This window comes from Athene noctua, chromosome 12 (genome assembly GCF_965140245.1).
Source record: "Athene noctua chromosome 12, bAthNoc1.hap1.1, whole genome shotgun sequence".
NCBI classification, from domain to species: Eukaryota; Metazoa; Chordata; class Aves; order Strigiformes; family Strigidae; genus Athene; species Athene noctua.
This window is the reverse complement of record NC_134048.1, coordinates 19,578,018-19,645,090: the sequence shown is the minus strand read 5'-3', so window position 1 is coordinate 19,645,090 and position 67,073 is coordinate 19,578,018. Positions and strand designations below refer to the sequence as shown.

The 67,073-nt window shown below is 45.5% G+C and overlaps 1 protein-coding gene across 3 annotated transcripts; it reads right to left on the bottom strand.

Moving 5' to 3' along the window:
- Positions 1 to 7,882: 7,882 nt before the first annotated feature.
- Positions 7,883 to 63,163, bottom strand: KLHL3 (kelch like family member 3). Of its 3 annotated transcripts, none has more exons than XM_074915923.1 (15): positions 57,861 to 57,982; positions 49,767 to 49,883; positions 46,771 to 46,877; positions 41,525 to 41,646; positions 33,408 to 33,570; positions 30,326 to 30,435; positions 25,326 to 25,442; positions 24,122 to 24,271; positions 21,468 to 21,585; positions 20,520 to 20,717; positions 19,580 to 19,681; positions 16,741 to 16,869; positions 13,105 to 13,245; positions 12,752 to 12,895; positions 7,883 to 12,503 (listed from the first exon to the last, which is right to left on the bottom strand). In XM_074915923.1, exons 1-15 carry the CDS (start codon positions 57,872 to 57,874, stop codon positions 12,475 to 12,477), a joined length of 1,761 nt encoding a protein of 586 aa, XP_074772024.1. In that variant the 5' UTR covers positions 57,875 to 57,982; the 3' UTR covers positions 7,883 to 12,474. The 3 variants fall into 3 exon arrangements, with proteins under 3 accessions (XP_074772024.1, XP_074772025.1, XP_074772026.1); XM_074915924.1 differs by lacking the exon at positions 57,861 to 57,982 and adding an exon at positions 63,136 to 63,163 and having other exon boundaries at positions 11,181 to 12,503; XM_074915925.1 differs by lacking the exons at positions 46,771 to 46,877; positions 49,767 to 49,883 and having other exon boundaries at positions 11,181 to 12,503; positions 57,861 to 57,948.
- Between the last annotated feature and the right edge of the window lie 3,910 nt (positions 63,164 to 67,073).

The window sequence follows — 67,073 nt, the reverse complement described above, 5'->3', positions numbered from 1 at the left end:
AGCCCTTTCCAGGCTGCCCAGAACAACTTACTGCAGATTCCAGCTGGCAGCGCCGGGCTCCCTGCTCACCTACCACGGCTCCTACTCGCTGGGTCCCTGCCAGGCTTCATCTACCCAAGTCATGCCAGCCATGAAGAAATACGAGATTCAGCTGGTAAGCAGTGACAAGAGAAGTGGGGTAGATGTGCATACACCCCTATAAAAATTAAACAAACAAACAAACAAAAAAAACCAAACCCAAGGAGATCAGCACATTCCTACCCAGGTAGTCACAGGATGGGGTGGAGTATCTACTCCACCTACAAAGAGGCTAGATGTCTGGGGGGCAACCTGTGTTCTTTCTGACTCCTGGGCAAGTTTGCAGAGGCTGTCACTTTATTTTGTAGAGAAGGGGGAAACTGAAGTGATCTACTCCCTCTGCATTTTTTTAATCTTTAAGTTTGACATGTCTAGCTCTTTGTATTGTTCAGGAAAGAAATGCTGATTTTGGATCCACTTTGTAAAGTACCAAACAAAACCCAATAATCCTAAGGCTCCAAATAAAGACTTTGTGAATCAATAGTTCCTCTAAACGAAAATAATTGTCAGACTAACACATCTGCAATTTTTGCTTTGGATTTTTGTTTTGGTTTAATTCACTTCCTCCACGCCCTCTCCTTGGTTGTCTTAGGACAAGCCTGAAACTTGGGAAGAGCAATGGAAGTATGTCAAGACCTCACCGATAAGAACTTTCTTTGACCAGCATAGGCTAATTTTATTCTGAGGACTTCAACATCCCTTACGACTGGGACTCCATGCCTCCATGGTGCTACATGCTCCTTAAAACCCCGAGACGGTCAAAGATGGGCAAACCACCCTGCTTTACTCCCCTGCAAAGTTATTACCATAATTAACATTCCTGTCTCTCTCCCATCTTGCACAGTGCTTGGGCTGCTTTGGAATTGAAGATACATGGACCTACTTCATGCACAGATTAATGCATCACAAGACCTTCTACCTATATTTCCATAAACTTCATCACGAATCTAAGGTGATATCATAATATCACCTTATCATAATAAATCGGCAATGAATGGTAGATGGCATTCCAGAGTGCAGCTGAACTGTGAATGAGCAATTACATCTCTCAGTCTTTGGAAACGGAGTAAAAATTGATATTTCATAAAGTATATTATTTACTAAAAATCAAACGAGCCATTAGTCAGTAACATTCGCTCTCCGGGGAGCAGGGAGGGGAGAAAGAGAAGAAAAGGGATGAAAGAAATCTTCAAATCAGTCAAGATATTTGAAGCAAAACAAAATTACGTGGGAAGAGCTGGGCTCCATGAAAAACACCTTAGCTCTAGCGCTTCACCAAGCCTTCTCTCACCCTTGATGCTGAGCCCTTAATGTATTTAGGCCTCAATCACATGATCTTTTTACTCAAAATTCACAAGGAACTAAGCACTAAATTCAGGAAAGCAAGAAAACAGAGACAGACTACTAGCTGCCAGGACTGTTTCCTATCCAGTGCTCCCCACATACACTAACCTGACGCATGCCTTGCGGCCACCGTTTGCTATGCATTCCCTATATATCAGTCTGGGAGGGCACATCGTCACAGGTGCAGGCGTCTTCACTGCAATACATATTTTCTACAAACACATATTAATGGCATGGGTTTGTTTCACAGCACTTATGCTGAAAACTATGGATACACGTAAGTAAATAACAACAGAAAAACCTGCCAGACTGGAAGTACTGTTTTGACACTGTACTTCTTAAGGGGGGAAACAATATTTTGTCATTTGTTAGCATCAGATTCTTGCCTTGTGCCTTCTTTGATCTAGGAACTAACTGAAGTGTCCTTCTCTTGCACATAGCACCAAAAAGATGATACAGTTTTTCTCTTACCCAAATATAGGTCTCCTCATGGATGAGGGTTTAAGGCTTGTTTTCTGCACAAGTTTAATATACCTATATACTTTTTTTAACTTTTATAGCTCAATGCCACCTTCAGCCTTAAAAAAAAAAAAAAAAAAGAAAAAAATATTGAAGTTTGTCTTCAGGTAAGAGACATTTTTCACAACCCAGATGGGAATTATCTTCCCTCTCCTCCCAGCACAAGTGGCAACCTGATAAATCTCTTATAGCATCTACATACCCTCCTGTGAAGATAGAATCTTTGTTCTTGACTGTACTTCCCAACCTCCACCTTTTTCTGCATTACCCTTTAGACTGACTCTTGTTTCCTCAGCCGCTGCTTGGTGAAGCCATCAAGTTCAGGGGTCAGTGAACAAAGACATCACCCCCAAATCCCCCCCTGTCACCAGTGTGCTGGACACCTGGTTGGAGCTGCAGTTTGCTCCCCAGCTGCAGGGCTGGTTTTCATTGACACCACGTGCACACAGGGGACAAAAGGAAAGTGCTGAAGCAGGAAAAAAATAAAGAAAAAAAGGAATAATAAATAGCATCCTGGAAATGAAACAGAAGAGTGGTGTTACTTGATGTATCATTCAGGACCATACTAGTCAGAAACCCTATCTCAGCAAACAGTGCTATAGCACCAATACATCACCCATGCTGGGACAGCCCCACAGGAGCCAGAACAAGGGCTCCCACCTGCAGACCGGCTGCAGCCCCTCAGCAGCAGCATCTTGGCTGCAGCCAGTGCCTCGATGCATCCCACCGCCAGCGAGATCACAGCATGGAGCCCTACGCTCCTTCACCCCGCACCAGAGGCTGCAATATTTTGCCATAAACAAGCGTGTTAAGCACTGGAACTAGTTAAATGTAAAATAACTATTCAGAAAAATATCCAGCTCCAAGGACAGGTTAAGCCAAGAGAAAGTCTGCAATGCTGTATCCACAAGGCATCATCTCCTCGGAGGAAAACAGCCTCTACGCTTCAGGGAGAGATCCCTGCGCTTTTTCTTCTTCCAACATAAGTTATTAGGGACGTAGAGAAAAGGCACAACAGAGAAAATGTAAAGACTTCACTGTGACCTTGCACAAATACCATTCTCACCCCTGACACTAGGCTCATTTGCAGCAAGAGGAGCAGGCATTCACCTCCAGCCAAGCAACAAGCCACTGGTGCAACATGCAGTGCTAAGAGTTTCCATTCCTTTTGTACTTACCATTTCCCCCACGGCTTTGTCGTCACTTAACATGCCCTCTCCTCTGGCTGCGGGCTGTACAACATCCCCTGGAATTGGCTCCAATGCATCCCCTTCACAGTCAGCACCAGTTTCCATCACTTCCCCTGCAGCAGTTTTCACAGAAACTACTCTCCTGTCTTCACCTGGTGGGACAAGTTGGCTGGGACTGAAGGGGAGCGTACGGCATTGCTTGCCATAAAAAAAGCAGAAAAAAAAAAAAATCCAGAAAAGTGATTCAACTTCCCCTGTGCAAAGCAGCCAGGGCAAGAGTGGAGAGATTCATGGAAGTGAAGGAGCCAACACCTGCAGCTTGAACCAATTATCACAATTAAGGTCTAAGTCATCAAGCAGGTGTTCCTGATTTAAGTAATTGATTCCACCTGGTTTCCCCCTTTTTTTAAGGTAGCTCCATGACTAAGCAAACCAGTCGCTGCTTGTTCCCAATAGCCACCAGGACCAGTTATAGCCATTTTAACAGGTACGCTACCAATGCTCTCCTCACGTCATGCTGAACGACTCGTATCACAGTGACAATGAGATCTTTTGCTCTTGGGATATGTGTCCACCTCTGTATGACTAAACGTTGGATTTAACTAAGAATGTAAAAATAACAGTTTAGTTTGTTAGATAAGCTGAACTATTTTCTGTATCTCATTCTTTTGAAAAAGCAGCAAGTTTCACCTTCAAGACATAGCTCCTAAGAACATCTGTAACTAGTAACCAGATTGATTTTTGAAATGTACTACTTCTTTGGGACAGACAGTCCACAAGTCCATTCCCACCCCAGGCTCTCGTAAACCACAAACCTTTCAAACCTCCTTTTGCTTCATCTGTTGGGTTAAGCTCAGACCATGGTGCACCAGGGCAGATACAGACCAAGGCATGGCCTGTAGCCTTTGTTCTTTGCCAAGCCTGAGCTAAAGGTGGGGTTTAAGAATCGTGGAGGAGAAAACAAAGCCTGTGAGTCACAAACCAACTATCTCATAGGATGCTGCCAGGTGTTTTAGCAGGATGTGGTCAGACTAGAGGATAAAGGGAGAAGCAGTTCTGGGAGTCACAGCCAGCAACTGGTTTCCTAAGATCACATCGGGTGGTAGAGAGAGGTCCTAAAAACTTAGCAACTCATTTAGCAAAAGACCCTCCAGCCAAGTAAACCTTCAAACCTGGTCTGATCTTGGAAGGTCAATTTAGATAAAATCTAACATCCTGGGATGATTTCATCATGTTCACCTTCCCAGGTAATCACAAATTAAGTGTCCCGGGCTGTTTTCCATTAGTCCACAAATTAGCTGCAACTTATCTACAGCATTTTTTCCACCGAGATGTGTTATCACTTCAGGTCTGTGCAGCTGCCTCAGGGATTTCTGGGCACTGGGACAAAGCTCCAGTGCTCTGGCACATGATGCGTGTCCTGGGATGCTGCAGCAATGTATTAAAGCAGAAGTGATTACATACTTCATATATATTATTGCATTTAAAACTAAACTGATAACATGCAAATGGATAGTTCATGAAACTTTCTTTACACTGGTATGAGGTATTATCCAATTCTCAATTAAATTAGAGCTGTCTGAAGACTGTAGCTCTATAAATACTGTAGTTTCCATAAGAGAAAATTCTGTCATGGAAAAAAACAAACCCAAAACCCAGAGTAACCTGGCAAGGGTTCCAGCCTAGGAGGAGGAGCTGTATGCAACATTTCCCAGTCATTAAAACCTGAGCTCTAATTTGGCTCAGGTGCCTGTAGCTCCAGCTGGAAGGGCGGCTGGCTGAGCTCCCCCGACATGTCACCAAGGTGACTTTGCAAGTACAGGAGCCCTGCAAGGCTGGAAGCTTCATGCTGTTTGCATGGGAGCTGTGTGGTGTTTACAATACACAGAGTAGGCAAAATGTGCCAGGTAGGAAAGCTGCAGGGAGGTGGAATGAGGCACCAGGAAGAGATTCGGTTGTGAGTAGAGCATAAAGTAAAACAAAACTTTCTGTTTGTGTCCCAGATCTGCGTGACTTTCCCTTGCTCCTCTGGCAGAAAAGCAGAGCCTAGTAATTTCTTTAGGTAGATTCAGGAAAGCTGAGCTTTGTGGAACAAAGTGCAGGGCAGAAAGAGATGCCCCTTCCCAGGTTAAAACAGGAAAGAAGCAGACAGCATATATACCCAGCTGGAATGCAATTTAAAATGTCCTATGAGCAAGGGCAGTTTTTTTGATGTTGCCTGCACAGGTCTGGCATCTGGGACTCATCAGGAGAAATGGCTTGTGCTTAAAAATCCTGAATAAATATCAAATAAAGTCTTAGGGTTCATTTCTGTTCCAACACAATTCTGACTTGAAGCACATGATTTAAAGTGGTACTTCAGCATTTGTCCAGTGGGACAAACTCACCATTGGGTGAGATAACGTTGTAGGAAGAGTCTAATGTATAGAAGTATGAGAAGGACATTAAAAAAAAACCACTTAAATCTCTTATGCTTTAGAGAAGCAGCACAGAATCTTTAGGACAGGCATTGTACATCTTTTAAAGGGCCACTTTAGAAGTTTTACTGATTGAAAAAAAGAGACCGTAACATTTTAAGACTTGTAATTTACTGAGCAATATGCTTAGCAGAAGCTGTGGAGGTTCACAAAGAAAGAAAGAGAAGGAGAAGACTCGTGATCATATAGTTTGTAAATTGGGGCCAAATCAAATGCATTGAGTGTCAGCAGCTGTGCCAATTAAATCTCATTCAATTTGCTGAACAAGAACATTAACATTAATCACTTTGGAAAATTTCTTAGAATATTTCGTGTCACTAAGTAGTTAAGTGATTTTGTGGTTGTTTACAGTGCAGAATAACATTATATGAAGCAGTATCATTAATCACTGAGCAACTGCAGGATGCTCCAGGAACCACTGTGTGGTTTGTGGAAATGTTTCCGTAGGGGTCCTGTGCCTCCTACAGGCTACTTTTTTACAGAAGTATCCAAAAAATTTCATTTTTTGAAATCGCTATTATTCTTTGCCATCACACAGCACCCTCAGCACAGCCAAAGAACAAGCCACCAGCCAGGAGAGAAGCAATTTTGCCTTCTGAAGCCATCACATCCATGCCCCATCTTCAGGCCAGACCACTGCTTGGAAAAAGGAGGTCCTATGCAAAACCCCCACTGCAATTCAGAGCACGGGGATGCAGGGAATCCCTCTTTGGCCATATTTATTCATTTGGGCCTACAGTTAAATAGGTTTATCGTCAGATGTTTGCAATTTCCACAGCTGAGGTTGTTTTCTGCCCTAGCTCTGATTCTGTTTCCACATGACTCATGTACCAAATTATACAGTATGGCTGTTGCAGAAGAGGCATATCTCATCCTGGGTTATTTCAAAATGCCTGCTACCCAGCAATAAAAAGGGGAGCTGTTTTTCTGAGCTTGGCATCAGCAATCCAGGCTGGGGTACCCAGCCTGAGAAACACATGGGTGCAGGAGAGTCTGCAGGAGAACAACAGGAGGGAGCATCACCTGTGAGGGGAAGTGCAGGTGATCAGCTTGTTAGAGAGCATTTATGGGGGAACAGAGCAACTGCCTTCCCGCAGGAAAAGTCTCATCATCACAACGCCGGTGATACTCCCTGGAAACCGCCCCCCTGCACGCCAGAGAGCTGTGTGGTGTGCTGGCAGAGACAGGGCAGGCCCTGAACAGGCTGATCTCACACAGGACAGCAGTGTGGGGAGATGCCCAATTCAGTCAAGGATCAGAGCTGCTCTGCTGTACAACCCTGTTGGGTGAGCTTTCCCTGTATTTCCTTTCCTCACTGCAAAAGTACTTGCCCTTCTGAGGTGGATGAGGCAAGGTGGGAGCTACTACTCTGTGGTTCTTGCCCTGCCAAGGGTGAAATCTGGGGTGCAACACATGCCAAAAGATTAAAATGTAGGATGCAACAATAATAATAAAAAAAAAATTCAGGCAGCAAAATGAAGGTGGTGAGATTTCTTCCAGTATTGCAAAGGATTTTCTTTAGCTGCAGCTTCATAGATTTATTAGTTTAAACATGAATAAAAAGGGGCCAACTGTGCGGGAGACAAGTAATTTTGAAATACAATAAGGAATCGTTGCCAAGTCCCCCAGCTACATAGAGCAACCCACAACATGTCATTTACCTGTTCATCAGATAGTTAAATTTCAGGATCTCACATGGTAAATTTGCCATCATACATTGCTGGTAACAGACAAGGCACGAGGAGCATTTCTGGAAAACTAGAGAGGTGAGGTGTATCGTAAGCAGAAGACAAAATGCTACTTGTTAAATGTGTTGCTCTTTCCAGTGGTGTAGGAAATGTGTTACTTCATGGTGTTACTAAGAAATATTGAGCCCGGGGGGGTAAATTCTGCCTTTTGTGTTTTCTCTCTTCCCAATCGCATTCAATAAAATTCTCTGACTTCTGCCATCAATGCCCCTAAGCACGGGTTTTCCCACCCCCAAGAGAAACGCTCTTCTCCTGCACCCCAGCAGCCAAAAAAAGCCTTAAACTTCCCTTGGAAAAGGAGCAGCACAAACCCCAGGAAAGCTTCAGAGCCAGGTGCCAGGGCAGCATCTCCTCCAGCAGTTGGACCTCTCAGCATCAGCATGCGTGAGTACCACTGCCCCACTCCAAAGGACACAGGATTTGCTGTAATTAAAGAGGGGAGAAAAAAGCCACATGGAGCGATGAGATTGTTCCTTGCTGTTAGAAGCCAACAAAATCAAAACAGACCCAGAAGAGTTTCATTAGTCCAGTTTTTATTCAAATTAACGGATGGGGAACTACAACATGATTTTCTTTTATAATATAAATATATATGTTTCTTGAGTCGTTCGTCGCACTGGACAAGAGAACTACTTTGCAAAGTCCTTGGTCCTTCACATTCATGCAAAAAATCTTCAATTTAAAAAATGAGCTTAAACAGTCAACCAACTCATTACGGTATACTGTCAGCTACTGAACCAACAAAGTCTGTTTTACAAAAACAAAGAATTTCACACCCAGGTAAATTATTTCACAATTGGCCATTACTTTTAAGGGGGTGGTGTTTATACATAAAATTTACAAATTAATATTCTTGATATTTATTTATTGTCACTGTAGATGAAAATAATTTATAAACCCATAAACAAAGATAAGGGCAGAGAAAAAAAGTGAATTAACGTATTTCCAGCCTACAATGTCTAATGCACTCCCAAACACGGTAGCTTTGAGCAACAAATCATGCTCCTGTGAATGTGATTTGTGGGCATGATGTTAAGCCAAGGGGCAACTGCTTTGATACTACATTTTACTAGTAATGAATCCCAAAGGTTAAAAACGAGCTGCATTTATCAGTTGAACCATCCTGTTAGCTTGATGAATAAGCATCGCACATCGCTGGCTATTAAGGATTTTGGTCTCCAAACACTGCAAACGAGAGAACAGTATTAAAGCTTTCATGGTGGTGTCATGCAAATGCTGCCAAATATATTTATGGTAATTACAGTGCTGTATACATCTGTACAAAAAAAGTATTTGGATAAACTGAATGAATGGAAAATTGGTTTTAATCACCCCCAATTTATCTATTAGGCACAAATGGAAAAGATGGACTTGATTCAAACTTGTTTAAACAACAGATTGCTTGAGGCAAATTTATCCTGCTTTACATATGCCTGCCTGTTTGGCCAGCCCAGCAGCCTGTGTACCCACAGGAGATGCCGTTGGCTTTTGTGGGTGCACAACCCCAGGGATGCTCAAGTCGCCTTTGGGAAACCCACGGCCAGAATCCCACAGGGGATCAGCACATGGGGGACCCCCAAAAAGAACCAACAACAGGGGAGAGCTGAGGAAAACCTTCCTATTTACAAAGGGCCACGGTGAGGGAATAGCCTGAGTTGGGTTTGTAAAGCTTTTACAAAACCTCCTGCAGTAATTTCAGTGGTTCTGGCAGCCCGGGGGGGTTGCACGTGCACGCTGTTGTGCGCATGGCATCCTCCTCCTTCAAGCAGCACCGTGCTCATGCAGGAGCAGAGGAATGAAACTGCTGAGAGACAGCTTGTCCACCAAGCTGACTAGGAAGCAAACACATGGCACAAGAAAATTAAATCAGAGTTTGAAACCGTTGTAAAATAACTAATAATCTAAGAGCGTACTGGTGACTGAGGTAATGAATTTTAATTTATCTCATAATGTTGAGCCCAGTGCTGTCCTTCTAATAGGTTGGAATCAACATACGAGCTATTCCAGATCTTAGTTACAACATGTAATTTCATGTGCAGAAAACACAGATTCACACCTGCATCACGGCCAGCAAAACCTGCACTGGAGTGTAAGAATTAGATTCAGAATTTAACAGAAGTGTCATTGACGACCATAAAAAGCAATCCAAAAAATTTAAAATTGTCTTATAAAAATATTTACAGTAAAATTTGTTAGCGCTAATGCTACGTTTTCAGTCCTAGAAAAAGGCAATCTTTAAAGGATCTGGCTCAGGCGCTCAGAATTAACAATACAAACACGAAACCACACGCCAAAGATGGACAAATTCAAAAAAAGCGTTTCAAGGAGGGGGGGGATACAGCTGGTTCATCACGTGTTACTGTTATTCATATTGCATAGCTGGAAAACGAGGTCACTTGACTTGCATAACACTGCAACGTTTGAGAAGGAAAGAAAGAAATGTGTCATTTGCCATTGAGAACTGGCTGCAGCCAGGAACAGCATGGCTTATCCCTGGCAAGGGCTGCGAGTCCTAGCCCTGTCCAGCAAGCTGCAGGCCTAGGCCAGCAGAAATGCCATTTTACAATAGCAGAAAAACACCAAAAACTGTTTTCCTTATAAGCAAGGAAGCTTTATAAAAAGACGCATAGCAGGGGAAAAATTCTCCAACCTTCAAGTATATCCAACCTTTCACATCTGACAAACACGGCGAATTTCAAACTTGCATCTCTCTAGCACTAATTACTAGATTTTTATCTCCAGCCCCACAAAAACTCAGTCTCCAGGTAATATTTGCCATTGCTCCAGTGATGCCATGAGTGTGGGGTTAGCTGGTAACCGCTCCCAACTACTGGGCTATAGAGTAGCTCTTTAGCTTTACGTTCCCTGTGTCTATACCAGGCCTAACAAGGGCCCAAATGCTTGCCCACCCATCTCAGTCTAACCAGAGATGCCAACTCTGACCAAAATGCTGTGCCTGTCCCATTTTATCCTCTGTTCCCACCGGCTGCATAAAAGGAAAACACCTTTTGGCATTTGCTTTCAGGGCAGTGAATTTGAGTCAGTGCAACCCAAGGCATCATCTTGTTTCTGTCACTCTGAAGATGCATCTCAGGACTCTGATCTGAAGGCAGCTGCAGACGTGGATACATTCCTCAATAGCTTTTACAGTAAGCAACACCTTGGAAAAGAGCAGCATGTCATACCACTATTTTGGCACGTTTCACTGCAGATTGTAGAAATCAAAGCAAAGGGTTTAAAGGGTATTATAAAAAGACTAATATTTTTTATTCTTTTCAAGACTTCCGAGCTGACATATGGTGGAAGGGTAGGCTTCAAAAACAGTACTGCCATGTCTTTGGACAGTTTGCTTTTCTCAAAACAAGAATGTCCAAAGAGGAGTGGGTGCTACTTCATGTTGCCCATGAAGGTCAGCCCTCTCTGTGGGAGGCACACAGCAAAGGTAGGTGCTGCTTCCCCCCCAGTGAACAGGCACCCATCTTAAACAGACCACATCAGCTCCAACATTTATCTACTTATTTACAGAAGTAGCCTACTCCTCTACAAAAGCTGCACAAGGTGTGATGTAGCCTTAGATCTCTCTGAAATAAATTTTTAAGTATCTTTCTTTTCTACTGTAGAAGGTCACATGGAGTCTTTTTGACAGGAGACCTATGGAAAAGAAGCCAGCAGAACAGCAGTAAGTGTTGGAGCTCGATAGTAACACAGGCAGATTCTGTCCTGCAGGCCACCTGCCCACTACAAAAAGCCTCAGCTGATCTACAGAGGGAAAAAAAAAAAAAAACAATAATAAAAAAAAAAAAAAAAAGAGATAAAATATTTGTCTTCATTAGTTCTCTTTAGCTGGGGAGTTTTTTTGGGAGTCCAGCCCTGTATGCAGAAACATTCCAGAGCTCACAAGGACACAAAAAGGTATTTTAAGGTCAAACATCATCTTAAACAGAAAGTGTTAAGAATTTGGGATGTAAGCAAGACAGCTACATTACAGCTGGATCTAGATTTGTCTGTTTTGAATAATCTTATGAATTCTTCATACTAATAGAGGAACACCTTCAGTACAGGCAAAATTAAAATAGCAATTACAGTGACAATGATTAGCTAATCTCCATGCTCTGGAAGCATTAAAACACTGCAAGTATTTTACCTTGCTCATTAATCACTGCTTGGGTGACAGAGGATTCTCACTGTATGTAATGTCTCTACATTAATGGCACCATAAGGTATTTCTTTTAACATCTAAACACACTATTATGAAATGGCATTGAGACGCTGGACAGAGCTAGAACTGGGGCTTTCAGCACAGCTGAAACGCACGGGCTGGGAATACTTTCTGTTCAAGCAACGTTTGTTTCACAGGAGCAATAAACCCCATCGGTGCAGCACACGTCTTGTGGGGTTGCGAAGTTCTGCGTGGGTCAGGTGCTGAGACTTCAGCCCCAGGGAAGGCACTGCCCAGCAGGTCCCATCACGTACAGCAAACAGCATTCATGGCAAGTAGAAAAAAAAAATCACATGGTATTTATTTCCGCCATACAACAAGCATTTCAGGGATACATACAGCAGTCCAGTGGCATGTACAAACGTATGACTGAGACAGCGTCACACTCAAGCCAGAGCACCCTGTTCCAGTCCATTTCTGCTGACTGCTTTTCTCAGTTGGTACTCACAAGTTTTTACTGCCAGTAGTAAAGTCCACCCTCCAGGCACAGTGAGTAAATAGTTCAACCGATAATGCGCACCGAGCATCAGTAGTGAAGAAATCCAGAAGGGTTTGTTTTTACTCACAGGCCCAAACGTAGCAGTTTTGTTTCACACAAGAAATTCAGTGCCTGCAGTTCAAGCACAGTGTTTATCTCGGGACACAAGCCATTGAGAAGAACAGTTGATTGCACCACAGATAACAAGCAACACCTCGCGTCTAGCACGGAACATGTCCCCGGAGGGATTTTCGCTTTGCTATGCAATCCACCGCAGAGCAGATGATGTTTGTGACGTATCACTTGTCATGCTAAGACGTTAACAGCGATGAGATGGGTCAAGTCGGAGGTCAGTCAGCTTCCCAACACCACCTAGCTGGATCCACTGCACTTCTGCTCCTCGCGCTGGCTTGATCGTGTGTCACAACGGTTTGTGAATCACAGCCACACCTGTGGTAAGAATGGACAGACACAGTTAGCACAGGAGCAGCTCCTGGGCTGAGATGTGACTAAGATCATCCTGCAAAGCCCAAGTCCAGCAACAGGCTAGCAGAGAGAGAGCTGTCTACTATTTCTGTGACTGTTTCTTCTACTGAAAGCAACATAAAACATACAAAAAAGTAAGATTAAAGCTTCAGGAGGCAGAGCCCTCACGTTTATGAATGACCCCAGCTGCTGCCAGCTCTCCCACTGTTTACCTGCGTAACTTCTCCCCGTGCTCATGCTGGTCGGTAGTAACATCCACTTGTCTGTGATGGGGTTGTAGTATTCCACCGAAGCCAAATTGCAGGAGCCATCATCTCCTCCCACCACGTAGAGGAGACCATTCACCGCACACACACCTCAAAGCAGAGCACAGATGGTTAGAGACGGGCTAACTCATCCCCCACGACGCATCGCCTGCCACATTCTGGTTCGTTCCCAAGCAGAAACCTCATCTTCCATTTTTATCACTTTCTTACAATACTGATGGCTGACATCACTAGCACATTACTTAAAAACTACACAGACAACTGCAACCAAACACCATAAAAAGGTTTCTTGTGGTTACCTGCATTTCTTCTACACATGTTCATGTCTGCTACTTGTTTCCAGGTGTTTGTTCCTGGATCATAGACTTCCACACTCTTCCTCACTAAGGGACCGTCGTGCCCCCCAGTAGCGTACAGCAGCCCGCTGAGAACACCAACCCCTGCCAAACAGAGCCCAGCGTTAGCCAAACATACAGGGGAAAGGGTTGCATGTCCCTGGGTCTTCTGCTGGGTACTGCCTCGGCCTCTCCAAGGCATTTCCAAAACAGGGGCCACATGCCTCAAGACCACCTGGGACATGGTCAACTCTCCACCCAACCATCACATGGCAGTAGAGCAGGCCTGTGCAGTAACACCTGGCTGACGTCCTATCCTACAGGGCTGTGCCCCTTCTCAGGTAGATGTTTGTCGGAGATCAACAGTCTAGTCCTACAACATTCATCTGCCTTTATTCAATCTCTTTGGACTGATTTGTTTTCTCTTCCCTTTGTCTCCCTCACTGCTGCATCCTACCCCACCTTGTTTCCATCTGCCTGATCTTTTCAGCCATGGGGTCCTTTGCTTTTAGCCTGATTCCATTCAAAGAGCTTTATTTTTGATTTTCTTGCTGCCTTTGTGCCCATGACTTCATCCCTTGGACACTCTTCCTCTTCTCAACAACTTACGGGCTCCGGTTCCTGAGGCTGTTGCTGAGTTCCTCTCCCCCCAACTCCTGCCCCCAAACATGGCAGCAGCCCTTGGCACAGATAAGGTGCCTCCAGTGCCTCCAGTGCCACCTTCCCAGCCACTTTTGCAGGCCCCTGGCTCAATCTCTGGGATCTGAAGGGTGCTTCTGCCTAATACTAAGTAAATTAATTAATTTAAATGTTCACCAATCCATGAGAGTTAAAAGTTTCAGCAACATACCTTTGTTAAGTTCAAAGGCCTCTATTAAAATTAACAAGGTGGGATGTTAGTAAAACAGAAACACAGATCCTAATTGCATCATTTCAACCACAGGCATTAACCAGCAGGATGGCCCCTGTGCCCTGAAGATGGACTCGTGCTGACGACTGAGGGAAAGGCCCAGAGCCAGAAAGGTGTGTGCAGGGAGGAGAGGGGCTCTACCAGTGTAAACCTGACAGGTTTTCAAGTTTGCCCCTGTGCAAAGATCTTTCCTGTTTGCCACGTGCAGCAGAGGGGAAGGAGAGCACAGGAGCAGCGCTGTGATGGTGAGCTCTCAGAGAGCAGGCGCCACCCGGCTCGGCAGCTCCTGTGCCACAGGAACATCTCCCAGTGGTGTGTCACATCCCCAAAACACGATGTGTCACACTGCTCCGAGCCTTGCCACGGTCTGCAGGAGCACAGACCACAGCAGCCACTGTGCTCCACTCACAGGACGCCAACATGAGGTGGGCAGAGAAACCATCTGCACGTTATTGTACTTCCCTCACCCAACAACCAGCCAGCACCTGAGACCAACAGATGAATTAAAGCTCTGGCAGACACATCACTGTCTGGGGGATGCTGCTGCACATCTACCACCGTCACCTCTCTCTCCTCCAGGTTTTCTTAACTTGCTACTGGCTGGGTTTGGCTTTGACCAGCCGTCTCTCATCCCAAGAGGTGCTGAAATCCCAACATGACATTGGGATTCATGGTTCATCTCTGGCAAACGCTGGTAAATAATCTCTAACTGTCATAAATATCCACCTTACTGGGCCAGTCTGGGTGAGGTACTCCAATATGCACCACTTTGGAAGAGCTGAACACATCCCAGTGTACATCCTGGCCCCAGAGCTGTACAGGGTGCCTCCCAGTTGCCCGGGGAATGGGAATTCACTCAACTGGTGAGGAAAGCCTGCTGCATCTGAGCCCAGCAGCCTGGCTTTGCAGCACCTTAGCATTTAACTATATCCAGCCGTTAGCAAAAAATGTTAAGAAATAATTTAATCAGTAAAACTAATTTAAGTGGGAAGGCAACAAAGTAGGAAACACTCTAAGGCTTTTCCACCTACAACTGCCTCTCCCTGCGATGAGACAGACAGGGCCCACACGGACAGGACATCCCTGCCAGGAGGGGAAAGGGAACCCCCAGCTGGTCCCACAAATGCGGGCAGCACCCACACATCCACCCAGCCCCACTGCCTGGACTGGGGTCCCCCGGGGACTTGGGGACACCCCTCCTCACCGCCACTAGATGTCAGCAGCAGGACGGCAATGCCGGCAGCTCTGAGCACCGAGTCACTTTCGGAGCTGACAGATCCATAGGTCGTGCTGCAGCGCCACTGGTGATGAGCGGCACGGGGCTGTCCCCTCCCCGGGGGCTGCTGGAGGGGCAGCTGGGGGACAACCAGAACTGGAGGAGATCAGCTTTCAGGTTGGGAACAGTAAATTGCAAGGGTATTTGGCAGGCAAGTAAGAGCATTCATTCCCAAAACTGGACTTGCCGGGTGGAGACCTACTTGCAAAGCAGCACTCTGTTTCAGACAAAGAAAACTCACTAAAATCCATCTCTACGGGCACAAATTGTTTTGGGGTGTTTCAACATGCTGTCAACAAGACGAGATACTGTTATAGGAGAACGTTCTGTTCTCCTACAAGGTTGCACTGGGCTAGATTTAAAAGCATCAAGCAGATGCTAAAAACCTCTTCAACTGATTTCAAACCAACAGTGTGTGATCATATTTACCTCACCTGGAGTTATGGAAAAGGTATTAGAGTGAGGAAAGAAAGAAGGCATGGAGAGAGCAGCCTCTCAACCACCCAGCTCAGAAGAAATTCCCAGCACAGCTTAACCTGCAGGGTCATTTCAGCCCCACGCAAAGGGCAGCCTCCAGGCTTGGCTAGCTCTGGGTAACTGCCACTTGGGCTACTGCGCAGTGAGAACTGCACAGCTGGACATCAGGGAGGACCCACTGCACACACTGAGCAGTGGGACCAGCGCTGACACATCCCCTTTCATCTGAAGATGATTTTAAATGGAATGGATAAGAACTTTTATCTCTTTTAGAGAGGAACAGCCCCAGAGAAGACAAGTGCCCACAGGGCCTAACATCACATCATAAGCTAGACACCATCAAGACTAGAATATAATCCCTTTTTAACATGTCCTTTCCTCTAATCCTCCAGATCACCAACTCCTGTCAGCAAAAGATACACTAAAAAAACTAGCTTAGCTGGGGCAATCTGAGATGAATTTTGTTTCCTTGACTTGGTCCTGCGCATCACCCAGTGCAGATGTGCTTTGTGCTGCAAATCACCCACTGGATGCTTGAAGAAAAGACCCAAAAGGAAAATCCATCTGACAACCCCCAAATGATAGGAGAGGAGGTGCAGCTTGGCTTTCCGGTGCCCGCCTGAGCCTACAGCTGGCGATTTAGAAAGATAACTCTGCTTACAAGAGAGATGCGTCTGTTAGCGAGGCTACTTAGAAACACTGAACATTATTTCATTAATCCAGAAATTAATTTCAGTTTGGCAGATTTTAACCAAGTCAGGAGAGCTGCTAAGAGCTTCCAAGCAATTATGGTTCTTCCCCTCATGGGAAAGCGGGGGGAAATAACAAGTTGTGCTTGCCAGCCCAGCAATGCCAAAACACGCTTTTCCTTCCCTGCCACGAGCAGAGGAGAATCCAGTGACCACCAGCTCTGAAGAACACATCTCGGGGGCAGTACCTGCACCGCTGCGCCGAGTGCTCATGTCGGCTACGTAGGTCCATTCGTTCGTGGCTGGGTTATACTGCTCGACGGTACTAAGGCACTGACGGGACGCTCCATCGTAACCCCCCACGGCATAGAGCTTACCTGGAAGAGACACACATTGGCATCGGCATTACAGCTACGACTGATTTATGTTACCGTCACGCCCGACAGCCCCAGGTGAGGATGGATTTTGGCTGAGGAAGGCCCTGGGAGATGTGCCTAAACCCGCTGGAATGTCGGGGGGGAAAATCCTAACAAAAGGGTCTGAAGTAGACTCGCAGACAGGCGGGACTGTTTTTAAAGCTGTTAAAGCTGTCAACTAAGACACGGAAACAACACGACACAACAGCTTAATTAGAAGCCAAAAGCCCAGAGGGTTTTCCAAATTACTTGTTGGCCCAGGAGAAGAGGTAACATCAAAGTGTGTTCTGCTGATCGAGCATTTCCTCCTGTTCAGGTGCCAGAAGGCAAGGTGTGCTGTCAGAGGTCGATACTGTACATTAATTACAATATCACTTGAGCAATAAATATGCAATAGCCTGTTGTGTTAATATAATACCTGCATGGAAACCTAGACCAGATTCTGAACAACCTGGGCCAAACCAAAACCAAGCAATGCTGCTAGCACAGCTGAGGCCAGCCTGTTCACTCATGCCAAGTGATCACAACACAGAAGAGACTCCACGGGAGACCCTCAGAACATGGGATGTCTGTCCCTCCCTACCTCAACTCAATGCAAGTCTAACATACACCTAGTGAGACCAGGGAAGCACAGTCAGATGTCACAAGACTACACCCTACACGAAACAAGGCTGATGCTCCACCATGTCCTCAGTTCACAGGCCTGACTGATACTCTCTCCTTGTCTCCCTGTATCATCTATCAGCTTGTTTTGCATTTAGGCAGCAATCTCTCTGGGCAGAGAGGGTTTCTTTGGGCTTCTTTAGTACAGCACCTAGTACAAAGACATTCTGGTTCAAGATCAGGCCTCTTAGATACTACAACAAACAAACATTAAAGTTCAACAAATATGCAGGAAAATTCTAACCTAAATTCTTGTGCAAAACCCATGAATAAGACCAATTTTCAATCCATAACAGCAGAGCCTGGTGATACTATGCAATTCTTTGTATGCACATGAGAGTCCCACCAGCAGTTATCATCTCCAGTCTTACACTTTTGCATCCTCCTGTCTCCTTGACATTTGCAAGGCTCCAAGAACAGGCCAGCTCTTTTCCTTCTCCCTCGGCTCCACTCATGGCCTCCTCAGGCTGTGATCATGAGGAGAGGTCTACAAGGATCAGGTTTACAATCGAGCTCCTTCTGCATCTTCCTGTCTCTATAAACATTTCAAACTCTTATTTGTGCTGTTGGTTCAACCCACACGTTAGTCAGTGAATCAAGGCAAGAGTGCCAGACCAAGCAAGACAAGATAAAGTTCCCTGGCTAGCAACAATTATTAGATATTTTCAGTACCCACAGACATCAGATCTATCTTTATCATGTTCAGATGAACACTGTGGATTAACTGCAGGCTGCAGCTTGTTCCCTACACTAATACGATCAGCTCTTCTTCCCCATCACATGCCCTCGTGTTTTTTATCATGGGCTCCAACACGTGCAACGCTTACTTGCACTTTCAAACAAAGCAAAGGAAAAGGATTTCGTATGTCTCTGGTAGAAAACCTACCCATAGAAATGCATCTCAGGTACATACCTAAGATTTATTCTGCATTCAAATGATTGCATTCAAATCACTTTAGCAAATCCCAATGACTATCAGCAACCCAGTGCTTCACAAGCATGGGCCAGTTTTGGGGGAGACGCTGCTTAAACAAATATGCAAATTTAGCACAACCACTGCTATTTATTCTGACTTTATCTCCCTCCCTCTTCTCACACAAACACATTTCAAACACCTAAACACATTTCATGTTATTTCCCATTCAAACAGGTCAAACCAAACCACTTTAAAGAGCAGTTTATAACAAGGCTTGTGCCAGCAGCTGCTCCACACTGTACTAATTGCAAACTGCTACGCCACGCTGAAGACGAGCTCAAATAAAACCTTTCACTTGCTTCAGAATTGATTTTGCTCAAGGAAAAAAAAAGTTTCCTACTTAAACTGCTCTTTCCCCTGGATCCAAACCAAGCTGCTCAGTTCCAGCTCACTCAAGTTCGGGGCCGACACATCGGTGCCAAGCACTGCCACGATCCCTCCGAGCACCCTCTGCACCCACCTCGCTCCCGAGCTGCCGCAGCACCAGCGTTTGCTCTCACCAGTCCTCGCTCATTTACGAACCAGAGCAAAGCATGCTGTGCATGCCAGTAAGGCTGATGTCAATAAACATAGGTTTTAGTATTCCTGCCAAACCACCAGCTTGGGGCTGTGGGATGAACTGTGCTCCTGTTTCTCTCTCTGAGCAGATTTTCTGTGATGGGTACTGCATCCACGCAGTGTCTGCTGATAGCAACAGCATCCACTGCACAATACCATGTGTTTTCACTGGCCAGGAGCAGCCCAGGAAGAATAAGGATTCCAAGAAGCCTGCACACACCTAATGGCATTCACAGGCAGGAGGCATGGGCTGGTCTGATACGGGTCTGAGGCTCTTGGAAAGCTACATATGATTTTTCACTAAGATAAAGAGAAGAATGGAAAAAGCTGCAGCAATTACATCATATAAAATAAATCTTTACCAACCAGTCAAGAGAACAGTTCCTACAGTCCCCAACTATTGCACTTAACCATTCAGGCTTCTGTTTGACACAGTACCATTTGTTTGATGGAAATAGCTGCCGATTTTCTTACCCTCCACAACTCCGACTCCAACACTGCTTCTTCTTGTGTTCATGGGAGCCACAAAAAACCACTCATTGGTTTTATAGCTATAGGCCTCAACTGATGCCAGACCTAGTTAAAAAGGGGATACACAGGTTTTCTAATTAAAAAAAAAGAGAAGAAAAAAAGATTGGTGTTGCACTTTCATCTGCCTTCCACCTCCTCCCAAGCCCGTAATTCCCCCCACACTCCTGCAACCCAATTTCCTAGTCCCATGCCTTTCAGGCTGGGACCAGCGTGTCAACGCCACCACTTCAGCAGATGGAAAAATTGTTACCCCATGGCCCCTGCCCTGGGACTACTGCCCCTCTGATGTGCCGGGAACACCAAGGTGGAGCAGAGTCCTGATTCCAAGCCCAAAAGTCCCACATCCTTTCAAGTATTACAAAATATCCATCCAAAGGTTTAAAATCTCCCCCAGACCCTCCTGCATTGTACCCACCACCACCTGAAATACTTAGTTTAGGACTTAACCAAGTGGCAAAGCTCTACAGCAGAGGCAGAGCTGTGAATCTAAACATGCAGTTATGCCAAGATAAATCCCAGACTCACATACCCCATAAGATGCCTTGCTGGCATTTTATTCATGTTGCTATGAAAAATTTAACTAAAACAAGAAAAAAAAAAATCCCTTTTCAGTCCAGAAAAAGCATATTCATACAGAGAATGAGACTGAAAGAACTGTATCACTAAAGAAAAAAAATAGAGTGAGATTCTCTGCAATTACTGGTTGGTCAGAACACGCACGTAGTTAGTTACAACACGCAGTAAACCCAAGCTCTGGCTCTTTCTCTACAATATCACAGAGGAAGGGCGCAGGGATTTTCACTAAAGCTCTGCAGGATTTGCAGGGGTCTCTGAAAACTTTTTTTCGGGTCAGGCACTGCCTGGTTTTTGCTCAGTCACCTACCAGTGCTGCCATCAAAGCCGCCCACTGCGTACAGGAGATCATTGAGCACAGCTGCGCCTAAAGTGCTTCGTCTTTCCTGCATGCTGGCTATGGATGTCCACTGGTCCTTCACACCATCGTACACATCAACCGTCCGTACCCTCAAAGATCCGTTAAAGCCCCCGACAGCATAAACATTGCCAGCCATAAATACCACACCTGATAAAAAGAGGAGAGAGATTTTACGGAGGTTTTACAAACAGTTTGGGAAGTGAGTATCATCAGACGTCTGCCAGGGTATATAAGACAGCAGGGAAGAGCAGAACGTGGGCAAGTCTCTGGCATTTTCTGCAGGTTAAGAGCATTAGAGGCAAGTATGATAAAACATACGTGTCGTATGGAAGGTGAAAGGCACATAAATACACGACAACATAAGGCACAGATGGATTTCACACCTGAATGAGTAATTTTCCGAGCCAGAGAGAACACCAAATGGTGATCTACATTCACAGCCCTGTCAGATGTCTTCAGAGGAACATTCCCAACTTACTGATCTGCTCGTTATCACCCACGCCTCAGCACTGAGAGGGACTGACTCAGCTCCTTTGATTTTTCACTAGGAAGCCAGCAAGGAAAATTGGATCCCTGTGGGCTGCCAGGCCAGTGGGATGGGAGAAGGAAGGGAAACACTGATGGAGGAGCAGCCAGAGAGAGAGATGATGAAGGAGAGACAGTGGCTATGGAGGGTAGACAGGCAGGAACACCCCTCTAGAGAGCAGGGTGTCCACCTGAATGAGAACAATGCATGTCTGTAGAGAAAGTAAAGGAAGGAATGGTAAAAAGAAAGAGCTGCTTGAGGCCGGGGGCACAGAGGAAGGCTGAGGCGTGGGCGATGACCGAGGACATCCACCCAGCATTGAAGAGCTGCACTAGGAGAACACAGAAGGTTGCAGCGAAAGTTCCCGTTACCTGCTCTGCATCTCCGGGAGGGAAGCTCAGCAACCTGATCCCACCGCTCCTCCTCAAAATCATAGCACTCCACACTGCGAATGGCTTTGGGCGCTTGCCCACCCACCACAATCATCACCTGGAGAGGGAAGACAAGAGCTAGAAAACCTCAGACACCAGCCCGGGCAGCTGCTCTCTGCAAAGAAACCATCACCACAACCTGGTCAAGAGTAGCTACCAAAACTATGCTGTAAAAGCCTTTGCAGAGACACTTATTTCAGTCAGTTGTATTCCAAGGTGGAAAAGTTATCTCCAATTTAATGCATGCTAAATATGGCAGCCCCATGAACCCTTCCTCATCATTTCCAAGGTGGGCAACCTGCCCTATTTTCCCATGAAACACAAAACCGCTTGGCACCATGGCATACGCAAGACTCACTGCAGAAGTATTTTTAAGTGAAGAAGATCCCAGCGTAATTTCCACAGCCAGCCCACTGTTTAGTCATTATCTCCATGGTGGTGCTAAAAATAATCAATGGCACTTAGCAAATAAAACCTGACAGCTGTGTTGCCACCTGCGGGGAATATGACACTCGGGGAAATCACCAAGACTATTAAAACCCAGGGTGCTGGGCTGCTGAAGGAAGTGATTTGTCAGCTTCATTAAGGCTTTTGGCTGCAATGTGTCTTGATGCAAATCCAGTGATTAAACCCTAAATTCCTTACAGGAGGGAAGATCTACATAAAGGTGATCAGGGGCAATCTCAGGAGTCCAAGAACAGCTCTGCTGGGTCAGGCTAAAGGTCCGTCCAGCCCCAGGCTCCATTCCCAGCAATAGCAAGCAGTGGAGGCTGGTGGAAAAGTGAGAAGTCCTAGACGGTGTGTGGTGTGGTACTTCCCAAATCTGCTCTGTCTGCCACCAGAAGACAAACTCCCCACGGACTTGCTGCCTTGCCCAGGGCCACTGGTCCCAGGAGCCTGCAGCTCAGCACTCAAGGGCTGCCCATCACTGCTGAGCCCCAGCTGGGCACTGCAAACCAATACGTGCACAGGCAGCACCCAACCCACCTGCAACTACAAACAGCTTGGCCTGCACTTTGTTCTGAACACGTTTCCTTCGAACCTCCACTGCTATCAAGAGGGGGATTTGCTCCCCTTATCGCAGCAAATCAGAAGGAGCAAACACTACCTAAGGCAATCTGATTTTTTACAAGGCCAAGGAGATAGAAGCAAGGTAACGGGACTTCAAATATAGTCAAAGAGTAGATGAGAAACTGGTTTTTGCCTCTACAAGGCAGCTGTGAGTAGCTGAGAGGATCAGATCGTCACTCAAGGTCACTCGGGTAATGAGCTCAACTCCAATCACAGTTGCTTTGAATGTACAGAGCCAGACAGCAATTTAAGGAACCTGAAGGGTATGAAAATAGTGGGCTGTTTGATCTACAAAAAATGAGAACGTGACATTGGAAAGCAAATTGAGTCTAAACTAGCAGCCTGACTACTAGCTGTTTGACAGTCTTCCATGGAAAGCTGCAGAGCTTCACATGATTACAGAATTAAAAGCTTTCACAGCAGACAGAAATCCGTTATCAGTGGGACCAACAGACTAGATGAAAGTTTCTCAGTAACAGGATTGCTGGAAGATCATCACCTTCTCCCCTTTCTTTAAAGTTAAAAATAAGGGAGGAAAAACCTGCAGAAGATTTGGGTTTGTAGTCATAGGTCATGCTATAGATGATGCCAAGCACCTCTGAGCTCGCTGGTTCACCACTCATTTTATCCTTCGCTACTTTAGTCCTTGAACAGCCCTTCGTGATACCCCCAAAGCTATGTCCTACCAACTTCATCTCAGCGCAGGCAGAAGGGACACAACACATCAGCACACTCTGCAGAACCACAATTTCTCCATGGATATTCTATCTAAACATCTGAACAGTCCCTCATAGCACAGATCTCATACACCATCCCACAAACCAAGCTCCCAATGATTTGTGCTTAGAAAAATAATACACTGTGGTTTTGATGTCTTACAATCGCTGAAATGCTTGTTAATAACTTCAGCAACAGGCTGGTGAGAGAGCCAAACTGCATTTATCTCCGGGGAAAACAGTTTCTGTTGTCATTTTTTTTCTTCTCTAATAAAGCGGTGGCCAGAGCATCACACGCCTGCAGGATAAATGCGGGGAGTAATAAGAGTTATTTACTCAGTAGCTGCTTTGAGTCTGTTGAAATTTGCCTCAGACTTCCTGCCCGCAGGTCTGGGTGCCGCAGCATCCCGCCTTCCTGGCTTCTGATTAGGGATCCAGGAAAAGGAAAGACCCCGAGCACGGCAGGCAGCTGCCTGCTGCTGCTCCACGGGTCCACGATTCTCCAGCCGCAGCTCCAGGGGCAGCAGCCATTCACAAAAGCACCTGTGGCTGACAAAATGTTTCAAGAGCAGACCCTTGCCCCTGGGAGCAGAGATATTGCTTCTCCTAAGGGTTTATCTAAGTTTATCCAGCTTAATTATGTAGCCTTGGAGGGCACAGGCAGTACCAGAAGAGGGAGTAAAACACTTCAAAGGGTGATCATAAAGTTAGTGAGAGCTAATGTGGCAAGTCCACAAACTCCTTTAAAGGACAGAAAATGCCACCAGTAATAACATGAGGTGACACGAAGTGACAAACTCAGCTTACCTTTGGCAGACTAACAGGAGTCCTTGGCTTTGTTCTGGGATTCTTTATCAGTTGCCTTTGATCCAGAGGAAGCAAATGATATTTCATGGCCTCGATAAGGAAGTCTTTACAGGTGTTGTTATTCTTGATTAAAGCTTCTTCTTCAACTGTCTGAGAACACGCACACACATGAAAGATCATTTAAACTGAAGTACTCGGTGGCACAGGTCACAAGGAGCTTTGTGGAAAGAACATGAAACCTGGAATTTTTCTTCCAAAGTACCAACGTTTAAAAAAAAAACAAAAGGAAAACACAGACTTCCAGCTCTTCCCAAAGAAACACATGCAGTAGTAACATTCAAACTTCTCACTTTTTTTCAGTATCACTCAGGAGTAGCAGTGCTCCCTCTGCCAGACACTTAACTCAGCAGAGGAGAATTCACCAGGAGTCTGGGTACAAAATAAGTAATTTCTTTTATTTGAGTCAGAATTTTCTAAGGAGAGGCAAAATTTTTTACTTGATCAGAAGATTGAGTTGAGATAAAAAATACATGATGGGTTCATCTTGTGAATACCAATTTTATTTCAACTGTATTGACTGAACTGTATTGCAGTGGTCGGACTGGATGATCTTCAAGGTCTTTTTCAACCTAGATGATTCTGTGATTTTTTTTAGACACATGATAAAAGCATAGTCAAAGAGCCCATATGCCAACCCCTTCTTTGGGGATTCTCAGCTCATTATCGAGGCCCAGATCCCAGGCATTAACTCATGAAGAACAATCTCTAAGCCAGAGAGCATCTCACCTACCAGTCACACAGACCCATCTCTATGTGCAAAACGTATCTTAAGCCAAAATTATCACGCATGGTGTGTTTTCACCAAGCTAAATTTACCTGTGTGTTAGGGGAAAAAAAAAAAAAAATGCACACACTTGTAACACCCCCACCTGGGTATTTTCTGGGTGAAAAATCCAAAGATATTAACTGCTAAATGCTTCCACCAAGAGGGGCTGGAGCTCTGCTCTCAGCATAGGTCATGTTTGCCAGAAGGCTTCCACACACTCATTAATATCAGATTCCACCCAGTTTTTCCTTTTATTCCTCCGTTTACAGACTCAGCAACATGTCAAATTACCCATTGCAGATACAAACAGCCAAGCCATTGATTAAGGAGCTACCAGCAGTTTAAGTGCAAGTATTAATTACTTATTTGCAGACTAACCTGTACAAGATAATCTCTGGGCAAAAGGGGTAGGCGAACATGCTCCATCAGTTTAGCCATGTGCTCTAAACGAGATTCCTTCTCATAATTTATCCAAGAAATAACCGCTTCAAAGACCTACACAGATAAAGTACAATTAAACACAGAAAACTGGCTTGCACAGTCACGTACCCAAAATCAGAAGCATTATGATTTTAAAATATTGAAGGAAGGAGGTGCAAGATCTCTATCAAACAGATGAAAAAGTCATGACTATGCACAGAGCACAAGCACCATGGTAGTGAAGAGGTGAGATGACCATGCATATTAATAAGCAACTTCACATCTAGATGTGCTGTATCACTCTCAAAGCTAAGCATGTCTCCAGGACAATCATATAGCTCTTGAACATTAGTACTGGAAGGCAGCCAGGAAGCTTAATTAGTCTGCTGACATTTGCACTGAACATTATTCATGAAATCAGCCACAGCGATTACTCCTGGTAACAGAGATCTCCCCTCCTGAAGGAGTCTCATCACACAGTAAGTCACTACTCTCACCATCATATTTAATCACTGCACCAGTTCTCCCCCCTCCCCAAAAACCAACTAGTTTTCAGCACGAGTTCACCCCAGGCACAGGAAAAGCCTTGCCTGCAGCCGCGGAGCCTCTGCACTGTGTGCATTTCACTGCTAAAAGCACTCGGATATTCCAGCTGGGAAACAAGGACACACTGGACTTTGAGTCTGAACCGAAATCTAGTTTTACTTCCAGATCCAACCAGTTCAGATAAGCATGCAAACTTTGACTCTGTGACAAACTCCTCACAAATAACCCCATGCAGCAGGAGCCACGCAGAGCCCTGCGCAATGAACAGAGGCGGGCAGAAGCGTCCTATGTGGGCTCCAGCATGAATATGTATGTGCTTATATAACCGTGAGCCTCACTCCTCCCAGAAGAAAGGCTTAAAAATGTCACCGGGAGTGGGAAAGGCTTCCTGAGACACCCAGTAAGGCTAGGAGAGGGGCTGGTGCAGTCTCAGATGCTGCACAGCAGGATCTGGATCATTGCAGTGGAGTTTCCCCACAGAGTCAGAAATAAATTCTGACCCTTAACTCACATCTACTGGCAAAATTCCCCAAGTGCTCTCGCTACCCATTTACTCACGGGGGGGCTGAGCACAGCCCTCTCCCACAGACCCCAGCCGTCCTGTGCTTCCCCCGAAAAGCATCGCTGGCCCTTTGCCCCAGCACACTCGGCGAGTGTCCTTGGTTTCAACTCCCCTCGGGTCACCAAATGGTCAGGCCAATTTGCACAGATATTTTTTTCTTTCTTTCCATCCCTCTCATCCCTCCCCAAGAAACCATTTTGTTTGGTCCAAGGTCACTAATTTGACAAGATCAACCAGAACTGAGGCCACCATCTCTCTCAGTCCCCAATTGTTTCTGGCAAATGTATTTTTGCAGGAGGCACCGGCAGACACGTCCTCCCACAAAGGAGAAGCAGAGTGCAAAGGGGTTTCTTCCTCTTAGGCAGAACCATATACTTTAAAAAAAAAAAAAAAGCAGTAAAGCATCAGCCTTATTTCCCATGTCAACAAATGCTCCTGCTGAACCGTTTGGAATTCAGGATGCTGCAATGAGGATTTAAGCAACGCAACAGGGAGCCGTGTAATCAAACCCCAGCAAACCCAGAGGAAGATAACCACTGCAGAACCTTTGACTATTTTCAAATGAAAATATCTAAATAAACAAACAATTTCACTTTGGCTACAGGGCATTTAAAGTGGAAACTAGGTTGTTGTGAGATTTTTAATTGCAAATGAGCGTGGAAGGAGCATAAAGCAAATGTTTAGCCAAACATGCTTTTCATTAACCTCTTCTGCACAAATGCTGAGCTACAGAACATGTCACTGGGACATACTCAGGTACAGACCAAGATGACAGCTAACAAGTCTTAAAGGAAGGTAAAGCAAATGTGCACAAGGAATAAACTGCTTGCTTGGTGCTGGAGACTGCTCCTGAGTTAGGCATACACCGTGGCTACCCTGCCGTGCCTACTCTAAAAAAACCAAGAATTTTTTCAAAAATCACTTTCTGGCACCTTTTGTTCGCGTTGATTCCTAATTTTATGAGGAGGAGGAAAAAAAAAAATCTTAATCCATAACAGCAATATGTCTATTTAAAGGCCACATCTGTTTCCACTATTGCCATGCCCTCCCTTCACAGGCTGTGCCCACCACAGACCTCGAGCAGCTGCTGCTGCTCCCCCAGGAGACCCCCAGGTTTTTCCAGCCGTGCATGACCTGTCACCGGGGTGTGATGAAATGAAGCAGTTACCCACACAGCTTTATTTAGAGCAGAGGCACAGGCTGAGTTAGCAGCTGGCACCTGCCTGGCTGTTAAGAGCAGCCCTGAGCTTGGGAGGAGCAGATTTCCCACTGTATGGAGCAAAAGGGTGAAAGCCTGGAATATCCCTTCTGCTCACTACCTAAGCAAAGAGCAAGACCAGATGTTTTCCCGGTCTCCTCAGCCAAAAATCCAGTTGTTAGATACTCTCAGGAGTGAGGACCAAACTGCACATCAGTTTCTACTGAATGTTAGTGGTATGAGACGATGAGTCCATTACTGGACTGTGTAAAATCCTCAAATCAAAATCCCAAGCCCTTAAAAAAATTTCTTTCGTCACTGTTCTGAGTTGGCAGGAGCCCCTTCTCAAGGGCTGGAAGCCCCTCCATTTCACAAATCATATATAAATATGAATAAACATGACTTTTTAGAGTTTTTCCTTGCTTGCACACACTTCTATAATTAAAGAGCTAATTAGGTCATGTACAGAAAGCATTGATAACACTGTCTTCAAAGTACTCAGCTATAACAAAAAGAGCATGAAGGGCCCAAAACAAACATTCGCTGTAGGCTGAAAGGGCCTGTGCGACTGCGGAGTCTGGGAACAGCAAGGGGGAAAGGGAGAGAAAGGAGGATAATCTTTGCATAACAGGGAAAAGTCACCATTGTACAACTGAAACACATTTCTGTGGTAGCAGACAATTTTTGTAGTCCTGACGGCCTATGGATAGAAGTACGCCAAAATTTGTGGAGATAAAAAAATATATTTTATTAGGCCAATTGATATTATTTGGGAGGGGTGGCAGAGGAAGGGGAGAACACATAAGCTTTTGGGCACACATGCCTTGAAGCATTGTAAGGGCAAAACTCCCCTCCCTTTCCCTGGCAGGACTGAGCTATAACATTTCCCACTGAGCCAGAGATGGCAACACTGGCTCACTGGCTGTGGCACAGGTGTGAGACTCGGTCAGAACAGGAACAAGAAAGCCTCTCGTGAAATCTGGCTCTGACAATTTAGCTCTCTAATGTTTGAAGTATTTGCCTACTTACACAATCTTGTTGTTTAAAAATAAACAGCTATCCATCACATGTGCACACGCATACACATAGATACATGTGTGTATGTCTGCATAGATATACACACATATGTATTTTTTTATATATATATATACTTTTTTTTTTCTAATATATATCTCATACATTAGCAGATAGAAAGAATAAAGGTCAGGAAAACTGATTGCCTGTCACGAAGTGAACACAACAGCAGCCTACGAGTCTGTCCCCAATTTTCAGCACTTCCTTGGACTCCAGCACATATTTCATGTTTACGTTCCAATCCCATTCCCTGCCTCTCTCTCCTGTTATTTGTATCTGTTGTTTTGAACGTGCAGCTTATGCTTACGTTTCCTTCCACTGCCTTGCATTCTCAACTTTTACAATCAGCTAAAGAAATACTGGTTTTGATTGTATAAAGCTCAGATGAGGGGGGGGAGTACTTTGATTTCTCTGGGCACAAGGCCAATAAAAGCTTTTTAACAATGCTGCACAGGACTGGAAAAATTGGTTACTAAACTTGCACTTCCCTTTGCAGGCTGTTTGGCTCACATAAAGCAATTCTGCTGTGAGTTCAGGCCATTCGTTTTTTCCCTTTTTGGCCCTGCCTGTGTGGCACCTCGTAGGACCCCGCCGAGATGGCCACGCTAGCCCCACGCCTGCGGAAAGGAAGCCTCCGAGTTTGCTAGCTCAGGATCTATACGAAGCATCGCTGTACTCACACCTCACGTGGTGCAGGTTTTCTGGCAAGCTTTAGAGTCCCTGTGGGCCCAAACACCCGCCTGTCTGCAGCCCAGAGGGGTGCACACACCAGGGGTGCACCAAGCACGCTCAGGTCCAGCTTCACCCCCCCAGAATGCAGGTGTTCAACAAGGGTCCTGAAGTTACGAGCCACATAACCCTCAAGCTCTTCTGTAGTCTCCCACAAGTGTCCATCTCCCCATAGCAACAGTTTGGAGGAGAGCTGAAGGGCTCAAGGCACACACCTCTCCCCAGAAACCCGCTGTGGGTCACGCAAAAAGCCCACACCAGAGAAAGGGGCCGGACCTGGTGTTCACCAAGTACTGTAATGACTGGTCAACCCTCCTTCCCAGACCTACAGACTAAAGATGTGCTGAACATTTCAACTACAAAACATCAACCAGTGCCTTTTCTCCCCTCTTCCATTCAAGAAATGGAATTCCAAGAAAAATGTTTACTTCCCTCCATTTGGTTGTGGGCCTCCTTTAGTTTTTCTGTCCAACATGCAACAGAAGCCAATACTCTTCCCTGGCCTAATTAAATATACCCTTTTTTTGAGGTTTTACAGCAGGTAACAAGAGCTTTACACAACAGCAGATGGGAGGTTCCTAGTTTTCCAGAGAGGGAAGGTATTTGGTTCTGGCCCCCAGGGCTTTTGGAAGTGATAGGGATCTGAGAATCATTACTTCCTGCAAAGAACAACCAAGTGAAGGTCATTTTTATGTGTTTTTAGGATTCACATTATTTTTAATTTTCCTTTCACATGATTTCTGTTGGAAAATGGCCCCTGAAGAGCATAACATGAGAACAGTTCCTGATGTAAGATCTATAAACATTCCAGCATTCTTACATTCACTGTTGCTATACAATTTACTGTACCTTTTCTTCAGAGGAGACCGTGAGCTTGTCACTTGATATTAAACTGCAAACCTGGTCCAGACTAAGGCTAAGAAATTCTTCTCCTAGCATCACCTCAGGGAAGTGCTGCTCTGTTCAACAAATGAAAAGGGGGAACAGAAAATTATAATGAAATCCATGCTTTAAGTCAATGGAAGGACTACAGCATTCAGAGAACTGCTATTATTACAGCTCTGAGCACTCGAGACAAACAACACGCTGTGACTGCATGATGGAACAGGAACAGAAAATAGTCTCAGAGCAGGTTAAAGGAATTTGATGTTATTTCAAGTAGCACAAGCCCCATGAGACAATTTCATAAATAACACTAAATGGGAACTTAACTTTTTGAAAAGGTACCTTCCAGTGGCAAATAGGATTAGAAGTGGCAACTGAAAAAAGTGACAATGCTTTTCTGAAGTAGTAAATAAACTGGCCACCTCGAGATTCAGTTCTTGCCCACTTCAACAAGCTAGGCAGAATCAGATCTGCTCAACACCTGGATGAGAGACTCCAGCAAGAGCTCTTGATATGTGTAGGCATTCAAAGGAAAAGCTCACCTTTAACATGAATCAGCCAGTTTGGTGCCCACGCTCAGCAGCAAACAGTGAGGGATCCCAGGGCATCCAGCTGAATTTGTACGTGCAACGGGGGCACAGGGAGAGATGGTCAAGGGGGAGGCTCATCCCACGTATGTGCATGGGATCAGCTCTCCTCCTCTCCGTCCACTTTTTACTTCTTTCCCTCAAATGTGTAAATTTAACCTCTCTCCTGCTCCAAACCCTCAGCACCCATCTTTCCCAGCAGCTTGACCTTTTCCACTCAAGTCTGCAACTGAAGAAGTTTATTTTTCTCTCTTTTTGCCTTCAAATCCCTCCATGCTGTAACTTTGGGAGCCACTTGAAAACCAAATACACATCACTCTTTATAATCCCAAACTGGAAGAATTATGACTGATTGCAATACACGTCCAAAAAGGATCATCTAATCTGTCAAGCTTTACATCTAGCCGAAGTGCGCTAGGAAAGAATTACTTTCTAAAAAATAATTTCTAGGTCAAAACCGTTATTAGCCAGTTGCAGACAATTTTAGTTTTGCAAGCATTGGTTACATACACATCAATTTAATCTCACCTGCCATTTGCTGAGTCTCACTTATCTTTGGTTGAAATACAGAAACACGAATCTCAGACACTTTATCTGAAGCAGCTTTTTTCAAGCTCTAATCTTCAGCTTTGAGAAGCTCAGACTCATGTATTCAAAGAGCTCCCTCCGCAGCAAGATCTGCCTCTAGTTTTCACATCTGCAAAGTGCTTTGCCTGCCAAATAGCAGTACCCCAGGGATACAAGCTGGAGTAACTTCCAGAGAGGAGCTCCCTGGAGACTGCACCTGAAACTCCTCACCAAGGCTGGTGCTGCAGAGGACACTTGTGCTTCCCCAACCATGGACCCTACTCGGTCTAACGGGGACCAAAACACCACAGCTAAGCCAAAGGCTCTGACTAAAACCAGCAGTATCTGGATGAACTTTAATACTCAGTTGTGTTGGAAATCATATATAAGATCTAATGAACTCTTCTGGCCTTAAATACTTGAGAAGCAGGAAATGTTCCTCACACAGTAAGCTGGATGCACTCTGACTTGTGGATACAAACTCCTATTCATTCTGGACTGGTATCTGGCAGTAGAAAGATATTTGATCTCTTGTTATTAGTTGGAAGCAAGTAAAAATATCTACTGATTTGAATAAAGTAACTCGTGCCTGTATCAAGAAGGCTCCTCCACCTACTAAAGTTATCCATTGGCCAGAACTAAGCATTTCTCAAGTAACTGAGCTCATGCATGCATGGACTCTTGAGCTTGGGGACTTCTGTCTTGGTTTAATGCTGTTACATAAATAACATAGTGAAAAGAATTTTAATGGCATTTTTATTAATGGAGTTCCATTAACATTACATGGGCTGTTGTACTAACTGGGACTTATGAAGACCAATAAAACAACAAAGCAGACTTTCTAATTGCCAAACAACCAAATAAATATACAGTGAATGCACTGCTTGTTGGGTTAAAGATTAAAAAGGGCCTGGAAGCAAGGATAATGAGATATTACAAGCAAGCTTTTATACAGTTAACCATTCCTTCCAGGGTACCTTTTCCTCCAGGGGATAATACAGCCAAAGCAGCTGAAAAGGTTTTACTTTTATTTGCAGGACAATAGGGGAGGACTTGGTGGGCACGTTTTTATTCCACTGAGCCTACTTATGGTCCAATTAAGGACAAAACCGGACCAAGGGGAACGATGCAGGACAGAGCAGGTGCTCTGGGAGACAGCAGGTGTATTTCTCTCTATACAAATAGACAGAAAAGCAAACTGAGTAGAGAAAACTACTAGCTTGTCCCAAGCAGAGGTCAAGGGCAACTCTGCTGAAGGAGACTGGAAAGTGCCAAGGAGTTAAGAGCATGGGGCTGCTTGGAACATCTTTACATTTACAACACAGAGGAGAAATGCTGAAAGCCATTGCCTCCACCTACTTACTGCAACCAAACACATCCACCCTCAAGGAAACAAGAGTCTGTCCACCCCTGGGGTAAGTGGCCATCACTCCACAGATCAGAGGCTCAAACTGCATGACAATTTTAGCTGAGCATTCCCACCTGTACCCACAAGATTTAATTTTGCCCAGTGCCATTTATTCCTAGAATAAATCCCCAGCATTGCCTACTGTTCTCACGGGGCAGTGCACATGGAAGGGACACCACCACGCCAACACTGTGCTGTTGAACACACAGCCAAAGAGCTTACTAGGAACATACTAAGGAACTATTCTGTGGGCTGGAATCCAGAGGATCAGGTTTTTTTACCTCCTTAGGTGTTCCCCTGCAACCCAACCACATTTCACGATTTGCAGCATCACAGAAAGTTGCAAGTCTACAACGCGATAAAATATTCCCTTCCTGTTCTAATACTAGAAGCATGAAGAGACCAACCAGGATGTGCTGATCTTGCTCAACCTACGAGTCGCTGTACCTGGAAGCAGGTTTAACTCAACAAACCCTGCCCTCACCTGCGTAGGCATTTGCCTGCTGCAGCAGTTCAGTACACGCGTGCACATCAGCAAAAGCTCGGATTCCAAGGCAGTTTGTGGGATGCAGCTGGGACTGAAGAAAGTCACAGCAGTTTTTTCTAACATCCATCAATTGCAGTAAACTAGCAGCTGGTAACAAAACCTGTAAAGGCAAGAAAGGGGAATTAGAGTTGGCATCAAAGAAGGTTTGATTCACAGCTTGCACAAATTAGACGCAATTCCTCTACAGACAGGGACACATCGCTGCGGGGTATGAGAAGGAAGGTTAAAGTTTTAGCATTATCCATATGCAGAAGATCCCCATCCGTGCTGTGAGAGATGGAAATGGCTACCCCATGCTGGGCTAAAAGCAGAGCTCTTCTCCTCATGTCTTCTCCCCACAAGACCTCAAGGTAGGTAAAGGGAGGACAAAACACAAGCAATTACCAGGTGCACTTGAATTTCTGGCTTTGCTGCAGGTAGGTCCTGCACATAGATGATTTTTCCTTTTCCCTGAACACCTTTATATTGTTTATATGTGTTATCACATTCAAAACCCATGGCAGCCCAGCACTCCTCAAAGCCTTGAAACTTTCTTATTTCCAAACCATATTAGCCTGTGAGCAGGGTGCCCCAACTGCCATGTAAAAGAGGGAGTTCACAGGAGCTCAAGCAGGTTTTGGTGACAGCAAAGCTCTCGGGAAAGATAGGGCTAACTATTCAAACCAACAGCACTCATTTTCACTCACACAAAATGCTGTGGACACTTGTGGTTCATGACTGCATCTGAAAATGATGTACTGCTTTCTATCTACAAAACTCAGTGCAGAAAAGGGAGACAGAGTGGATCAGGAATGTGACATCTGCTGGAAAAAACACCTTTGAGGCACATGAGCGGGACAGGAATTAGAAGATAAAGTCAGTTGGGATGTTACAGCCTGGGACATCAGCTACTTCCTTTCTTACGTCGTACAGCAACTGCAGACGTGTCTTACTCCAGCTCTTCCACAGCTCTCGCAGCTTCACACATGTCCTTCCAACTGGGCATCTGGGCTCACCATCTGAGCACAGATTTCCGGAAAATTATTTCCGACTCAAAAACCCTAGCAGCTGTTAAACAAAACAAAGAAGTTAACAGCATTCACCTCCCTGGATCTCGATGGCAGGGAAGGGAAAAAGATGTCCCCTCCCTGCCCCTGCCCGCCTGCAGGAACAGTCCTGTACCACATCAGGGCAGGACACTCACAACCTGCCCCAGGTCTTTTCTAAGCCACTGACATATTCCAGCTCCAGCTCAGCTATACGGTGTCTAACTGCTGCCAAGCAGCCACTCCAACAGGTAACAATAAAAAAAAAAACCACAAAGCAATTAACCTGTGAGCCCATTTTGGCCCAAGCCTCTTGATGCTAGAAGGAGATTAGTTTGTGGTTTTGATTAAATCAAGATAGCAATGCTCTCGCATTTTTTAAACCTAGCTGTGAACCACCTTCTACCTAGCTGAACCATCTCCTTGTATCAGCAGAAAGGTGAGCACCTGAGCTACATATGGGCTGGGGGTAAAGAAGTCAGACTCCCTGCAAATCATCTCTGGCCAGATACCAGCCAGAGCTTCCTCCATGTACCCCCCACCCATCCAGTGTGCATGCCTGCAAATCCAGGTAGGCTGCTTACCTGTGTTTTGGGATGTTGCCTCTAAAACAGAAGATACTCCCTACTACCACTAATACTCACTACAGCCCCTGGACATCCTAGTGCTGCTATTACAGCTTCATGCTGGCTTGAGAGGGCAGGGTAGAAAGAGCCTTACACCACTGCAGTTATTGGGAAAGGGACATCATCATACAGTACTTTTCAGAAGTAGGATATAAATAGCCTATCAGGAGATGAGTGGATTTTCTCTTTTTTATTTCCCAGCTGAACATCTCGCCACTCATCTTGTTTTTACCAGGGAAGGCGAAAAGCAAGCAAAGGATATCCGCCAGCACAAAGTCTGTTTCCTTTAGAAATAACAAGAGGAAATGCCCTGCCTAAACATGCAGCAGGACCAAACTGCAACCCCATTAATATCCAGGCAAGTGACTCACTTGGGTCAGGATTTGGCTCTTAATATTTGAACTCCAACCACTGTGAATGATTTAGAGAGCTGGCTGCCCTACCAGATGGGCCTCCATACCAAAACCATACATCTTTTAAAACTATGTCAAAATTACCTGCTATTGCTACTGAAACTTGTTTAGCAAAGAATTCAGTTATGTCCAGGACCTCATCTATGGTATGTGTGTGTATATATGAGCCATAACCATCTCTCTCACCAGCTGTGCTCCCTCGCTCTGCAGACCGTGCACAAATCTCATGTTTTACACAACATTGCCTGTGCAATTAAATACTTTCATAAACCTTTGATGTCTCTGAACTAGAAACATCTTTCAGCCAAAAGTGCTCTTCAATAGGCAGGGCATTAACTTCAGAGACTGGGGTTAGTTCCCTGCTCTGACACATCCTTGGCCAAAGGTTAACCCACACCATTCCTCCTCTGCAAAATGGGGACAGGAATATTTCCCCAAGACACGGGGAATACGTCCCAAGGGGATGTATTAAAGCTTATAAGGAGCTTTGACAGTTTAGTCAAATTGGAAGCCAAGAAAGAGTACTGGCTGTAATCCTCCGCAGCACGTCCAGGGCCACAGCTGGGACTCCACATCAACCCAAAGAGGGAGACGGCTCCCAGGCACCCTCACAGGGGAATCTGTACCCAAGGAAATGAGCAGATTTTGTGTTTGCAAGACAGGTTAAATAGTCTGTTTTAAATGAACAGCTCTAAACTGCACAAGTACTGGAGATAAAACTACGTTACTGTAACGTGGCTCTTCAGTGCAAGGAAGGCAGCTAGGCTTTATCACTCCCCAACTGCTACCAGGCAGTGCAGAGGGTGAACAACAATGCTTCTACCTAAATGCTCTACCTGGGGTGAAATAGCCCAGGCACAGGCATGTGTGACAGGATCAGGGAGCCACAAAACCTCTCCAGGAGAAGGACAAAGGATACAGAGGCGAGAGAGGAAACAGGGGAGCAGCTGGCAACTTCCCTCCTGACCCACCTTTTCCAACCTCACCACACAGAGCAGATACACTGTCCCTTGGTTAAACAGCAGGGTAAAACTGTGGAGAATCCACATCAGACCCAGCACAGTCCTCTGGGGACAAATCCACCAGTTTCTCCTCACCTTTCTGTTAGGCCACTCCAATTTAAAAGATCTTCTATTGGCCTAGGAAGGGCCCCCACCTGCTCTAACACCCCAGAGAAGTCAGCCCTGCTGTTGACCAGGGCTCTCCAGCGCTCCAGGAGGGCGATGCACGGCAAGGAGCTTTTGCTTGAGGAGGGAAGATGGTCCCGATCTACTGTGTCTCCTAAAGCTGAGCTGAAAGGCTCTCTGCCTCACGCTGCGCTTGCAACTACTGTAGTCGCAGCTTTTGGAGTGAACAGGGAGGAGGGAGATGAACTGACCCACTTATCATAACTTTATCATCAAAACTGCATCTGCCACAGATACTCTCCTTCCTTGCTGAGAAGTCCTAAGTCCCCAGGGAGAACTGAGGTGCAGAAGCACACTTCTGAAAAGGAAATGCTACAGCTTCTGGCAAAGCTTTTTTCTTCCTTTCTCAAGCCATTTTTTATTACAATTACTATGCAAAGCTGACAGTTTCAATATCTATTTCCTCCAGACAGCTGACTTCAGATTTTATTCTTTCTATATGAGCCATATCTCAAGCTGTGGTAGTATACAAGAACACATCACACCTCATTCATAAGAATGTAATTGCAAATTCAGGTTAATCAGAATTTTTCCCAGGGAATTATTACAACCCTAATGGTAATGACTTAATTGGGAGGGTAATTCTCAGGCTGCCTCCAAGTAATTAAGTGCCATCAGTAAGGATGGGCTGGACACACTGAAGAGGGACTGTAGTCACTGTCTACAGCCAGAGGTCCAGGTGCCTTCACAGGATCACCCCGGAGAACAAGAGGCCTCTTCCCAAATCTCTTCAAACACCTCTGCACATAGACACCGTGTTGAGCTGCTTCTCCATTGCTGGACTTTGCTCATCACTCTTCACTGAGCTGGGAGGTGTGATATGAATGTTGGAAAACAAGCAGCAATGCAGCCAGTTCAGCTGCAAAATCAAGACTTAACTGAAAAATTGAAGGAACCAGCACATTAAAACAGCCAGCTATTCCGTACAGGTATGAGGAGCAGCAGGTCCTGTTTGACATGTGCGTGTGGTTTCCATTCAAGCCAACCAGGGCTGCACGCGAGCATCTGTGAACTTCGTCAAGTCGCTTACTTAAGTTTTTCTGACTCTTACAGAAACTGCACAGCACAACTTTCTTCCAAATAAGTTTATCAAGCTCCACCTTCAGATGAATGAGATCTTCCCATCATGGATACGAATCTTTACAATCAAACAATGTGGGGTGCAACGGAAGAGGAACAGCAGAAGGCAAGCGGGGACAGAAATCCCAGGATGGATTTTTTTTCTGAGACTACAACATGACTGCAATGAAGACAGAAATTCTTGCACTGCTCCATGCCTTCCAAACAAGTGGGAGGTTAAATCCCAAATGTGTGTTCAGAGGCAAAACACTGCTCAGCCTCTCTATCATCCATTATCCCTGACCCCACCTACTGCTGCCTCTCTATTGCTTTGAAATCTCACTCTAAAAACAAAGTTCCAATGATAAAGCAGGATCGCATTTGTTGGGGTGATTCTCACCCACATACTCCCAATGTTGTTAGAAGAGAATATTCACTCCCACAGGAGCTCAGTACTTTCCTTCATCAAGCTAGGGGGGGACTGAAAATCCCCTTTACCTGCACATTTGGGACATTCTGTTGAGGAGAAATTGAATGAACTTCCCCCAGTAATTCACTACATAGACAATGATTGGAACTGACTGCACAGGCTTGTTCCCTTGTACACACATCCTTCCTTACTTAAAAGAAAAAAGAAAAAAAAAAAACAGAAAAAAACACCAACAACAAACCCAAAACAAAACACTCTGTACAATGAAATGACAATCAGCTACAAAAACACGTGCTTAGAAAAAGAGTTTCTCTTCCTGAGCGCCACACCAGGCCTATAAAAGCAAAAAAAGAAAAAAAAAAAAAAAGAGACAGGTTTCTATTAGAAAAGAAACAACAAAACTACTGTAAAAATACTTTTTGTTGTGAAGTGCTGGCCACCACACAGTATTGGAGCACGCTTGGGAACACTCATTCCTGCACTCCGTGTTACCTTTGCTGCTCATCTTTTTCTCATTTCAGTTCTGCTCTCATTTTATTTTGCTCACTGACAAGATACTGTCTTTTCATTTATTCACAATCCGGTAGCTTGACTGCATCTGTTCGGTTAATGCCATTTAGCAATCTTTTTTCTTGTAGTTTCTACATTGAAATTACCTGGCACCTATAGCCAGAAATTACTTCTTACAGCTGCTGAGGAAGTCTGAAAAACCCCTTTTAAAATGTCCCTTTATAAAGGCATTAGAGCACAGGACATGGCAATAGAAGACCTCAGGAGACACCCTCTGGGACAAGAGAAAAGTCTTAGCATGCCCAAACAAGCCTGTGAAGGAACACTGCTGAAACAACACAGTCACTACCACCAAGGCATCCTTCCAGCTGGATGGCTGACACAAAGCTGTGCAGCAGGAGGATGTGACAATGCAAGGGACCAAACCTGCTCACTTCTTCCTAAGACTGACATTGCTAATCCAAACCAGAGACTTCAAGGACGTTAATATTTTGTCGTTCATGTTGTTTGCCTTCACTGATGTGAACCTTTCCAATGAATCGCAGAATATTCTTTTCTGTAAACTTTTCTTCCTGTGGCTGCAGGTGAGTATTAATGTATTTATGGCATTCTGTTCAGGGGTAAAACACCCAGAGACGGGATGGAAATTTCTCTTTAAACTTTCTATTGGTTTTATCACAAAATTATATTAACTTCCGTAAAACATTTTCAGCATGGACATTTTTAAAACCTAATGAAATTTGAACTCAGTCAGTTAATCTTCCATTAGTTCAGCTTCATTTCTTAGCTCCCATCAATTAATTTACCTCCAACCTAAGGAGTTACTCACAGAGCAGTTATTTAAATAAATCCTGTAGTAAAAAGACCTACTTGACTAGACTGGGAAAAAGCACTATGCCCAAACCTTAGTGTAGTAGTCAAACTTATATTTTATCTTACAGTCTGAGATACGGAAGCCAAAATATAGACAGGGCTCGCTCTTTTTTTTTTTGCAATTCCTAGGCCACAGAAGGCAGGCTTTGGTTAGGTTTTACTAAAAAAGATAGCTTTCCAGTTGTTCAGAAAAGGTAACATCTGGACTTCTTCAGTGACCTTCTGGGCAGGTCTGTCTGCCAAGACAGCAGGACTGAGCTGGCTCTCCAACTCCTGCAACGCTGCTTCTACCCAGGTGCAGCTGCACTCCAGCACCGAAAGGCTCTGGTGGGAACACGGCCAGAGCACACGTAGTCACTTCAAGAAAGCTCCATTCAAGGCAGCCTGACTGGGGCCAGCACACCAGATGGTATCCCGAGTGCAGCACGTCCCACGTGCCGAGTGGGTGCTTCTGGGCCACCTAACAACCAGCAGCATGGAAGGAAAGCATACGTTTCAGAACGCACGTGGATATACTCTTCACATTTCCCACAGGAAAAGGGACCAGCCTGAGAGCATGTAAATGTCATTTTTCCTCCAGCAATGGAAGATCCCAGAGGTCCAAGGAACTCCACCCCAGTTCCCCGCTGAAGTAATGTTATATCTCCCTGACTGTAATTAAGAGTGGGCTACACAGCAGACAGCTCGTCCAGGTGATTCACAGTTGTGTTTGAGCCTCAACTTCTTGGCTGTAATGGCACCTTGAAGGTCTCCACACCGCTGGTCTTCAGCCTACCACAGGACAACCAGGGTCCACACTCCTACCAGTGTGACAACTGCCAGGTTGAGTGCATGCAAGAAAGTCAAGCTTGTAAAACTGGAGGGCAGAACGGGCAATAAAAAATGCACCCCCAGACTTAAGTCACAAAGGATAGCACAGGGCTTAGACTGCAAAGTGGACATAGCTTGGGGTTTTGTCCAAGTTCATGTAGGAAGAACAATGGGTCAGCAAGAACCTGCACCCTCCCTAAGGGACTGGAGGAGAAGAGGATGTTCCATCCACAGAAAAAACTTTATTTCAAGCAGAACCAGTCTAATTTTGCCATCTTAATTAGGTCAACAGAATGCACACAGCAGCACTGCCCCTCTCTCCTCAGCATCACAGACACAGACTTGTCACCCTGATCAACATCCAAGTCACAGAGAGGAAGACAAACAGACTCAAATGCCATGTGCAAACAAAAATGGAAAACAACCAAAAAGCACGTCTGCACACAAGCTCCCAGCATCCCTTCCAGAAATCAGTGGCTAAGTGCAGAGCCGTTTTCTTACCACAAATACAAGTGGAGTCAAAGAAAAAGCTTTACCAGCAGCCACAGCCACGTGACACAGCAAAACGCTCTTCCTGGGCATCCTGCTTTATCTGTAGGCTGCCTTTCAATTACTCTTTCCACTTCTGGACAAATATTTACCTCAAAGAAATTCAAGACAGAGAGCATACAAACACCAAAAAAAAAAAAAAGGAAGAATGCTGTCATTTGAACAATATATTTCACTCAAAGCTCTGCTAAACAACTCAAACTACCCAGAAGAATTTAAAAACTAACAACCAGATTCCTCTGCCATGACCTTAAAAACATTTGACTTGCTGCTTGTTTCAGTCTATTTTGACCTTCGACAGACTGACCCACAAGTCAGCACAGCTTCTTGGAAGGCAAATGCCTGCTCTCGTTAGAAAAGCTCGACACAAAAGCTAAATGCAACATGACTTAAGTGCTGGGAAAACAGCAAAGTGCCTAAAGACTAAACAGAGGCTGGAAGTAACTCTTTTCAAGCTCAACCTTTTGCTTTCTGCAGCCTGAAGAGATCACTCAACCCCCCCAAGGACCTGTGCCTTTAAGTTTCAAAGCTTTTTACTTGGGTGTCCACAGCAGCTGCTGAACCAGACCTACCTGCACGTTCTCTTCTGTCACCTCGATCTCAGCAGTGTAGATGTAATCAATCAGCTTCCTCAGGGTCTGCCCATCAACGTCTTTTATCTCAATCTTCTTGGCTTTACTTTCAGACATGTCTCCTGAAATTCATTGCAAAAGGACAGTTAAAGTTGGCTTTGCAAGACCTCATTGTAGGCCCTTACTCCCCATACCTCCAGCACATCCTCCTGGTATCTGACTAAAAGACTGCCCTGGCACAAGCTCAATTTCTTGCCAGAAAAGAACCTGCCATGGTTCACCGGCATTCAAACACATATAGGGACTAAAAAAAACCAAACAGTATGACCCTCAACCATGTCTCAGCACAGAGACAGATTCAAAGAGAATGTGGACAAGACAATATTTACTAAAAGTATTTTTTAAAATTTTATATATATATGGCTAGATGAGTAAGTTGCAACAGCTGAGTTAGGGTGCTTTGTGGTATACCCTACAATAAAAGCAAGGCAGCATTAACCTCTTTCTTTAGAAAGAACCTGAAACCTGCTGAGGAAAACAAGCACACATGTCAGCAGTTACATCCAGTGCGCTGCAAGCTTCTCTCCTAAATTACCCTGTTGTAACCTGTTCACACAGTTACAGCTTATGCAAAGCATCTGTGCAGAAAGCTGTATTTCTCATCTCTCACCTTCCCAACCTCACACCTCAGAGGCGAGGCAGCCTTTGGATCCAAACTGTAGCCTTTCTTCAAATAAATAACTTGGGGAAAAAAAAAAATATGCAGAACTAGAGCAATAATTTCCCCTATATACTTGTATATACAAGTAAAAGCTGTATCTGTGTAAGAGCCCATACATGAACCAATATTTCATGTGCACCTTCCCCATTGCTGTTGTGGCCAACGCTGCGCAGGCACCACACACACATACCCCATGTGTACCAGGAGCATGCCACAGGAACAAAAGCATGCTGTGAGGAGGAGGAGAAAGGACTCTCCGGGCCCTTCCAGCATCCACGCACAGTGACCTCACCTGGGTTTTAATCACCAATATCTGGAGGAACCACAGAAAAGAAAGAACAAATTCCCAAGCAGAAAGAAAATGGTAAGTGAAGAAACAAAGCTAAACAAAGGCGAGTGTGAAGAAGTGTGAATTCTTAAACCTGGGCATGAGTAATCACTACTCTAAGAAATCTGGTGACTCAGTACTGCTGTAGGATTGAGAGGAAAAATAGTTCCTGCAATCTATGGGAGAAGTAATTACACCCTACATCTCTGTACAGCGTGCAACAAGACGTGGCCAGGCACATTAAGTGCACAGCAGAGTTGGATGCTAAATGGGGTCCAAGGCTGAGCAAAATCTAGATCCTGGAAATGGAACTTTGCAGGCTTCACTTATGCCAATAAGGAGGTAAATAAGAGGAGTGGGATCAGCCTGTAAGTATTAGAAAAGCCAACAATGTCCCAAGAGAAATGTAGACTGCAGTAATATTTGCCCCAAATTCAATTTTTAAAATGAAATAATGAAATGTTAGAGAAGCCCGTGAATGCAAATGTATGAGTACAAAGGGATAAACGACCTACATTTGGGAGGCTTTCAAAGCAGGTAGGACTTTTTAATTGACAAAAGAACTGTCAATCTCCTCCACACATTTCCTCACTCCCCCCAAAAAAACATCTCCAGAGATGAGAGCGGGCTTCTGACAACAGGCCAGTCCCCATCAGCCCACGTGGAGGTGCCCGTAAGGAGCACCCAGGCAAACCCCACCCGCAGAGCCAGGGGCAAGCGGAGCAGCCGGAGCCCTGCGGCATCCGTGGGGCAGAGGGGAGGCTCAGACACACCCCCCCCCAGAGAATCGATGCAGAAATAGCTTGGAGGGACCGATCCAACAACATCATCTGTCTTTGTGGTGTTCATGTGACACAGACAACAAAAATAAAGGCTGTGTGGGCTTTCACACCCACCAGCAAGCTGCCAGCCCTGCATGCTAACGGCCTCCACTGACTCTGCTCTGGTAACAGCCCAGTGCACGATGAGAAAAGGGGAGGCCCGTGTGCTGTGCCCCACGGTCGGATGGGACCCAACCTCTCCGGCCACGCTGGCACGATCCAGTGCCTGCCACTTGCCAGAGGGTGCTGCTCCGGACAGGCCTCTAATGCCGCGGAGCAAGGAAGAACCTAAAGACACCACAAGTGACCAAGGCAGGGGTTGGTGCAGAGCAGGAGCAGGCCACACACTGCCTCCTCCTCCAAGCACAGACCAAAGGCCAACGCAGCCTCTAACACATGGCAGCAGGCAGAGGAGTGGTGGGTCAACTACAGCATCTCATCGCACATCCCTTCGGAAAAAAAACCCCACATCTTAAAGCCCACAGAACCCAACCCCTAGGGTGTCTTTCCTAAGTCAGACTCAAGCCTCACCTACCTTAGTTACAGAATAATTCAAAGCACTAGCATCATCTCTCATACCTAATGGCTGTGCTGAGAAAGGGCTGCCCTGCACAGACCCCGTCCCCACACCACTGCGCTTGGGCAGACACGAGGGACAGGGCAGGAGGGAGCAAAGGCAGGTAAAACAGGCAGAGTGGCTCCAAGCAGACCCTCTTTAGGGGATAAACTTTGCAGATAGCAGCCCCTCGTGAAGGTAAGCCTTCATGCACCACATTCAACACCCAGCAGTGTTCTCTCCATTCCCCTTGGCTCACAAGGGCAGGGAGAGAGCAGAGCTCTCCTGCTTTGTCACACAGACAAAACAGCAGCAGCTCACAGCGCCTTGTTTACCCAGCACAGCAGCTTGCCCTGCCTCCTACGTACTGCACTCCAGAGAGACTTCCCAGTGCACAGCTACAGCTTTTGTTGTTTCTGAAGTCAGAGATGTGCTGAAGGAAAACACGAGTGCGAGGGATAACAAAACCGCAGCCTCTTGCGCATGGGGCAGGCGCTTTGAAGCGGCACACCAGCCCTGCAAGGGAGGTTTCTCGTGCTGCTTCCTCCTTCAGCACTTCTGAAGCTTCCCCAGGTATCTCACAGGAGCAGTCCTAGCAGCATAAATGAAATATCTGTTTCTCTTTCTGAAATTATTGTGTTTTCTTCTAAACGGATAGAAATTACTGTCCTCAGGCATCGCCATGTAATGGTGCCAATGAGCACCAGCCACCATCCAAAACGCTCTAGAAAGTCACTACAGGAAGGGACACTCAGTCAAGAAGTTCTGGGTCCCATTTCTCCTTCAGTAATGGAAGATACAAGTGGAAGATGTGCCTGATCATTTTCAGACTTCCCAAGGCTATTTCAAAGAGGAATGCATAACCAGAAGACACTAGATGGTTTAGGAAAGACCCCAAGGTCATCACAAGGTTATTCATGAGCCCAAAGTCAGGCCCAACCCACAGGGACAGGGCCTGCAGAGCAAGCATCAGGCAAAGGTGGATGAGCTGGGGGTCTCAGTTCGGTTACCACTGTTCACTCACCACCACGTGGCTGCTGGCGCTGTTGGGGGACCCCCCCAGCTCCCCAATACTCCTCCAGTGGGGACTCAGCATGCACAAGCAGCTCCTGCCCTGTCCTGCAAACACCCACATGGTGCAGCTGCCCCCAAGTCATTGGGTTGCATCGCTGATCCAGACCTTAGAAATTTGGGACTAGCAAGGCCAAAAGTGAAGGAAAAACTGGTCTTTGCCTGACCTACTGCCCCCCGGGGACTTGTCAGGGGGAAGGGACTGGCAGGCACCAAGGCTGTCACCCAGCCCAGCCACATGACGGCGGTTAGCTGCTTACTGTTTAACTCACAGCGTGAGGGATTACACGGCCCGGAGAATTCCTCCATGGAAACATGAGCAGCCCTGCACCACCACCTTCCCGCTCAGATGACCTCTAAGGATTAGAGGGTTTTTCCAACAATTTTTCTTTTTTAAACTTCTTGTCAGCAACAAGCATCACAAGCACTCACAAGTCCTCCTCGAGGTTCCCTGTGCAAACAGTTGCCTCTGAGCAGTGTTTGCTCCTCTGCCTCGGCACCACGGCCAATACCCACTTCCACGGAGCAGAGTCAGTGCCCTAGAAAACACAAATGCTCTCCACCTTAGCTCATCACACTGACAAAGCCACCATGGCGAAACCTCACATCTCGTCTCACATTCAGACAACTGTTTACACAGGAGGTTTTTCCCCCCCCCCCCTTCATTACAGAAGGGGAAAAAAGCTTCCCAAATGACAAGCTTTTTCCTCAGAAATGCTGTGTTCTGCTTCCAGTAAAGCAAATAAAACAAAGTCAAGGCTTTTAAAAGGAAGAAGCCACCTCTAGACCACAGGCAAAGGAAAACCAAGCAAGGACAAAACCCCCAAACCTCATTCATGCTGAAGCTGAGGGACAGTAACAACCATTCCCTGAAGCATACAATCATTTTCTTTGTATTTAGTTAAGTCAGTTCCTATCCTGGAAAGGAGGACAAGGAAAATGAGGGAAGCTGTGGAGCTCCTGACCAAACTGATTTTACTAGAATAACTTAAATAAGCTGGTCACTTCCCTGCCTTGGGATTGGCACAGCTTTTTTTGCTGCCCCACCTGGGCACAGCCTCCAAAGGGCACCTGCTATAAGGATCAGGTGATTGGAGCAAGAATTTCATCCTCTTCCCTTCACACTGATGTTGCATCTGCCATTACCAAAATATACCGACTGCAGCAACACACCCTGCAAAAAGGCATGGCTGCTAAAGCACACTGGGATCGAGAGAACAACACTGTTATTTTGGGCAGCAGCAAAAAAGTGCCACGGGAGATTAAACATCCGTGACTGCAAATCAGCATCAGCAGGGCTGAGCCTTGAAACTACAACTCCTGTGCCAGCAACTTCTTTGATGTGCACCATGAACATTTAGGGCACGGCACACGTGCTTGATGTTAATGATGTGTTTTCCTGACCCAAGGTCTTGTAAAGGGAGAAAAAAAAAAATAACCAACGCAAAAAGCAGTGAGCCAAATCTCATAGTAACCTCCCCGCGACTCATACGCTACCCGCTAACCCCACACCCAAACAACCACCCCATACCCACGTACCGTGCCTCAAAGAATTAGTTAAGGATGACCAGCACCATCCACGGAGCGTACCAAACTGCAGACCTAACCGTATTCTACCTCTCGAGGAAACCCTTTCCTCGCCATGCCTACTGCCTGGGGTGCTGCTCCTGCCAGAGACACAGCCAGAAGCCTCTGGGTTTGCAGTGGCCCATTCAGCCCAAGTCCAGTGTCTGGTGTCAAGAAGAGTACCTGTAAACATCGCACAAAAATAAGGGCTGCAGGCCGCAAGGACCACGCGGTGGGCTTCCATCTCCACAGTTTCGGCCACAATCACCACATCACAGAGGAGCCGCTTGCTGGAAAAACACCAGAAAAGATAAAGATCATTTCAGAACTACTGGTCAGGCAAAAAGCTACAATCGGTAGAGCCTGGAAAGGCAAGCAGAGGACAAGGCACCTGAGCTTCTGTCAAATCCCAGGGGAAGGCTCCCTGCTCCTTCAGCTACCAGCTCCTGCCAGTGTTTGCCTACAAAGCAAAGCCTGAGTCCTCCTGATGCTGCAGCCCTGCCTGTGGTTCTGCTTTTCCCAGAAAAAAAAAAAAAATAAATAAACTGGAAGCCAAACTAGGCATGCATGCTGTCCGGAGAACTGACGGGTAAGGGGCTCCTTCCACCTCTTTCAAAGAAGTAGGGCTTGGAGAAGGCACAGGAGAGCTTAAGAGTTTGGGCACTACCTGGGGCCAAGCTGTAGTACAGCTGTAAGACAAGAAATAGCTGTGCAAAGGAGCACCAGCAGCACTTTAATCCTTCCACAGGGAAAAGGTAGAGTGGAAAAATAAAGTTATTTCTGTACTTCCTTCCATGTTTAGTCCTAAAGAACATGACCACCAAAACATCTGGCACTGACCAGCACAGAGCCTGCCTCAGCCGTCTCCCAGTGAGGAGATGTCAATCACTGGAGTTTATCCATGGGCCTGAGAACTTTTTACCACATGAATTAGTCTGGGATTAAGAGTCACTGGAATAAAGCATAGGGTTCCAAACAGAAACCAAAAAACTTCTGAGCTCCCCCACTGACTCATTGTACAGCTTTGGAAAAGTCACTTCATTAACTACTGACCTTTTCTACTAGCCCCACGTATGTCCTTTGAGGATTCATTAGTTAATGTTTGCACAGGGCTTCTGAGATGCCGACAGCTAGAAGTGCTCAGCCTCCCAATACGTTGGTTTAAGATGTTTGAGCATACAAATGCAAAATAAGGGTGTTCTTTTCAAATGTCAAGCCTGAAAAAGGATCAGCATCTGTAAATCTAGATGTCGCCTTCTCTTCAGAAGTGCTTATTACCACGCTGCACTTTGTCTTTAGGAAACTGCGTATCAAATAAACACACAGACAGCTTCTAACGGACTAGGTATGGCTCCTCTTTTCCATATATTAGAATACCTGAACAAAACATCTGTGAAATGAAGGGTTATAGTTGGAAAACAGGAAGAAAGTAGGAACTTTAGTAGTCTGTGCTCTACATTCCCCCCAGTTTGGAAGGGATGATGGCAATGAAGGTTGCTCTTTAACAGCCTCTTAATGGAGGCTTCTTCATTTCATTCAGCTTAAGTGAAAAGTGCTCTGTTCAGTTCCTCTTTGGACTAGAGTTATTTAGAGTACCACTCATGAAATTAATTTCATCTACATCTGAAAGCTCAAAATTTCAAGTGAGCAGTGTATAACAAATAGGCTAAAGGCTTAGCAAAAATTCTTCTAGACCCTCTGTATGAGATTTCTGGATGCATTTGAATGGAGGCATGATTATTCAAGGTAGCTATTTACACCGATTGTTGACAGCTTAACAGATCGCAAGCTCAATGCACATACACTAGCCGTGAGAACTGTACATTCCAGAACAGCAGCAGGAGCTGACAAAAAGGAATACCCCAGAAGAAGAAAACATCAAACAGATGCTTAAGGGCAGCTTTCAGTCTTCCATGTCTTATCACTTCGGTATTGCACAAGATCTAGCTAACCACAGGCACTAAGAAACATTGTCCATCTCCAGCTATTCCCACTACGCTTCAATTAACAAAGGAATAATAGCAGCACAATAGATTTCTGAATATAGCTGCACAAACCACTATTTTCAGATCCTTTGCTTTTAGTACAAAGAACAGACTAGAGGGATGCCAATTAAAAAAAAAAAAAAAAACCAAAACCACACCACCACACCAAAACATACTCCACTTTACGTAATTGTTACAAGGGAAAGATACTTGTTCCATTTTCTGTTCCTATGCATCTGAGAATTGCTGTCAGACATCTGTGGAAGGAGACATTTCTAATTCTTCTCCACACTGGAGAACACGTATATTGAGAAACTACTTAATCCACAGAAGAGGTGGCTATTACAGCATCTTTTGAGTACTTTGTGGATTGTGAGGGAGCGCATACAACCATGCGTATGGCAGGTATTTTCCATAGGAATTCTTTTTTAAAATGGATTTCTAAGTCTCTATTTGAATGGCAAGGGACTGAACTGGTCAGGGAAACGCTCGCTGAACTTCTATCTGCTTTAACCACTGCCACCACATTGCTGATGTGATGACAGCGGCTCCTGAAAACCGCTTGCTGCTCTTTTTTCAGCCTCCATTCTCCCTGTACCCAAACAGCTGTGTAGAGACCAAGGTGTTCTCTTTTAACCAATATCAGTATTTTTAAATTTGCAAGTAGAGAGCTGACATTCTTCCCGAGTTGTTGCTTTTTTTTCACTCCCTACTTTGGAGTGCTAAGCCCAGACTGAATAGCACTGCTAGTTAAAGAGAGTAAGAACTGTTCATTAATAATCTTTGGTCTGTAATTATGCGTAGGTGTCTTAATGTCTGTAATGTTCTATTATTGGTTTTCAGACCATTAGCTCAGTTAAGAACATAGTTTACAGCTGAATTTGCTGTAAGTAATGGAAAAGACTAAGTGAATTATCATCTGTAAATGAAGGCTATTGCTCAGATAATGTTTTTGAGCCTAGCTGGCCTCCTTCTGCTGGGAAAATAGGGTGATCTGAGATTGGGAAGAGTAAGCCACCACAAAAGGGCTGTATTTTAGCTGTCTCTTCCTACTTGTTGATTAATTCCCTAGATGCAATTATTAGCTGTGACAAAGATGGCACAGATTTTTTTTAAGTCTCCCAGAAGCCCTCCTGTTCCAACCAGCGTGTTTCTACTAAACCAGAGAGGGTGCCCATTAAGTCAAAAGTGTACCTCCGCAATTCATTCATGACCTTGAATGCCTTTCTCATGTGAGAGGGGTTGACTGTCACTGTGCGCTGGTCCTTTTCATCTTCAGCTGCCTCAGAGGATCGGGAACTCTGCTTAATGCTAAAAACAGGGACAAAAAGAGGAGTAGAAAGTTTGATTCAATGATTCAAAAAAAAGAAATTATCATAAAACTGCAGCACAGGGATTATGCATGGAGTTACTTGCATGTTTGTTAGTTGGCTCAGGTTCACTGTATGAAGAGCATCACAAAATGCAACTACTTCTGCATGGATGTTGAAAGCCAACTCAATCCACATTTCAGTCAGGGAAGGAAAGGAAAAAGTGCCAAACACTTGAGGACAAAGCCCAGCCTTACAGGCTTCAGGCCAGGAAAGCAGTATAAGTTGAAATTCAAGCCAGAACATCATTGCCTCACTGAATAGAAATAGACTTCAGCACTAGGAACTACTGGAGTTACCACGGATACTTTAACATCCATATAGAGAAAGAGAAGTTTAGCCTTCAATGTCCCATCTGAAAATCTCAAGCATGCAATACGTGATTTGTACCTTCTTCTATAGAGGCAAGTAGAAAAGGACTATTAATACTCCCTGCACAGCTTCCAAAGCATTAGCTTTACAGAGGCCACATCCATTTCCATTTCAGAAATAGGTCTATTTAGTGTCACTGAAACGTATAGAATGAATTATTAAAGCAGACCTTCCTATCAGAACCACCAGCTCTAGAGGTAACGTCAGACCAGATGCACCCAGCTATGTGCTGTGTTTAACCAGGCCAACAGGTGCCTAAGGCACATACGTGTCCTCATTACTGTGTTGGGAACACAGGCTCTCTATACAGAATTGACATCAGGTCGATATCTCTACCTCGCTGATCTGAAAGTGTGTGAAATCACTCAGAGCTAAAGGTTTCCACCTACGAAAAAAGCAGCATTTAGAGTCAGGTCCCTGTTCTGCTTCCACCCACGGCTCACCCCTCAAACCTGCCAGCAGGCAAAGGCAAACAAGAAGAGTCAAACAAGGTCATCCACGTCGAAAGCCAACCCCAAGAGAATGGCAGACCTCAGGCTGTAACCCCATGGCCACCACGCACCAGACTGGAGACCTTCTCAGAGTCTTCCTTCCAAAGGACCATCTCCCTCAGCTTCATGTTCCTCCCTGCCACCTTTATTACAGAATCACAGAATCATCTCGGTTGGAAAAGACCTTGAAGATCACCCAGTCCAACCATTAACCTAACATTGACAGTTCCCAACTACACCAGATCCCTCAACGCTATGTCGACTCTACTCAAACCCCTCCAGGGATGGGGACTCCACCACCTCCCTGGGCAGCCCATTCCAACGCCCAACAAGCCCTTCTGGAAAGAAATGCTTCCTAATATCCAGTCTAAACCTTCCCTGGTGCAATTTGAGGCCATTACCTCTTGTCCTGTCGCTTATCACTTGGTTAAAGAGGCTCATCCCCAGCTCTCTGCAACCTCCTTTCAGGTAGCTGTAGAGGGCGAAGAGGTCTCCCCTCAGCCTCCTCTTCTTTATTTGGGCTTGTATCACAATCAAAAAGGCTGAATCAGGTTAAACCAGTATTCTGGGCAGTTTAGTATCTTGACTTAACTGGTGACCAGAAGATGATGCCTGAAGGAAGGTACAAAGCCAGGGAAGTGCAAGGATCCTTCCCCAGAAAACCTGCCACCCTCTGCTAAGGTGTGTATGCATGCACATAGATATCTATAGACACATATACCCACACACAACGTGTGTTTGAAAAAACAGTTATTCACAATTTACAACCCCTTGACAGTTTGAAGCCCTTGGTGAACATTACACCCTCGCTGTTGCCTGGTCCCGACTGGTGACTGTTACCAGCACCATGTCCCTTGAGCCCACACGAAGCTCTTTGCCCCCCCAGCTGTCCTCGGTGGGTTGCATTGTCCTTCTTCTAGAAACAAGACACTGATTAGCAGCCAAGCTGCACACAGCTCAAATACATGCCTGCATACCGAGCAGCCTCCAGCTTTGTGTCCGAGACAAAGGTTAATGCCCCAAACCAGCCAAGTTCAATTCTTTCACTTTGCTGAGCAAGTGAAATATTTTCAGTCATAAGTGAAGCCACAAGGCTGAGCACAACATCACTCAGCACATGTCCCAGTGAGGGAGACGAGTTCCCAGACCATGTTACAGTCATCATCCAATTAGCTTAGTTTGGCTGGATTAAAAGAAAAAAAAAAAAAAAAAATCAGAAAGTAGAGTGCCTCTTGTTCCATGTTCAGTATTCAAGGGACTGGTACCAGGCAACAAGACAACCAGCTTTTCTGTCCCCGAAGAAAGCTGGACTCATTCTGCGCCGCACGTACCGCCAGCGGCACTCACGGGCACAGAGCAGCGGCAGCACTCGGCTCTGCCCCAGGTCTGCACACCCCAGCGAGGGGGTTTCCTTGCTCCAGAGACACAGCCAAATTCAGCTAAGCCTCAGTGTTGTATCTACCAAAATCCCTGGTTGAAATCTTAGGCCAAGTGAAGTTTGGCCACAGCTTTAAACCCCCCAGTGTAAACCCTTGCTTTTTAATCAGCTAAACCTGCCCTCGCGGCACGCCGGCTCCAGGGAGGGAAAGCGCAAGGGACTGAGCTTTCAGTCTCCAAAGCTGAAACATGTACAGGAAGCAAACAAAAACAAACAAAAAAGAAAGAAAAAGGAATAAAAAGAAAGTGAAACCAAAAGGCAACGTCAGGGACAGCTGTACCCATCGCTCTGGGGCGGGACAGCTGGACCGCTGCGGGACACCGCTTCGGTCATCCTCAAAGACAGACCTTGCGGGATGCAAAATAAAGCAACACACACAAAAATCATGGGGCTTCTTTAATAAGAAAAAGCACACTGCTGAGATTTATTTATTAGCACTCCAGTGCCGGAGACCAAAGATTTATTATGTTCAAACTTTTCTGCTGGCAAAAGATACCGTTCAAAGGACATGGCAAGTTTCATTGAACACCAAAGTAAATATCAGATCAACAAGCCTTCATAAAACCTCAACTCCACCGTTTGTGTATTTTAAAAGCAAAAACATTGCTTCAGCATTTGTGAAAAAGATTAGTCAGTTCTTCCTAAAATGTATGAAAAGTAACCTTTTAAAAAGCATGCTAAAAGACATCCTCAGCTTTATTAACAGGGGTGGATTTCACATTTTGCCAAAGGCTCACCATAAGAAAATACTGCTGATAGTCTGGTTAAAAACTTGCTTCAAAAAAATCAAGATATGCTATTTAAAGTTTTTCCAAATGACTCATAAAAAACACATTTGAAAAATTAATGGCCAAGAGCCTTTAACTCATCTTTGAGACTGACTCAGCTTCCACAGAACCGTGTTCCAGTAATGGACTGAGGATGATTTTATCTGCAAGGAAGATTTCACACCCCCATGCACGCACTCTCAGAGATCACCAGCACATTTCCAACATAAAAATGCAGGAACCTAAACGCTCCAAGCAAATGCAACCTGCCACAAAGCAAAAGCTACCCCTGACAAGACGAAAACAGTGCATTGCACAGCCCTCTTCTGAGTCTTTTTTTCCCCACAACACTAAGAATTGTTTCACTTATTACACTGTTACTATATTAACGGAGCAAAGCAAGGGAGGAACAGGGTCCTCTGATGAAAGCTCACCTGGACGTGCCCCTGCACCCCGTGACCACAGAGCCTTTCCCCCAGCACCCCTGCGTTTGCCTAGCTGCTGTCCCACCACGCCGGTGGGACTCGCAAGCCGGCTGCCAGGAGCAATTTGTTCTATTCCTGGGCTATCCGAGGCCATGCACCAAGTGAATGAACAAATGGTTTCATTCCCCTGGGCCAGATGAACATCCTTGTTAGGGACACAGCAGGATTCTCCTAAAATAAGCCAAGAGGCTCTTCCTTTCAGAGCGCGCCAACCCCACCGCCACCTCCTGTGTGGCCTTTCAACGCTGTCCCCAAGTAGAACAAATGAACCCCAATTTGAAAGTTCTCAATTAAGCCAGTGGAGCTAATCACAACCCCATTTACACTGTGTTCCTCCTCTCCAAGAGCCACTGGCAGGACTTGGCTCAATCTACCCTTGGCTCAACAGCACAGCTCCTGCCTGAGCATGGCTGCGGAACAACCAACAGAAAGGTATTTTAAAAACCCATAACCCATAGCTCTGCTGCATGCATGTATCAACTATAAAGTTGGGTTGCCTTAGTTACCAGCAGTAATTACAGACGTCTTTGTAGATTATGTGGAAGAATAAAAGCCTTCCTTAGAGCTAAACTGTCCCCTGGCAAGATTATTGCCGTGCAGAGAGCTGGTAAACCCCAGGAACAAAAATCCCGGCTTTGCCAAAACCAATTCTACCACTGGCTTTACTGGAGCCAGGAGTTCACCCTAAAGGAGGGGCAGATCTCAAATGCACTCTCCTCTGGAGCAGAGAAGGATGAGCTTCTGCTCATGTTTCTGGGAGAACAGTGGCTGGGCTTGGCTCCTAGCCCACACATGGGCACCACAAAGTCCCTCTCCATCAGGCTCTCACATTGGAGAGATGAGGGGACTCCAGACATGTCCAGTCCAGCCCAGCCTCATCCTGGTGTGCAGCACTGGGGGGGGTGTCCCTGGGAGCTGCTCTTATCTCCTGCCTGTGTACCACAGGCTTTGGTTTGTTCTCCTGGGTTGTCCCGTTACACCATGGAGCTTCAGCCCCCCAAGGTTGGACAAAGAGTCAACAGGGCTCGGTGACATGCTCTCCTGCAGTGTGGGCAATCCAGCACCTCCACAGGCACTTATATTTACTTAAAATTGACATACTAACTACAAATTTTCAAAGCCTATGGAGCTTCTTTGTGGGATATGTTACAATCATCACCATAAAATATTAATGTTCACTCTCTGATAGGTTTGATACAGTCCTGATCTAAAAATCTGACAGATGCCCAACAGCAGTTACTAGTGTTCAAAACTCAAATGCCTCTACTAAGATATATGGAGACCAAAATATTAATTTAGTCTTGGCAAAATGAAAAATCATTTCACCTTAACTAGCGTGATTCCCCGTTTAGAATCAATGGCCAAAATCATGGCACAAATACATTATGCCCATGGGTTTTATTCCTCAAGTCAGGCAGACACAGTAAGAAAAAGGTGTCACTATAATGGCATATTCATAAAAATCTCAATCTCTGAATAGGTATATACAAAGTAAAAAAATGTGACTAAAGGAATACAAATACTGACATGGATTCTGGGCGGATTTCAGAGAAACATATTATCATTAAAACATATGGAAGGTAGCATAATGGAAAGGATTATTTTTTTAATAGCAATATTATTTCCCCATTTTGTTGAATTTTTTCAGTGCCTGTATCAACATGGAGACATTAGCTTAGAAAAACACACAATTGGTATCCAACAGATCCCCAAAAGGATATTCATAGCAAAGGAGACTTCAGGAACTACGGAGAAGAAAAGTCTTTGATGACAGTAATGGAAACAACAAAAAATAACTCAATCATGACAATACCATTTGCTTTCAAAAGCAAATATTGTATTTCTCAAATACTATGAGGACACTACCCCTACTCAAAGATAAAAGTTAAAATTACAGGTGTTTTAATAGTTAACCAAAAAAAATTCCAGGGGTTTTTTTTCCATTTAAATTCAGACACATCTTGCAAATTCAGAACCAGAGTACCATGCTGATGATACAGCCTTACGTAATTTCTCCATAAAATGAAAGTCCCTATCAGCACATTAAAAGAAAATCAGAATTCTGAAATAATTTCTTGCCAAATGTGAATGTTTCAGCTTAAATCCCCCTTGTGCCCAGGCTGCTTCTGCCCACGTGCAATGACATGGGCACATGATACCACTGAACAACTCGGATGTGCAAGTTATCAGGATATTTGAGTCCGGGCAGGCTTGGGACCAGAGTCAGAGGTGATGCAAGCACCAATAACGTGTTCCCCACCTACTACAAAAATGGAAAAAAACAATAACATTAAAAACCAGGGAGAATTATGCTCTTATGAAAGTCACAGAGTGTAAAATTTGAGGCTTAATCTGCATGACACAGATCTACGTTGAAATGCAGGACAAATGTATAAAAGCAGGCACAGAACCAGCTACGGTGCTCACCCACCAAGGTCATTTTTTAACACCTCCTCCCAGGACTTGCCCCGAACAGGCAAAGCAGCCTCAGCACAGTCCCACACAACATGCCCTTTTGAACCCAAAAGGAGGAGAATATTTCCAGCTTTCCTTGCCAAGAGTCAAACCCCACATCATTACTGCCTGCGACCAGTTCAGGAACACCTTCCTCTTCTCAAAAACTAGAACTACAAGCAGCAATTTGGGTAATCATTCCTCACTTTCAGAGGAAGAGAAAAATGCCGATGGGGACAGTCCTTCATGCACTGACAACAGATGGTCTGGAAAAAAAGGAATAGGCAAAACAGTCCAGGTACTTTTCCGGTGACTTTTTCACCACTGTATCCCCAGCAAAAGGCCTCCAGCCAAAATGAGACCATTGTTGGTAACCATAAAAAAAGTTAATAAGTAATAGTGCCAAGGATGATCCCAGCCTAGGGTATCAAAACAGCTCCGCTCCACTTCCTCAAACACTAGACTCATTTATACATATAAAGAAAAAAAGAAGGAAAACCCACTCCATGGGCTAGAATCTAGCAGGACAAGCAAAGATTTCAAGATACCTGTAATTAATTAATATCTGGACTAATATTCAGAGGTAGCCATGCACACCCTTACGGGAAGCAGAAGCCCTACAATGACATTTAAAGAGCGATGTGACAAAGTTTTGTTCTGCACATTAAATAACACAAACAATTGTAACCCTTGAGTCACATAAGGGTAGAAGGCTGCCCTTCAGAGCTGGGAAAGCAACTCCCACAGGCTGCTACGAGTGCTTTGCCTCAACAGAGGGAAAATTTCCAGAATTTGGGGGTTGACCCCAGCTTAATTTTCCAATGGATCATATTTAAACAAAACTCCTATCAAGCCCTGACGATTAGTACTACCAGCAGGTCAAGCCCTCTCTCTTGTTTCCCCACTCCCTGCAGGGTCACCAGCACAAAAGGAAGCACTCAGCATATCCTGTGGTGTTGTTTTGTTGGGTTATTTTTTTTAATACCAAAAAAACCCACCCAAACCAGCTTAATGTTTAGTTTTGAAGCAGTACAAGTGAGCTTCTGGTGTGTGAAAGGCACCCTGAGAGAGGGGAGGAAAAACGAAGAGCAAAACCACTGAACATCTCTCCGGCGTCTGTGAAGTCCCTGTGCAGCAATAACCTCTTTTATGCATTCAGTGGACATGAGGTCGATCCTGCAAGCACTTCTGCACACAGGTTTTGGAGCAAAATAGCTGCCTTGCAGGAAATAAAGTATACATGGCCCAGCTATCATGAGAGAGAGAGACGGGATCCCCCCCGGCTGCCGCGACACCCGCGCCGTGTACAGCGTCCGCGTACAGGTAAACGGACCCCTGAAGGCTCCAGGTTTTCATTCATAAGTCAAAAAAGCAGCAAATATCAGCGGGTACGTCTTCAAGTGAACGATGAAGCCGGGTGCTGGAGGCTCACGATGCAAGCAAAGGCAGCCAGAAGCCCAGCGATTTGCGAGGCACGTCTTGTGGATGGAGCGACCTGCAGCGCACCACCGCGGGTGGCCCAAACACACCCCCCATACCCCCCCCCCCCCGGTGCTCCACGAGGGATTTTAGAAAACACCCCACAGGAGCAACCTCCTTTACCTCGTTATTCGGACCTAAAACACATCCTCCCGGAAAACCACCCCGCTCCTTCGGCTGGGCTGTACGGGGCGAAGCAGCCTGTCACCATGACATGGCACCATCCAGCGGGAGCACGGCAGGCGCCCAGTGCAGAGGGGTTGCTGCAAGCGGGGAGGAATTGGAGGGGGGGGGATCCCCACAACCCGCGTCCCGCATGTCTGCGCGCTGCCCCCGGGGAACGGAACGGCCCCCCCCCGGCCCCGCATCCCTGCGCGCCCCGAGGAGCGGCGGCTCCGGGGCGCACACAAAGGCTCGGCGGCCGGTACCCACCTCTCCTCCTCCATTGTGCGGCGCGGCGGGGGCCGGGGCCGGGGGGGCGGCGGGGCAGGCTCAGCGCCCCGGGCCCGGCATGGCTGCGAGCGGCCGCCCCCGCCCCGGGCCGCTTCCTGCGGGAGCGGAGCGCTGCGTCCCCGGCGCGCCCCGCCGCAGCCACCGCAGCCCGCACCGCCCCCCGCCTCCTCCTCCTCCTCCTCCTCCTCGCAGCCTCCTCCCCCGGCGAGCTTGCGATCGTCTCCGGGCAACGGCAGCTGTGGAGGGGCGGCCCGGGCGCCGGATAACGCCGCTGGCACAGCCCCCGCTCCTGGCACCGGGGGACCAGCTTGGTCGGTGCCCCCCCCCGCCCCGAGCCGTCCTAACGGGCGAGCGATGGCGGCGAGCGGGAGCCCACTGGGCAGCAGGACGGGGAAGAGCTGGAACCCCGCCGTCTGTCTGCCCGCGCACCCGTCCGTCCGCCCGCCGGCTGTTGGTCTTAGTCCTTAGACCAGATGCCTCCACACTCCGGAGTTGGCCTCTGGGGAGATGGCGGACGAGCCGAGCGGCCCCAAACCACCTGAATCGGTGCGATCCAGAGGCTAAAGAAAAGTTTGAGTGGACTGAAAATCCCCAGGACCGACCACGAGGTCAAGGCCATGCCCAGGCCAGCGGCAGGACTGTGGCTTCAGTGGCTTTAAACCCCAACAGGGGAGGTTCAGACTGGACATTAGAGAGAAAAAAAAAATCATCACACAAAGAGTGGTCAGAGAGTGGAACAGGCTGCCCAGGGAGGGGGGAGTCTCCATCCCTGGGTGTGTTTAAGGGTCGTTTGGATGAGCTGGGGGGGGGATGTGGGGTAGGGGAGAACTTTGTAGAGTCGGGCTGAGGGTTGGACTCTGTGATCCCGAGGGGCTTTTCCAACCTGACCGGCCTCCTGCTGACGAGGGAGAGGGTCCCAGCCCCCCTAGGTCTCCCCACTCCCTCAGCAAAAAAGCAGGATCTAGCCTCCAGTTCCCGAATTTATAAAAAATCAAGCAGTCCCTCTGTGCAACCCATCAGGCCAAAGACAAGCTGTGTTAGGCAAGCTGGGTCCTTCTAAGCTGCGGGTGCTATTTAGCCTAAAGCACTGGACTAAATCACACTTACCATTTTTTATTCCAATTGATACAAATGCAGGGGGTTTTACATAATTTTGTTGTCTCATTTTCTCAATCTTATTCTGTAACAATGGGGCCCTAGAGGTTAATTATAATAAAGGCAAGAAACATTTGCTTTCTTCATTACTCTTCCATTCACAAAATGTTCTAGTGCCAAGGAAAGAGATAAGTCGAAGTACCAAGAGATTTCTCTTGCAACATGACATTCCATCTCTCTGTAAATAAATCACCTCACTCTTCTACATTTCATAGAATCGTAGAATTGTTTAGATTGGAAAAGACCTTTAAGATCATCGAGTCCAACTGTTAACCTCACACTGGCCAGTCCACCACTAAACCACGTCCCTAAACACCACATCTACACATCTTTTAAATGCCTCCAGGGACGGTGACGCAACCACTTCCCTGGGCAACCTGTTCCAGTACTTGACAACCCTTGCAGGGAAGAAATTTTTCCTAATATCCAACCTAAACCTCCCGGGGTGCAACTTGAGGCCATTCCCTCTTGTCCTATCACTTCTTATTTGGGAGAAGAGAGCAACCCCCACCTCGCTACAACCTCCTTCCAGTTAGTTGTAGAGAGTGATAAGGTCTCCCCTGAGCCTCCTTTTCTCCAGACCCACCCCAAGAACACCCCCAGTTCCCTCAGCCACTCCTCATAAGACTTGTGCTCCAGACCCGTCACCAGTGTTGCGGCCCTTCTCTGGACACTCTCCAGCACCTCAATGTCTTTCTTTTAGTGAGGGGCCCAAAACTGAACCCAGTATTCAAGGTGCGGCCTCACCAGGACTAAGCACAGAGGGACAATCCCTGCCCTAGTCTTGCTGGCCACACTATTCCTGATACAAGCCACGATGCTATTGGCCTTCTTGGCCACCTGGGCACACTGCTGGCTCATATTCAGCCGGCTGCTGACCAACGCCCCCAGGTCCTTTTCCACCAGGCAGATTTCCAGCCGCTCTGCCCCAAGCCTGTAGCGTTGCAGGGGGTTGTTGAGACCCGAGTGCAGGACCCAGCACTCAGCCTTGTTGAACCTCATGCAATTGGCTTTGGCTCATCGATTCAGCCTGGACAGACCCCTCTGCAGAGCCTTCCTATGCTCACACAGATCAACACTCCCACTCAACTTGGTGTCACCTGCAAACTGACTGAGGGGGCACTCAATCCCCTCATCCAGATCATTGATAAAGATATTAAACAGACCTGGCCCCAGCCCTGGGGAACACCACTTGTGACCAGCCACCAACTGGATTTAACTCCATTCGCCATCACTCCTTCTCCTCAAACCATGTCCTCAGCCGAAGTTTCATACATCTTTTAAAATGTATCAGCAATGAGGATTGAACAGATGCTATTGTACCCTTCACATGAGGGTTTCAAAAGCTTTTTGAAAATCTTCACTGGTCATCACCCCATTCTTCAGATAAGAAAACTTAACACACCTAGAAGTTAAAGGAGTTTATCAAAGTCGCATGGGGACTTTAAAGACCATTTGCCAACCTCCCCATAAACAGATAAATCCACAAAGTCAAACCTCACACAGGATTCAGGCTGAATTCCTGCATCTTCCCTCTGAAAATCCTGTTAAAATCCCAGTTTAACATCCAGTTTCTCAAGTACTTCCCCAGTGTCCATTCAGCCTTACACTCTTGATGCACAACTTGCAAAACTGCAAGACATGAGTTCAAACCAGAGAAACAGGAACTATACTAAAAATGGTATAATTTACCTAGAAAACGAGGGCTAGAGATTGTTTCCATTGAGTAAATCCCTCAGAAACCATAAAAAGTCCAGACACAAGAGCAGGTCCTGAAATTGCTGTGAAGTACCTGTGTATTTTTATTAACACACAGCTTTTCAATAACAAAATATTAAGCTTTCACCATAAAAATCTACATCTCACTTCAGTCAACCTGGGAACTAGGCTCAACCTAGGTTGAACCAAACCAGCAATACCTTCTTACATGCTTTGCCCCACTGGCCTGTGTACTGCTGGACTCTATAAATGCCAAGAGCAACCACAGAAAAGTAAATCCCAGTGACAGACAACAGCAAACTGGTGAATAGTCCTTGCCGGAATGGGACAAAAGCATGTTCCAGTAGAGATTACCTTTATATCAGCCTTGCAAAATAATCGTGACTGGGTAACAACCCCAATAAAAACAAGAAAGAAATTTTTGTAAATGCAGAGATTGATATCTTGAAAAAGCACCCAGATAAAAGAAATTAGTAACACCTGATGGGTGGAATTTTTCCAGCCTCTTTCAAAATTCCTCATCCCAAGTAGTCCTAAATTCCTCCCACATCTAATCTACTTTCAATCACTGACAACCATATAAGCGATGCTCAGAGCAGGAAAGTCCAGAGAATGCCTGTTCCAGCCAGTACCACCATCCCTTGGCCCACCAAAACCTTTCCAGATCCCTGCAACAATCTTCAGATCTACAGTGGAAGACCAAATCCCCCAACTCTAATGAGCCATAGGGAGAGGAGAAATCAAAGCATTGCCAGTGTCCTTATGACAGCAAGGAATTTCTTCAATAAAAATGCCAGGAAGGGAGGGAATGAAAACAATCCCTGCCAATCTGATCCAAAACTCTCTCCTGGCCCAAGGTCTGGCAGCTGGTTTAGCCCCAAGGTTGTAAGTAAAGCACATCAAGTTCTTCCGAGAATTCAATTCTGTGAAGAGTACCAGTACGCTCGGACAACACCCTGTCAATCTCCACAGCTTCAGCAGAAGCCAGAAAGAGCCCCCTCCCCAAAACCCAGCAGAAAGCAAACTGCATCAAGGCAGGAAAAAGCCCTTCCAGGCTCGGCAAGGCAAACTGCAAGAGCCCCAAATCACAGGCTCATACAGTGCAAACAAGGATTCAGGAACCCTTCCCTCCCCTGTAGATCCCCATTTCCAGGTATATGCCAATATACACATTCCAGAGATCCACGTCATAAACAATTTGCTATCTGTAGCACCTCTCCTTTTTAGTTGCATGAGTCCCTCCACCAAAATGTTAATCAAGTTTCTTAAAAAACTATGGCTTCTACATTGAAGAGCTGTGAAAGGTGTACATAAAACACTGTATTCATGGAAGCTTCCAATGCTGCATCTTCTCAGCCTAAATTATTTTTCATTCTGTTTTATTTAAATATCTTTTTAATAAAAATATAGGGGGTTTTAATATATATTTATAAATGTATATACTAAGTGTATATATATTTATATTTGAGTGGCCAACCTGATCTAATCCTGAAGCTGGTCCTGCTTTGAGGGGTGTCTCAACCATACTGCCTCCAGAAGTCCCTTCCAACTAAACTTACTCCATCATTCTAATTAAGTAAATATTAGACAGATCTGTATTTAGACCACATTTTCTGGAATATGTTCCACTAAGGAAATTAATATAACAAAAACAGTGAAAGATATCTACTGAAATAGATGTCTTGGCATCTCACTGAAGTCACTTGGAGGTGGCACTCGGGTGCTGCACTGGCTCCCAATGGACCCAGAGCACAAGGCACCTTGGCAGAGAGTCCTGAAGGTACCTGCTGCCCAACCACTGCTAGAATTTAGAGTGTGCCATATTGCTTTCACACAATAAAACCAAAACAGCAGCTAAAGTTTAGCTACTACAGCAACCCACGGGGATCCAAGTTACCCCAAGGCTCCAAAGGAAGCTCTAAGAGACCTGCTAGGTAGGGACCTTCCCAGAGCAGGAATCAGGGGTGTTTTGGCATCTGAAGCTTACAGGTTCAGAGATTCCCACCAAAGCACTGTTTTCTGAAGCGTGTGATTTGTAGAGGTTGAGGGCTGGAGCATCCACCCCCGCCCTCTGCCCCCCCAAGTTCCTGCTCCCCAGGGGGAGATGCTGCAGAAACCATCAGCACCCCCCCAGCCTCCGGGACTGTTGCCCTCTGCTGGTAGATGTCCCACTTTCACACTCCTCTCTGCTGCAGGCCCGCGCAATTGGGGTGTATGAAAAACGTTTTCCTTTACTCTTCAACATAAATCACCTTTCCTATAAAAACAGTGGGTTTACTTCACTAGCTTCATCATAACGTTACCACCTTCAGAATAACAACGCCTGGCCACCTTCACCCCCAGGCTGTGATTTCTGGGGTTAAGCCATTGTATCCCTCACCTTACGCAGCAGTAACAGACGAGTTGAACATGTTCTTCCTGCTCCTCCTCTTACTCTTTCCTGTAACATAAGCAACTGATGTCACCCGCAGTCAGCTACGGCAGAGGCACAGACTTCCTGCCCTGTAGTCATACGTATTTATCAGAAACTTGATGGAAGGTTTTCAGATAGAGCACTCAAAAGGAAAAATTAACATTCAGGAAGAAAGCTGTAAAAACAACTGTTGTGGGCACTGGAACAAAGGCAAAGGCCAGAATTCAGATGCCTAAATACTATCAAGTTCCTCTGCCTCATGATTCCATAGCTTTAACTCCAATTTCTGCCCCTACTGAAGTGTACAGTTCTTGCTACAGCCTGAACACATGGACTTGGGAAAAAGTTTAGGCTATGGTCCAAAATTTTTTCCCAAAAATTTTTGCTTAAGTATTAACATATAATTTTATTGTGATTCTTTGTCTTTATAATATAACCCTCAATGTTTCCACTACTACCTTCCATAATAAGGGGAAACTTCCCATATGCTTCATTAATATGTTGTATGACTTAATTAGTATTTGTATACTGTAACTCTGAGACCAACATAAACAAACCTCAATCAGGATCTTGCCACCCCAACTCAAGTCTCTTTACTATTACTCCCTGTACACTTGCTCTCTTGATTTTTTTTTTTTAATTTGAGTTTTTGTTCTTTGCAAAAGCCAAGAAACACCGTCCACCACCCTAGTATTGTAACACGTTGCAACATCCACCAATGAGTAAATCACACAGCTGCCACAAGCTGCCAATGTAGGCGAGATTGTTTCTGCAGGCACATTATTTTACCTGAACAGAAAAAGCTCTCGTGCAGCATGTCTTCCTCGCAGACAGTGGATTGTCCTTCATTATCCTGCTTGGTATTTTCTTGGCGAAACCCTTTTTCTGCTCAATCTCCATAGCATATTCAGAGTGGGAACTGTATGTCAGGGGCTCAGCTCAGGTTTCTGTTCACTTACAGGACTTTTGTGGTGTGCTTTTCAGGGCTCAGCTTTCCCATCCTCGCTCTCCACCCAGAAGTGCACCCTGTGAGGGAGAAAGAAAACACGCTTTGAGAAGTCATTAGAGAGCGTGTAGCACCAGCTCATTGCGACACTTCTGGCCTAGAGCAGCACCAGCAATAAACCAAGCCCAGCTCTTCCTTCCCAGGTTTCCTTCCAAAGGCGATGTTTCTCAACTCCCTCTCAGCTGACTCCGTAGTACACAGAAAACAAGAGCTCCCCATTGCCACCAGCTACACACAAACCCAATGTAACTCTTCCAAAACACACGTGGTGCTGATTCATCAGCAACTCATGCCTCAAAGAGGCTTTAAAAGTAACACTGATAACACAGAGCGGAATCCCAGATTCTAGCTGGAGCCGAGTGAGTAAAAGAGAACTCTCAGTAACAACTTCTAAGTGATACGATTACAGAAAAAATAATTTGCCTACATTTAAAATTGCATAAAATAATGGATGAGTGGGCAGGTTACTGCAAAGGGTTGAAACCCACCCCTTGTGCTCCCAAGGCTCTCTTTCCCAGGAGGCTGTATATCTCCATGAAAATAACAGTAGAAAGCTTCTATTACTTCTCTTGCAGATACACTTTGCTAAATATCCTGTGCAAGAGGCATTAGCAATTACAGCTACAACCATCCTGCAGTCCAGCAGTGATCTCAGGGGGAGAAGTCCTGAACTTGCAATCAGACAGGACTCAGAGCAGCTCTCTCCAATAAACAGAGCATCATTATGCCAGCAGGGGTGGAAAGAGAAATTAAACAAGTCCAAATGAAATCACACAGTGAAGGACTTTAGCCGAATTTGTTACCCAGTAAACTTAAAAGATTACTCAAACGTGAAAAGGTACTAGATAACCACAGAGAGAGAATTGGGAATTTAGCATCATAAATCTTTCACGACTCTGCAACCCAGACAGGGAGCAGTCAGTGAGCCCGAAACCAGAGGACATCCCTTTCGAGAAGGGAGGGGACCCAGAGGATGAAACAGGAGTATACTATTTCAAAACACAGCTGATAAGTGCTGTGCTTTTATACAACAGCCAGGCAAGCACAGCCTCCCCCCAGGGCCATGCCCTGCCCACGTTGTGTGTTCATCAGGGTGTGTGGCTGGGACAGGGAGGCTTTCCACTGAAGCTGTGTTAGCATGCAGTAAAGAAAACAAGATTATTGACCCACAGAGAAAGAGAACAAGTAAAAAGAGCAAGAACCTCCAGACCCAAACACACTACTCGTGCATTTTATCCAGCGTTGCTTTAATCCAAGTCTATGCTGGAAACAGGGACTGGACTCCTGGTCTTTCTTCCCAACCAGTGCCTGCTGGGACTAGACTCATGCTTCCTTCCCTCCAGGATTTTGCAGAAATCCAAATTTCTTACAAAATAGAAAAAGTCCATTGTAAAACCACAGAAAGCAGGAAAAGTTACAGACAGAAGAGACTGAAATGATATTCATCTTTTATATTGACTAGATTACAGACTAACAGTGTATTTTCAGATGTGTAACTTCACATGCCTTTCAAATTTAAAACAGTATTCCCAGTGAGAACAGGGTTTCTGCGAGACAAACTAGTTGGCAGTTGCATGGTATAAAGTAGCATTCGAACAACCAAATTTCAGATTCTTCAGCTCATTCTGCTTCTAAGGAATTTCTCTGCAATGTTCATCAGTGATTTGTACTTTGGTGGTAGTAAGCAAATGCACATCTTGACACATTTCCAGCCAGAAACTTAATCCCTTTCTAAACTGGCATCGATTCCTTACTGCATTACACATGGAGAAATATTTATAGTAGCTTAATGAAAGTAGTGTGTATCAAAATTATACATAGCTCTACATAGTGTAATTCAATTTCTTCTTTTCTTTTTTTTTTTAAGGAAGAGCTGTTCTTTCCAAATCTGTGTTATTTTCTATTTGTGAAACCATTCAGGGATGAAACTCTATGCATCAGACTAAGAGGGTTAATATCCAGATGCCTCAGACAGATGGCATTATTAGTCTCACTGGGCTTGACATCTAGTTTTCAAAGTTAAGGAGCTTTGGTTACTTGGATGCCTGACAATCTGAGAATAGCCAGCGCTCTAAGCTTGATGCTTTCTATAATAGCAATAGGCAATACTACAGCTTTGACTAACAGACCTTTAGCCCCCCAAAAAGTTATACCAACATCAACTGCAGAGACAAAGTACCAGAAAATGCTGTCGCAGCTTTTAGTTTAGGACTCCTACTGGCAAAGGCTGAACCAAGGACAGAGATCAGTACCTGAATTTTATTTTTATGCTTTTTTTGGTGGGTTTTCCTGGGGTTTTTTGCTACAGCCTAGACCTGAAGTGTTCCATCTTTTTAACTGTTCAGTCTGTTCAGCAGATAGAACTACAGGAAATAGAAGAATCTGAAGAATGTCTCTCTTCTGCACCGAACTACAGCTTTACAACCCTTGCTCTTTGAGTGTTCTCACTACCCATTTTCCCCATGAGATGGATTAGATGTTTTTAAGGGGAATATAGGTATGATTAAAACACTTAGAACCATACAAACAAGAGGTATCGGTTCAAAAGTGACTGTGTATTTCCTCCCCTTTACACTTAACTGAAATTGAGGAGTTCTGGGAGTAGAGAAGGCAAAAAGACTAGAATTTGTGAAAGGAACATCAAGGAGGAAAGCACTCAACTCCATCAGCTCCTTTACAAGTCCTAGTATCAGGTAAATGATAGAAAAGTCCTAGCAAAGATATATAGCAGAAAGACTTCATCTTGTTACAATACACATCTGACACCCATCAACAGTTGTACTTACAGTACAGATAAATACTCATTAAAGGTAAATGGAAGGTAACATGTGTTTGTATACATGCACATACCAGAAATAATAGAGTCACAATACTTCAATAGGAGCCCTAAAAAAAGCCA

Bases quoted from the DNA above. Each gene is read 5' to 3' on its own strand.
- KLHL3 (XM_074915923.1), bottom strand. The intron at 46,878-49,766 runs GTACACTTTTGA...GTGTTTTTCCAG, and splicing joins GTCATGAATGAATTGCGGAG to CAAGCGGCTCCTCTGTGATG. The intron at 12,896-13,104 runs GTAACCACAAGA...CTCTGCTTTGAG, and splicing joins CATGTGTAGAAGAAATGCAG to GTGTGTGTGCGGTGAATGGT.